The sequence below is a fragment of the Anomalospiza imberbis genome, chromosome 7 (genome assembly GCF_031753505.1).
Source record: "Anomalospiza imberbis isolate Cuckoo-Finch-1a 21T00152 chromosome 7, ASM3175350v1, whole genome shotgun sequence".
Classification (NCBI taxonomy): Eukaryota; Metazoa; Chordata; class Aves; order Passeriformes; family Viduidae; genus Anomalospiza; species Anomalospiza imberbis.
In genome coordinates this window covers 21919704-21991792 of record NC_089687.1, presented here as the reverse complement: position 1 = coordinate 21991792, position 72089 = coordinate 21919704, and the positions used below count along the sequence as shown (strand labels likewise).

At 38.4% G+C, this 72089-nt stretch overlaps 2 long non-coding RNA genes across 4 annotated transcripts in view; both read left to right on the top strand.

The window, feature by feature from the left end:
• The window catches only part of LOC137477614 (uncharacterized), an 18505-nt gene extending 14127 nt beyond the window's left edge, over nt 1-4378 (top strand). The window contains exon 2 of the long non-coding RNA XR_011001095.1: nt 4298-4378. This is a non-coding gene — a long non-coding RNA (uncharacterized lncRNA). The remainder of the gene's footprint in view (nt 1-4297) is intronic.
• A 34584-nt stretch (nt 4379-38962) lies between these two features.
• Nucleotides 38963-67870, top strand: LOC137477185 (uncharacterized). Of its 3 annotated transcripts, none has more exons than XR_011000867.1 (3): nt 38963-39149; nt 39311-39393; nt 39547-39623. It is a non-coding gene; the product is annotated as an uncharacterized lncRNA (long non-coding RNA). The 3 variants fall into 3 exon arrangements; XR_011000865.1 differs by lacking the exon at nt 39547-39623 and adding an exon at nt 66556-67870 and having other exon boundaries at nt 38964-39149; nt 39311-39374; XR_011000866.1 differs by lacking the exon at nt 39547-39623 and adding an exon at nt 43205-43250 and having other exon boundaries at nt 38964-39149; nt 39311-39374.
• The last annotated feature ends 4219 nt before the right edge of the window (nt 67871-72089 follow it).

The window sequence follows — 72089 nt, the reverse complement described above, 5'->3', positions numbered from 1 at the left end:
TATCCAGCACGGTCAATTCAGGAAGCTTGAACTTCTTGTCTTCATATTTTACTTCACGTAAGGCTTTTAAACATTAAGGTCTCTGGAAAGCTGTAGGCCTTGGAAGGTTGGTTGTGCATATCCCAGTTTTACAAATAGGATTGTAAAGTGGATTTGTCTGGTTTTGTTTGAACGGTCTCTTGAATGAGATTTTGACTATTGCATACATAAAGTGAGAAAGTGTGTGGTTTTAACACTATTATTAAAATGCATGTCAAGTTCTTTATGGATTTAAGACTTCCATTATATTAGCTTTTTTGTTTTTAAACAACAGAGAACACTTTATCACAAGCTGTAATTTCAAAGCACTGGGTTGAGATTTGGTAAAAGATATCTATCTCTCCTGTTCTGCACAATCTGTTCATTGGCTGCCTGTTACCCCACCTCCTTGATAAGATAATAGTATGGGTCTAGGTCATTATTGCTTTTGGCAAGATAATGGATAAAAAAAACAAAAACCCAGAGATTTGTAGTAGTAGTCATTTGTGTTCAAAACACATGTCCTACAGTCTTAGAACAATAGAATCCATGAAAAATAATTTTGATTTCCTGGAGCCATAACAACCAGTTCTGCTAGTACTCTGCCTTGTGTTTAGCAGGTTTGGTGTGGGGAGCTTTGCAGACATTCTGCTACTCTTTTTGTGCTGTCCTGATGAAAATTACTCTCTCCTTCTATGCTTGCCTGGTTCTTAAAAATTACTGTCTGGACCATAAATACTAGAGATTTGTGGATATAGATGGCATGATGTGGGTATGGACTCTGGTGTATTAGCTGTAGAGTATTGAAATGAAAACCTCAACCCAGCTACAGAAGATGAAATTAGGCCATGGTTCTGGTTGTTAAGATTAGAGAGGGGTTGAATTAAAGCCCTCTAAAATCAGAACAAATACAGATCTCTGCCTTTCTCAATTGTTTCATATTGAAGTAATTGGGAGATTTAATCTTGAGTTCAATTAAAATATCTTGAGGCATAATGTATTTCAACAAAATTGTCTTCATCTCAAATAACTTTAGAAAATCCTCAAATGAACAATTTCAAGTGCATTGCTGTTGTGTATTTTAGGTGATATACACCTGTTGTTACAGATAAATTATCAAATAGATAAGTGTCAGAGGAGAAAGTTCTCTTTGTATTAAGTAATGGTCTCAGAACTTTGCACTAGAATTTATGCTCATATGCTGTGAAGAAAGTACAGAATTTCAGATGTTACTGACATGAAAAATACAGTCCAGCAAAGATTAAAAAAAAAAAAAAAAACAAAACAGAAAGAGGAAAATAAATGGCCTAGGAAGCATTTGGAGCCAAGTAGCTCACTGTAGATTTAACTTCCCAAACAATGTTTTACCTTTCTATAATGATTATATTGTCTTTGTGTATTTTATCATTCCTGATTAAAAAAAAAGAAAACCTGTAGGAACAAAATGAGAATTCTTGATACCGGGGAATTTATTTTTGACTGGATTAACATAGAAACAATGGCCTTTAGGGGACTTTAGGGGCACTGATGAGATTGCACGGCTGTCCTCAGACCGAGTCATGTGCTGTGAACTCAGATGCACAGGATGCACTAGGGAGGAAAGTAAAAATTCTGCTCTCATCTAAGCCGAAATCCTGTAAGACTCATTCAAAACAAAATCCTTCAAGTGTATCCATTTAATCTGTGAGACCAGATACAAGATTAATTTGAATGTACTGCTAATCTATAGATCTCAGGATACTGGAGCTTCTTGTAGGCACTGCCTAATATGCTGCCTGCCATAGTGATGCTCACACAGCTCCTGGTCTGAAGAGACCTGAGCATCTGTGCTCTGCAGATCAGCCTTGCCCAGAGGCTTAAAACTGCTTTAATTTGTTTTAGACCCAGAGTGCACAAGATTGAGTGCCTGGACATACTTTCAACATACCTAAACTTTTCCTTTGGACTGTCTGTGAGCAGATAGAGCAGGAAAGCCATTCTAGTTTCCTAGCATGGATACTCTCTTGTGAGGTAGAAATTAAAATCATTGCTGTGAGAAGGAAAGGTCTGTCATGCAACTTCTTGAGAATTTTCATCTTGTCATCCAAAACCTTTCTTAAGTAAAATTACAGCTAGTTAAGAAGTTAGACTTCAAGGCAAGTAGAACAGCCTTCCCTGAATGTGCAGTTAGGTGGGATCAGGCTTAGAAGAATGGATGTCTGCCTGGGTTGCCTGATACCACTTATATTCACATAAAAATTCACAAATGGCTAAGAGACTTAAATTCTACTGCTTTCTGGTTTTCTGGGAGAAGAATATTCTCCTCTTGGCCAGCCCGAAGCAGTCTACTTCTCCCATAATTTTCATGTCTTATGCTTATATTTTTACATTATTGTCATAATTCAGCTATGTTTTAAAAATTGGATCCTTGTTCAATGTTTTTGCAAAGTCTTTTTCTGGATGAAGTTCAGATGAAGGATGCAAGCAAATGTAGCATCTTCAACCAGCAGCTGGGTGAAGACTGCAGGTTTCCAAACCAAATGAAATGTAACAGCTACTTCTACCACCTTAGGGGAAAAAATAGCTAATGGTACTTTGGTCTTACCCTTTATTATTTTACTTATAAGATCTAATGCTCAGAATAAACCAGATAATTTCTCCCTGAACACAGAGGACCCCAGACTTTGTGTTGAAGGGCAAGCAGGGCACCGTGTAGCCCAGTCACTGTGCTGCTGGTCCCCAGGGCCTGTCACGAGAATGAGAATGGGTCTATTCCACTTTGCTCGTAGAAAAGTCATCTTCTGAGATTGCCTTGGGTGAAAGGCTTGTCACTAAGGACAGGTGCCTCCCAGATGTTATATGGACCTGATGGCTTGCTTATCTGTTTTTATATATTTTCTTTCCCTTGCACTTGGTTAGGCATCTTTGGCTTCCCAGACTTTCAGACTGGAATGAGACCGTAACTTAGGCTTTAACACCATCTTCGTTTGTACCTTACAACCCTTTTCCACTGTATGTCATCTCTGCACTAAATAAAAATAAACTGTATGTTAAATATATCATAAAATCTGCTGGTACATCCATAATTTGTTCATCCAACCACAGATTGTGTTATAAATAATTGTCACTAGACTCTATTTTCAGCAGTCAGGCTGTAGCTATATCTTTCCTCAGGAATTGTTCACCAAATTAAAAATTACCACATGGTTAACTAATGTTCTGTTTAGCATTTTTGCAAAGAATAATTGACACAGATGCACAATCAATGCTGTCTATACAAACCCAAATTTAGCTGTTTCAGCTCTCATTAATGCAAAAAATTGCATGAAATGCTATATTCTCATGGTGAAAAGTTTAATAAATGAAGCCTGGTTATGCTTTTCTGTCTTTTCTGTTATGCAAAGTAAGTGAGGATGTGTCTTTGGAGTAGTGAGATGTTTTTTGACAGGGGAGGTTTTCCTAAAGAAAGCTTTGGTTGGGCCAAATACATGAGGAAATTCTCAATGAATTTCCAGGATCTCTTTCTATTAATACAAGTTAGTTGTCAAATCTGAATTCAATTCCTTCATTTTAATGGTTAGTATATTTTAAAACTAGAGAAGCTTAATTGTGACATATGAAAGTCCTTATTTGGGGTAGATTTTTAATTTGATTGCTGTCTGCCCTGCTGTGTAAATAGTCTCTTGGGTATGGATTTTTAAGAGTGTGTGTTCTCCTTTACATTTCACTGTGTGACAATTCCTCTTTACCCATCCTCTCCATCCTCTGAGCAAGCCGAGAGCAGACAATAGATACATACTAATGGAGCTGTGTACTTGCCATCTGTAAGAGCAGCTGCTCTCCTGCATCTGTACAATATGTTGGAACTGAGAGCTTCACTAATCTGCATAATAAGGAGAAGGCTTATCCCACTCTAGCTAATAATCACAAGCAATCGATGCACTTCATTCCCCCACTGTAGAACACAACAAAGTTTCAATATGTTTGCATATTCTCCAGATATACAGAGGTCAAGCAAAAGAATGGACTGCTCATTCTGCCTCGAGCAATGAAGAAAATTCCATTCTCTGTCATTTTTGAAACTGTTACCAACAAAACCCCTTTAATGTTTTTATTTTGCAATTCAAATAGAAAATAAAAAATTTCAAGACCCAAATTAAAATATCGGTACCTCCAATCAAGCATCTCCTTTAAACTACCTGTAGTATTGAGTGTTTTGGGTTTATACTATGACCTCTTTCTCTAACATTGACCCCTATGAAAACATTGAATTAGCTAACATAGGATTTCCCCACCCTAGGTGCTACTGAACATAATCTATGAACAGAGAAGTGATTAATTTCTTTTGGTACAAGTATATTACATACAAACACTGATGGAAGATTATACAAATGCTCTTCTCCTAACTGTTGTGCACATAGAAGATGAATTTGGAATTCATGGCCATTTCAGACTGGAAATTTGGTTCATGACTCCCACAGAGGCAGAAAAGGATGTAATGCTGTATTACGCTGCAGAGAAACAGAATGAGAGAGAAAATAGGCCGAGAGCAAGTGATAAGCAGTATTTATTTTCATTTCATTTACAACATCAGGGTGAAATTTATATCTCATCTCTACCAGCATCCTGCGGTCAGCAAGGTTGAACACAGAAAAATGATGAGAAAACTTGCACGTAGAAAATAGAAAAGTAGAATTTGAAGGTAAATATCTGAAGTCCTGTTACAAAAGCATCAAAAAAAAAAGCTATTCTCTGATTTCTTAGGAACTGGTTGCAACTCTATATTTTCTAATATTGATAATTTGCTCTAGATGAAATGAAAGAGGCAATACTGAAAGAAAACTGAATGCAATAGCATTTACAATGGTGGAGTAATTTGCAATCAGTCTGGAACAAGTTCATTTTCCTGGCAGCAGCAGGAGCTGTAGCTGGCACCAATGGAAAGTGGCAAACAGGTCTTCCATCCCTCTCTCCTGGAGGAGAATTGTAAGAGTTCTCACAGTGACTCCCTGGCACCTTCCCAGCTATTGCAATGTATTTATAGAGCACAGCAAGTGGAGTAACAACTGGCTGAAGAGCAGTGCCTATATTAATCTATGAAACTATTGTGGCTAGCAAAGCTTATAGGACACAAGCTATGACTTGTGGGGTATGAAGGGTTTTAAAAAACTTAACGGCAGAATCTCTAAGTAGGGTGGCATCTGGTGAACCTCTTGGAAAATGTGAGAAATGGGTGTGCATATGTGCTCTACAAACCTGCTGTCAGCCAGGTAACTTTTCAGCTCCCACAGACTCGAGTGTTTATGATCAAGCCCAGCCATAGCTATGTTTAGAAGCTGCAATCAGTTTGTTTTAGCCCCAGCAAACCATGTTTTTGGTGGGTAAGGCCATGTGCCCTCAGAACTAGGGAGTCTGCACATCAGGCCATGCCTCGACAGCTTTGTTTTGTGCCTGTCCTCACCTCTCCTAACACAGGGAAATCCTTGGGGCAGCACTTCCCACTTCAGTTTAGCAGGATGTAAAAAGCTTCTTCGAAGCAGAAAATGCTGCAGGCTGGGAGTGATTATTTTTCTTCTCATTGTAACAATGTGGGTTTTTTCTTTGCATGCTGGTAGAAGGAATCAGATAATTATCTCTGAATTTTAGTTGTCAGATTACAAAGCTTATCTTGAAAACATAAATCAAAATATGCTCCAAATAAGTGAAAGTTTTTATGTTAAAATCAATCTATCGTGATTTTTAATGTTGTCACAAAAGTCAGGGTTTAAACATAAAAATTGGATAGTGCTGTGTCAGTAATTCTGAAGACCATACTTGTGAGAAGCTGTGTATTTGTAAGACAGTAGAGACACAGGTAAAAGGGGAGATACGACCCAATCACTTGTGACAAAATGGGATTTTTTTTAACAGTATTTATTCATATTTTGGCTCTGGTTCTGGAACCCAGGCAAACAGTTTTGGTGTCCCCCACCTGTGTCCGTAGGTGTGCAATGGCTGTCGAAGCAGAGTTTAGAGGAATACATTAAATTATGTGATCTTTTTAAACCCTAACCCTCCACCCCCTAAATCTGGAGTTTCGTGATGTCTTGGACACATAGGAGGTACTTCAGTTTGTCTGTTATGTTATCGTTCAATATTGCTGTTCATGCTGCAGTGGAAAACTTTGATCGATCTTTTTGCATTTCACGTTCTTTCAATACTGTGAGCTATGCAAAATGGAAGAAAACTTGTGAGAAAACTCAGATTTGGTGGATTTGGAGATGATGTCACGCTCACATATCTGCCTTTTCAGTGCAGTCAGCCAGGGTCTTTGCTCCGATCATGTTTAAAAAGGAAAGAGTAGCTCTAATGGGGGAAAATCAACAAAACCCAGTGGCATCCCCAGATGTCCACCCTCCATTCAGTGTCTGACAAATGTGTAGCAGATGGTACAAGTGCTCCCGGATGTATTTACAGATCAATGTAAACGTAAATAAATAACTAGCAGCAAATGCAAGCACCTACCCTACTGCTGGTGCCTTGGTGGCACTAATGAGTCTGACCTGACTGGAAACATGGAGGAAGAAAGAATTTGCTTGAAGTTACTTGTCCTAATGGATGGAAATAGCAAATCTTACAAGCTCAAGCTCCTTTTATTCCTAAGGAGAATTTCAGAGACAGGTAAATGCATTAGTGAGTGTTTTTGCCACCTCCTTCACCCTGGTGCAGTGATCCTATCTCAGTGTAAGGTAGGATCTCACTTTTCCCACCCTCATAAGTAAGAAAATGTTGAGTGATGTGCAGTCTCACCAGATGCTGTGAGCTTGACAAAAACAACTTTTTTTTTCTCTGCAATAAGTTCTTCATTTTCTAGCGATGGGAGAAGAAGGGAAAGATGGCTTTTTTTATTTTTTGGCATTTTATTTCCCCATGCAGCAGCAGCAGTGGCTTCACTGAGGTGCCGGTGGCAGGGATCCTGTGGAAAGCTGTTCCAGACCCTCTCACTGCATCTCACCAAGCTGCACTCTGGGGTTTTGCTAAAGCAATGAAGGAGCACTGACCTATCAAAGCAGAGTTTTACAGGTTTCTTGTTTTAGAGAAGGTTTGTCATCCCCTAAAGCTAATCAAACAGGAGAAAAAAAATCACTAAAGCATCTTCCAGTGATATTATTTTAACAGCCATAATTATGACATGCTCTATAAGCACACGTGGGCACTGCGTGCATGCCACTGAAAGACCTTTTTATCTAAACAGAAGTGTTGTCTTTGAAGCCTCTAGGTGGGCAGAAACAACCCCAGTACTCCCCAGCTTACCCTAAAAGCAAAGCAGCCTCCCTCGTTTGGCCCTCCATTCCCTACCTGAGTTTTGATGCTGTCACATCTTCTCCAAAACCAGTAACACATAAACTTGTGCTTGTGACTAGTAAACTTGTTACTTGTGAGATGGTTCAAATACTTGAAACACCTCAATAAAGGCTGTTAGAAACATTACTTTCTGGAAAATCCACATTGAGATTTTTGCCCTGTGAAGTCTATGACAACAACCTACTACTCAGACTGAAAAAAGAGTATATCTGTATGTGGGAATGCTTTGAAGTCCCACAGCTACCATCTGTGCACCATGACCATTTTTGAAATGATCTCCCCCAGTAAACATTTCTGAATTCAGACTTTTTTCAATTTAGAAATATTTCTGTAGCTACGTAAAGCTGGAACATTGTGACTTGCCTGATTTTTCTGCATTTGAACCTGTCCTTGTGATTCCTCAGTGAAGGATGAGACTCCTGGACAACCTAATTTTAGGATGTATATTTTAGTATGGATGTATTGATAAATTTAGCCTACTATTGTAGCACTGAGCTGAATATTTATTTGACCTCTGAACCTTCCAGAGCTACTTTCAGATTTCACCAAGGAGGTTTTTGAGCTGGAGAAACGATTACTTCATGTAGGAATTTGATTCATTATCCTCACTGTGGATAAAATTAGCACCATTTGTCTGTTTTAAAATTGTGTGCCTTGAAGTTCCAGTTCTTAATAACACCAACCCAATAAGTTCTATATAGTTGCAAAAATATTGATTTTCAACATGTTTTGAAGTAATGGATGGTCTTAAGAATACAACCACACAGAAATGAACATCTCTCAAGGCAAATTGGCTCAGTGGAGTTTTTTCACTCAACTTCAATGGGCTCAGAATTATCCCCTTCTGCTCACAGGAATTAGGAGATCAGGCCTTTGCTAGATAGTTATGATTCTTCCTCTGATGAATATTGTGTTTGTAAAACTTACTTTCTGTGAAGTTTTTTTGCACATTTTATACTTTGTATTGCACGGAATAAAGGTTTAGACCCGGACTTCGGACCTGAAATCTAAACTGAATCCAAGTGACAAAGTCAGATGGTGCTACACCTGGGAGTCTGACACAGGGACAACAATATTCAAAGCAAAAAAGAGAGGGCAGTGACCAAATACAAATTCCAGCTGTAGGAGCAGTGACTGAAAATCTCAAATGCCTTCTTTTTACCTTGAATGGACCTGTTTTCCTTAACCTGTCTGAAACAATTAGCATCTAAAACTGGACAGTGTGTACTAAATGAAGCCTTCTCTTCCTGCAGCTCTTTGGTGTCAAAGTTTAAACATAATGTATCCTTTACCACTGACTATTTCAATTTGCCTTCCTGCTAACTCCAGTCTGTAGGGCACTCTTGCATGCATGCTCTGGTGGTGGGTTTTTGTTTGTTGTTTGTTTTTTTGTTTTGGGGGGGATGTATTTGTGGGTTTTCTTGTGTTGGCAGTTGTTATCTCCTGAATGTGTTTTAGCTAGAAAAACTGAAGGGAGATGTACTGCAACATTTGAAAAAATGATGCTATTTCTGGAAGAGAGAAGTCTTAATTGTTGATTTTGACTTTGTTGCCATTTCTCTGTGCTCATATTCATCCAAAGGCATAATTGCAAGCCAAGACATTATACCTAAAGTACAGCCTCAGGCAGCAACCAGGGTGCTGGGTGAAATTTGCAGCTTCTGTGGTACAGCACTCAGTTTTCTGGGAGCAGCCCTTGCTGGTACAGGCAGCAGCCCAAATGTTTAACTACATCATAACTGGAGCCTTTGTGGTCCTGGGTAACCAAATTTGATTCTCTGTTTCAATTTCTCCATTTGCCAAATGAGAAAGTAGACACTTTATTCACAGAAATGGAATCATAGAATGGAATTAAAGATTCAAGTAATACAGTGTTCTGAATTGAGAAAGTACCCAACCATGCTATGTATTGTTATTGTAAAATATGCATTCATAAAAGAACCACAAATTCTTACAAAGATTAGTTCAATTTCCTGGAAATTATATATTTCATAAAGCTGCAGAAGGTCTCCTGTAATAATGTGGATAGTGTTAAAACCCCTCTAGCAGCTCAGTATTAATTATTTTCAAAACAAAAAATTAGCATAATCTGCATGATATCTCTAAATATCTATCTATCTGGATATAATTTTAATTTTAATTATATTCCTGTTTAATTTTTCTTTTGTCTTCCAAAACACCCAGAAGCTATCAACAATATTTCGTATCAGCTGTATTGATGTTATATCACCTATAGAGTACATGTCAGATTTGAAGAAGTTTCTCTCTGAAACATCATGAAGATGTCCCTGACTGAACATCCAGCCCACAGCAGAACAGTGAACAGTACTGAATGGGCAAGAAAAGTTGAGTTTTAGGAGAAAGAGTGATGTGCCCACAGGACACATATTTCCCCTGACCTTCTGGCAACCCAATATTAACCACAAGAGATCAAAGTCAGCTCAACCATCTTTACAGAGTAATGGAGTAAATAGGTCACCCATTACTGATCCTGTGCTGAAAAAATAGCTCCAGATGTATTTCAGATGGCCTGAAACCTTTTGTACAAAAGCCTGCTTACTTGGGCTGTGTACAAGAAAATAGGATTTTATTTTCAATATAGTTCTTAAAATATAGGAAAGCAAACAAATACACCTGCATATCACAATAAGTGCCTTTGCCAGTGTTAAACACCCAGTGAAAAGGAAGCTCATGTTCTTCAGTGTAGTTTGAAAGTAGCACCTTTCAAAAGACAAATGCTGCCATGAACCTTTAAAGTTATTTAGCTTTTCCTTAGCTCTGTGTTATAATGATTTGTTCTGTTTGAAAAACATGCAGCAAGGGAGTATATTTTCAGTTCTAGGATACGTGGAGTGTGCTTACCTGAAGGAATATGAGCTCGTGGTGCTGGAGGAGGCTTGCACACACAAGACCAGCAAAAATGTCTTGGCTTAGAAATGTTAACAATGCTGCTAGCAGCAACAAAAATCAGACCTTCTTGCTTTTAACTTAGATCAAGGGAAAAGACAGAAAAGTGAGAAAGACTCAAAGATATTGAATAATTGGTAAAGTCAAATTAGATTTTAAATGTATTGGGTCTTCTGTCTATAAATGCAATGGACCATTTTTTCCTCTCACTTGCACTGTTACCATGTCGGCTGAAATAAATGATGGTCCTGTTTTTAGTCTATGACATTGTAGTGATGCCATTTCACACATCTAATGGGAGCACATTTTGCATGAATAAGCCTATTAAAAAAATTCCCTGTTTTTGTTGTACCAATGTATGCTGTGTGTGACAGCACAGCAGGTGGCTGCATGGAGGTGAACTCTAATTAATTCAAATCAAAAAGTGAGAGACCCAGATAACAAGCTCCACAATTAGCAAATTACATCAAGTGTATGCAACTATCCATCAGGAAGTAGCTGCCTGGACACCAGTGGTAATTCCAGCCGGTTCATGACTGTGGCAAGCACCTCCCCACGGGAGCAGCTGCCTTTCTGTCGCTGCCACTGCTGTCCAGCCGGACAGAGGGGCTGGCTGCCCACTTGCCTGGCTGGCCCGGGCTGTGACCTGGCTTGCACTGGGTGGAGCTCCATGGACTTGTTGTGGCCACCCATTTTATGAGGAAATAATCTAGTGAACAACAGTCAGAAATAAAATGAGTGGTCGCCTTACCTCCTTGTCATTAGAGTGTCCTGAGCTGTACCATGTACTTAGGAATAGTGTGGCCTTACAGTCCCTTTTAAAAGCTGTGCTGTGAGTGCTTCACTGTGCTTTTCAAAGTACCTATAAAACATAGGAAGGGCTTGGGAGAAAAGATTTTCTCCCACCATAAATCAAAAGTGAGCAGACAAAGGTCAAAATACCAAAAGCCACAAGAACATTAACACTTAGGATATAAAGATTCCCTAAGAAACTAATGCCTGCTCTTTCCCCAGATAAAGCAGACACCTTATCTTGGGGAGTTTACAAAATGGAGCCAAGCTATACAAGTAACCACTTAACTAAACCAAGGCCTGGCTCTTTTAGCAGTCTGCAGTCATTAAAGCTCTAGGAAAGTCTCCCAGGAGCCAATATGCTTGCTTAAGTATATGCTGTAAAAGGTCCCTGAGATTTACAAGGAACTGCTCCATGCTAAGCTAGGCACCATCTGATAAACAAGCAATTTTAGCTTCAGGCTAAACGATGCTCTTTGAGGCTTTGATTTACAATGCTGCAGATGATATATTTGTAGTTCTAGGATAGGTTCTGCTGTGGACCTGCTGTGATTACTCATCCATGAACTAAGTTGGGGCTCAGATATTCAACTAGGAGGTCAGAAAATTGTCAGTGGAGCAAGAAATGTTTGATAAGGTGTATTTAGATGCTAACCACATTAAAAAAAGCTAAATTAACCAAAGAGAGGTGAACAATTCTTAATCTTCCTAGGGAACAAGCCTTTTTTTTTTTTTTTTTGGTAGTTTAATCTTAAATGTATCTTGAGAAAAAAAGATATGAAAGTAACTCCCAAATTGACTTTTTGGACTAATTTTACTTTCATTAAGCTCTTTTTTCAAAATAGGGATGCATTTAACATCTTAAAATAGAAAATCCTAACTTCTTTTTTATGAAATTTCTCAATCCTGTTATACTTCTCTATAACATCTGAAAAACAACTTTGAAAGAATCAGCACAAGAGAAGTCACATAAACTGCAAAAATTTAGATAAAAAACTTAGGGGAAAGAGCAAGAAGGAAAGGAAGCAGAAGCTAACATTTCAGGAATGTGTGGCTGTCATAATTTTCCCAGTAAACCCAGGCGTGTGGGCCCAATCCTGCACACTGCTGGGTGCCTCCTGAGAAATGGTGAGTTGTCTCAACTGCTGTCAAAGCTGGAATTTTCTAGACATTCCTTTAACTTTGCTGTCAGGAAGACACAATTAATGGATTTTTAAAAATGTGATTTTAACCTTGCTGCTACATATATTAGGATTTTTTTTCCTCCAGAAAAGAACACAGATCAAGCATTTTTAAAAACAGGTTAAACACAAAATTTTAGTTCAGAAAAAAACCCCTTTATTTATTGCTTTTAAATGGAATTTATGTGTTCTGAAATTCTTTTCTGTAATACTAACTGTTGATCTTACCTAAATAATATATCACTGGAAAAGCCTGGAAATTTTTATTTTTAATCACAAAAGCTGTGAGACAAACTTTAAAAGTATACATAATTTTTGGCTTCTTTTTCTAGGTTGTTTTCAAAAGCAAACCTTAGACTTTTGAAAACTGTGTATCTGAAGATTTTCAGAAATGCTTTGCTTTCAAAGTCTAGGTTTAAAAAATCTTTCAAACACAGAATCTTGTTTCACTTTTAGACTTACCCATCCTTGGCTCTGTTAGGTACTTGGTCCATGAGCCATTTGCCTTAGAAGTGCAGCGTGCCCTGAATTCACTCCACCTTGGCTTCCTGCAAAGTTCAGCTGAATTTATATTGAAATTTATAAATCATTATGATTTCATAATGCAAAGAAGGCTTTTATCACATGAACATATGACTGCAAGCAAACAAAACCTGTTGTTTCACAAAGCCTCTGGGACTCAGCAGTCGCAGGAGGGGACGTTGCCAGCTGTACTTGGGGGAAATATGTAACAAGATGTTTTCATTCTCAGCAAATACTGTGCAGAGTGTGCATGTGGCAGTCAAGATACTCAGCTAATGTAATCTTCTGTTGTATTATATGATATCCATTAAATTCAGAGATGTGGCACTTATTTAAATATCGGGGTTATAGGCCAGAAATTGTTAAGAATTGCAATTGCAGTCACATAAGCAGCAATAACTGCAGTTAAGGTTACAAAACTATTATCTGTACGCATTTTTCTTATTATAAACCACTATCTTTACTCATTTCCTGCTCTGCACTTTTCTTTAGATTCAAATTTAGAGTATGATTTTGGCTGGATCTCTTAGTACAGTTTGGTCTGGCCAGTGAACCTAAGAATCAATGTGGGGGTTTTTCTTAGTTTTTGGTTTTTGTTTTGCTTTGCTTTGTGTTTTATTTTTTTTTAATGTTTGTTTTTTGTGGTTTATGCCACCTCTTAAGTAAAAGGAAATACCCTGGCTTTACTCAGGATATTTAATACTCCTTTAGCTGGTTCATGCCACCCCTTAAGTAAAGGGAAATACCCTGGCTTTTTTGCTACTCACAATCTAGATACAACTAATTAAGTCCTGCATTTTCTGCAGATAGGCATGTGACATAAAACAAATTGTGGAGTGAGTCTGATAATGCAAATATCTTACAGAAGGTTTCTACTTCACAAATCTCCCTGTTAAAGTTTGAACAACTTCAAGAAAATTACTTTTAATTTCAACTGTTGTTTCAACAATTCAAACACTGGGCATTGGCCACTTTCTAGAGGGAAAGTTTGTGTCCTTCCTAGTGACAACAACAGGGCTTGTGGATCAGCAAATGCAGTCCATATCTATCTGTTAGTCATATAATATACAAAATACAATATCAAGGTCCAATTGGCAATGTCAAAGGCCACTTAAAAGGTGCTTAACTATTTAAGTAGCATGTAGGAGGAGTACATTTTTTTTTTTTTGGTTTCAAGACTTTACATAAAATTAAATACAATCACTTTAATGACAGAAATATTAATAGAAAAATAACAGCATCTAAGTCATAGCTTTTACTGTAGTAGATTTTATTTATTCTTTAATTGAGAAAGACTGCATGGGAATTTATTTTCCAAGAAATTAAAAGTGTTTGTTAATTTTTTTCCATAAGTTAAAAGTTAGTTTCTCCAATAAAATGTAAAACCAGTGAAAGCTTGCAAAGCCATGCAGTCACCCAGCGCAGACCTGGTCCAAGCAATTGGACAAGTGGAGAAAGGCTTTGTGAGCAACCTGCACTGCTCAGACCGGTGATTCCCAGTCCCTGGAGTCAGAGAAGCAGTGATGCCAGCAGGGAGGAGCCAAATGAGGCTGAGAGCAGCCTTGCTGGAGTGGATGCAGGAATGATGAGATGCATCCATTTAATCTCATCTGTGAGCAAGCTCTAGCCCAGCAGCCATGGGTAGGTGAGAGCAGGTCTTGAGCTGTCCTCTGCTGATCAGAGGAGCTCATAATGGCTTATTCAAGCAATGAGAAGAGGCAGAAGCCCTCTACTCCTTGCCTGCCCCTGTCCTGCCATGAACTCATAGCCTGTGGGTGAGTGGGCAGTGTCTCAAGCTCTGCTGTTCAGTGATCCAGTGCAGAGTGGTCTTGCTGCCCTCCCTTCAGACACCTGCCTTCTCCACAGCCTGTATGGACAGGGGATCAGCAGAAATGTTTACTTACCCTTCTATTTTGGAGCCATAAAAGCCGTCATTGCTTCTGCCAGGCCATTTATATTGTTTTTTCTTGATTAAGAGCCTCTCCATCCAATGTCAGAATATTGGTTGGTAAACCAAGAGTGTGCCGTTTTCTCTCTGCTCTGATTCTGGGGCTTTCTGACCCATGGAGCTTGGTCTTTGAGATCTTCTGGCCTCATTTCAACTGTCAAGGTCAGATGAATGTGGAATCTGAATCCTCATGAATATCATTATGCCCCAGAATTTTCCCAAATTTTGCATGCTGGGACCTTTTCAGATCCTTTGCAAGGCTACTCATCTTGAAAAATAAAATAAATTGGTAAATCTCTATGCCAATTGCAGAAGATAGAATCTAGGCAGCTCACAAAAATGTGAAAATATGCAAAGTAAACAGATTGTTTCTGACAGTAACAACCCTGCAATTGCATAAAGCATCATCAAATTGCAACCTGCATGTATTAAGCTTTGAGAAAACTGAATTCACAGTGACACATTCTCAGCTCTTGAATTCATTATCACACCTGCTCAGCTTCGAGATTTGCAGTATTGTAGCTTGTTCTAAAAGGTGGTCTCCAAAGGAGCACTGTATTATCAATGTAATCTCATTTGGGTTCAATTTTATGAATTTCTCTGTGAGCTGTATGGAGAATTGTAGTGAGGGCAGGGCAAAGGAGTACCAAATATAGGTAAATATATGCAAACTCTTCTGTGGGTGCTGCCTTCTGCAAAGATGTTCATAGCAGGACCACGAGTGCTCCTGAAAGGAGATTGTGAAGGGGCAGTGTGCTGCAGTGCCATTAAATCATGCTCTGACTCTGGCTGTAGAGAGCCCAGCTGAGCTGATCTGCATGCACCTTCCCCTCTGTGACTTTAACAGTTTACTTTGTAGAAGTTTCTAGGAGAAAAACAAACCCAAAACTTAAAATCCAGTTCACTGGGAAAATGGTAATAACTAATCACCAGAAAACCAGCTTTTTAATACTAGCTCCCTAATAAACACACTTTCATCCAAGTACAAAGAAATACAAGTTTCATGATAATGCTACAGTCTTGACCCTGGGCAATGTACTGAGGATTCCTTAAATCAACATGTTAATGGATACTATTGCAGGCATTTTTAATAGTTTAATATACTAATGTGCTGTAGAATTTTAAAGCACTTTTAATTGCTATGAATTCTCTCAGTTCTGCCAGATATCTTACTAAAGTATTTTCCCACTTAATCTAACAAAATGTATACATGCAGACTTCTATTTCATGCTTGTCAGTAAATGTCATTAATGTGTAAATAAATAATTTTTAATGGTTTTCTTTTCCAGATGTAGTAATTGTTGTTATGGTTAGAATGTGAAACGGCTCCTCTAATAGTATTTATTTAAGGTCAGAATTAAAGTTATGCTGTGATGCAATACATTCTTTATTAAAGAAATGTGTACTTAAGCAGCCCACAATTTCTTGTGTATTTATATCTATCTCCTTGATTTTATATAATTGATACTTGGAGACAGATGGTGTACTTAAGAAAAATACTTTAAGCTGTTAAAGACTTTCATTTTTGTTTGGGTTCACTCTAATGTGTTTATTTACCCATTGCATGTCTTTATTTCTCACAGATGTACAACAGCACAATTTTCCAATAACAAAACTGTTTCCTTTCATGAACAGCTCCATGCAATTATAGTAAACAGCTGCTGAAGCCAATACTGGATGGGAACTGACAGACATATTTCTCTAGCACAAGATCTTTCAAGGTCTTGCAGAGGCAGTTGGGCAGATAGAAGAAACCCAGCCACCTCGTGGAGGGGACACTGGAGTGCAGTGACTTATGAATATATGACTTGGGTAGAAGTTTAGACAGCTTTGCAGCTTCACATAGAGCAGATTTGCAGCTTTAGGTAGATGTGTTTTAAGTAGCTACAGATCTGTCCTATGCTATGATTCAACATGTTTTAGTGGTCTGTAATGTATAATCACTCATTTCAGATTAATTGCTTGATTAAATTAGTAAAAATGCACGCACATTGCACTTTGACTTATTTTAAAATAGTGTGGTGCAGTAATGACCCAAGCTAGACTCTTGTATTACCTGCCTTATTACAGTAATGATGTGCAGATCTTGCTTTGCACTATGGTTGCAAACCCTTCTTTAGATGTAAATTCACTCATGTTCTGCATGTTTTTATTGATTTTTACAAAAGAGAATTGGTTTGTTTGACCTACCTTACTTTGATTTTTTTTTTCTTTTTCCTAAGGAAATCAATATAATAAAGTAATTCTTTCCTGCTATCCTCTTCTTCACTAAGCTCTTCTGAGAACAGTCAGAAAATGTCTCCCCTTCAATTATTTTAGACTTGTTTGCATTAAATCCTTTCAAAGGGACGCATGTAAGTGTGCTACCTTAATAAGGATGACTTCCTGTGATACAAGCGAAATAAAATTTTACATTTAAGGTGAGTAAGAACCAGTTATGGAGAAAATTGTTCAATATAAGTTCCATCCTAATTTCATTTTCCATGCAGAGCCTGCTCCAGCTCTAAAGTAGGATAGTAGTTTGATGACACAGTATGCATAATTCATGATTTTGGCCTTCTGTCTGTCCTTCTTTTTCTGGAATACTACATATTTAGATTAGGTAAACTTATCCTTGTCTCCTATCAATACATTTTATTTTCAAGCAATATAATACACATACAATGTTGCACCTGGAGAGAGTGAGACAAGCAGCAGGAGCCTCAGTGTGCAGAGCAAGCAGTTTTCTCTCACCGAGTGCATTGGTCTCATTTGGAAGCTCACTTCTATTTCATCCTGGATATCATCTCTTGATGGCTTTCCAGAAAGAATGGGATGCTTTGCACCACCCTGACATTATTAAGCAGTATTTTAGTGGCAGCAATGAAAGTACTGGTGTATGCACAGTGTATGAAGCACTTTTTTGATACTCATTGCATGTGGCAGATCCAGAGCCCAGCTCTGTGGGTTCTGAGCTCTTCTATTTTTTGTAATGTTATGTATTATCACTACTATAAAATATTTGTATGTGTATTTTTGATTTTAAATCTCATAGGCCTTCAAGTCATTAGTTTAGACTAACATGCCCCTGAACTATTGAAAGTTCAGCAGGTCAAATGTGATTTAGCTAGTGAAAACTGGCAAAATTTGATATTGCCAAATGTTTCCAAGTGGCATTCCTGTTCTTTGTAGTCTTTGAGTGATCTGATTTGTATTGAGCAGAAAAACTCTCCTTGTGTTAAATTTGGTGTCAGATATTACTTTAAAAATCAAATGTGGCCATGCAAGGTGTTACCATACTGCAGAGAAGTAGCTGAATGTGAATGTCTGAAAAGAAATTATTACTGTTAAATTACCCTTTTGAAGTGAAAGCCTAAGATTACAATTGCTTCAATTATAATAATAGGTTGTAAAGAGACCAAAGTAAACAATGGACTCTTGGTTTTGGGAATTCAAATGCTGACCTTCATTTTACATTCCACTCTTAATAATGTTGTTCAAACTTTTCAGAAAATTTACAAATTAGATTACTTTTTGGAAAATTTACTATTATAGTTTCCATTTATAATAACTTTTTTGAAATCAACTGTGCTGCGTTTTTTGCAAAGGGATATAATTCATTAAATGTCAACAAACTTTCAGCTAGTTAGCAGCTTTTTTTAGTGTAATTTTCTGATGTCACAATGAAATAACAATGAATGCTTTATTTAGCCTAGGTTTTTTTAATTGGAAGGAACTTTGCAGAATCCCCAAACTAATCCCTTACAGCTTTGAAATGGCAGAATTGAATAGTATTCACAAGTAATATTGCCAGTCTGGCATCTAAACATAATGTTCTCCCAGTCAAGAAATTAAAACTCAATTTATTAAGTTTTATTTAAGATGGTCTTTTGAGCCTTTCAGGTGCTTATTGGGTAGTAATTTTACCCTTCAGCAAAATAATAAATGCTAAAGTTTAGAATAACCCAAATAGCAATGAATGAATGACCACTTTTCCATGCTGAATCTTTAGGGAAAAAAACAAACTACTCAGACAATTGAATGTTTGAAGTCCTGCTTTAGAGGGAATAGTTCAGATTCCTCCACTTGTTTGCAGTGGGGTGGGGAGGCACTGGCTGTGCTGCCTGACTGCAGTGTCTGATTAGAGCACTGGGGCTGATCTTCAGAGCTTGGAATGAGCTTGTGCAGAAGGACCGGCAAGGCGGAACGTGTTCATCCAAGTGCTTTACCAAATGTTTCATAATTTGCCTCCTGTTCAAGTTTAACCCTATAGAAAGAAAATGAAAATCAATGAGTATTCCTGAACTTATAAATAAATAAACACCTTTTCCCCATGCCTAGATGCTGTAGTTGCTCTGAGCCTTGGATGCTTCCAGTTGGGGCTGGAAAAGGCTGTGGAGATGTTTTTTATTCTCAAATGCGGAATTTCCCTTTATCCTTCTGAAAATACTTGCTGAAAGACAGGAATTGGTCCCTGAAGGTTAATTCACTGTCACAGACAATACAAGCCCTTCCTTCCCAAACAGATTTTATTTACCCATACTATTACTTGGAAAGAGTAATACTGTGGATGCTACTTCTGTCAAAGGTCCTCTGCTTCAGTATAGATCCAAAGTCTATGAATTTCTATTGGAAGTTCCTATGTGTGAGTGCTGTTTGTTGTCTTGTCTGCAGTCTCTTAACTGTCCCAGAAAGTGCAATAATTGTTTAGCACTGCAACTGCATACACTGCTTTGATGTGTTATATGTTGCAGCTATTTATTTTAGATCTCAAGATCCAAATTTCTGGTGTTATCTGCTATGTGACCCTTTCCTACTGAGGTCAGGATTGTGGCTGCAGACTTGTCATGGACTCTGAATTCCATGAACAAGGTTGTGACTCTGCTTCTTTCTAACCTAGTGTGTTTTAACTAAAGAATGATTTTCATGCTCCATAATAGAAATCCAATAGGCAGGGAGAAGCTTAAGGATATAAAATATACTGCTTGAACAACCCTTCTCAAAGATATTGCCTTCATCATAGGTGTCTATAGTAAATATAGCCAAAGTACCTCTGAGAAGAGTCAAAAGTGATGGGTGACTAAATCATAGTGAGTATGCACTGCAAAGCTACTAATAAATACAATTCCTAGCTGCCATCATAGTGTAACTAGATTTTTCCTTGAATTTGTGTTTTGAAAAACATCTTCATGCTTATTTCAGTCTCTCCCCTTCAGCATTATACCTCTAATCAGAGAGCAAAACAGACACATGAGGCAAGGTTTAAAAAGGGGAAGAGTAACATTTGGTTTTGTGTGGGAACAATTAGAGGTTGTAAATGGAGTAAGAATTTGCCTCATAAATCAAAGATGAGTATGTTGGAGAAGCTTGTTCTGTGCAGCAGGAGAGGAAAAGATCTGGGGCAGTGTCTGTGTGTGCAGGTGTGCCTCTGCAATACAAGTTAACATTTACAGTTATGATTGCCATTACTGTGGAAAACCTTTTGTTTCCCCATCCCAAACTGCACATTTGAGTACCACATCAATGCAAAAACAGGCATCAACATGATCAAATAAAAATAAATATATGTTTATTTAAGAAAAATGCTAGAAAGGTGAATTCCTTGTCTATGGTGGCTTGAGCTTTTAATATGCCACTTAGCAGTAACACTGGGATGTGCCTTTTTCTCTTGGAGTCCCAGTTAGAGGTTTTGCACTGGGTCCCCTGAATTCTCACCATGATGAGGGACCAAGAGTGGAGGGAGAAGGAGTGCATCCAGCTGCTGGAGCTGCCCTAGATGGAGTGAGCAGAAACCTGTCTGCCTCTGGTGTTAGTCTGGGATGTAAACTGTGCTCAACTGATAGGCTTTGATGATGACTCTGTACTGTACTTGTTGTGCAGCTTGCAAGGGCTTTTGTTTCCTTTCAAGTGTTTTAATCTGCAGTCCTTGAGTTCAGCAGCATGTCTCCTTACATAGAAATCACTGTCCTAATTTGAGACAGGCACTCGCTCAATTTAGTGCTTTGTAAAGGCAATAATCCTAAGTATAAATAAAAATTCAGCATTCCAGGAAGTAATAGAAGCAATTCTTATATTCTTAATATACTGTAGCATGTTTTAAAGGTTAAAAAAATTTCAGTATGCCTCAAAATAACTTCTGAATGATAGTAGTCTTCAGCTGATTGCTTCTTTGACATCCAAATGACATCCTGTGTTGCACCTTTATTTTAAAATATGAAATGTGTTGCAAAGGAGAGAATGGAAACTGGAAAGAATGTAAATAGGATTTGGAGTTTATATATAGCTTTTCAGAAAAAATTAGCAAGGAATAATGCATACATTGCTAGTCTTTCTATTGACTTAGTACACACACAACTAGAATGAATGTATTATATCATGTTGTTTATTGTTCTTGTACATAAAATGGAAACCATAAATATTTGTCAATAATTTCATATATAGAGTGCCTATTTTAAGCCAGTGGGTTTAAAATGTTTTATATTTTTTACTAGTAAATTTTTTACTAGCCAATGTTTTACAAAAAAAAAGGTATTCAATTTAGCTTTAAAGACCAAGCCTGTTTTTTATTTAACTGCAAGCAGTGGAGATGGCCCTTGATGACATGTAGAACAAGTTCTTCCCACTTATGCCTGCCATATCCACTCATGTAAGATTCCTTTTCCATACTCTACATTACAATTTTTTTGGCCAGCTTAATGATATTGGCTAGTATATTTATGTTTTGGATATATTGAATTTATGTTAGAACTTATTTTGGTATAGGTGGAACTAGAGTGCATACCTCACTTTATAATGTGGAACAATAGAAGCTTCTGCAGAAACTGGGTGGATAATATCTTGTATTATCCTACATTATACCTCTTAGATGGAGACCTAGGCTTTTGAAATAGTAGCTGGGCCATTTGGTGGCATATAAAGAACTGCTTCAAGTATTTATTTCTTACTTCCTCTGTCCATCCCTGCTTGCTTAGGGCTTCCAATTACCTGATTATGAAAAGTGATTGGAAAATTTGTGCATTCAAGCAAAATTTGGCTTTCAGATTTGCACATCTTTATATAGTTATACCAGTGTGTGACTGTAATGCTTCCACATGAAAGATGGAAGAACCTGGTTTCATATTCTTGATATCCATTTTTACCTGCACTGTATTACTGTTCAATCCTTTTTGTCAATTGGTTGTTCTCTATTCCTGCATATAAAGGTTCAAAAGTGGCTGTGCTTTAACAGCCATTTATCTTTTTCTCCATGTTTTTACTTTAAGTAGTTCAGCCATAGGTTCTGTTAGAACAATCTGTGAGCTCCTGGAGCAATAAAGAGAGCAAAAATCTATTCTTGGAGATGTTTGCTTTTCTTGATTTACCTCGCCTTTTTCCTATAGTGTTTTGTCTGTAGTTATTAATTATAGTCAGGGCAACATTTTCAATGATTAATTGACTACTTCTTAAAACAATAAGGCTGCTTAATAAGCAAAACACAGTGAAAACTTCTGTTTCTGTGAGGCCTTCTTTGGTAAGAAATCTCCTTTGCACATTAGCAATTTTAGCACTATAAAATGAGGGGAAAGCGTCTCATAGCTGTGTGATGTTTAGAGTAATAAACTGCTTGTTTAAAACTGCCCCCACTCCAGTGTTTACACATTTTTGGCTTTAGCCCTTGATTAAAACTTAAACTTAATGGAATTCTTTAAACGGAAAGGGGAAAAAAAATAATTAAGCCAGACTTACTAGCGCTGGGAGAGCAGGTTAAGAATTACAGCCTTGCATGACAGCTACCTTCAAAAGATCCTCAAAAGGAATGATACATTTCAGAGGGAAGAAGGATGTGATCAAGCCAATTCCTTCCTAATTTCACCGCGGGGTTGAGTTCAAGCCATGAATCAATATGCAGCCCCCAGTTTTGTCCCTCTCCAAGCCATGGTGTGCTCCAGGTGCTTTTTGAATACCATTAACTTCCACTGCTTGTATAAGAGATTAGACATCCTTACGATAATTTATCCAAAAATGTCTTTTCAGGTGACTTGATGTACCATCAATATATTGTTACTATTTTCAAGGCAGTGCAAAGACCTTGCAAACCCACTCGATGTTGGGTAGAGCTCAATGGACTGCAGGGAGTGCTGGCTTAAGCCTGGCCAAGTGAGCCAAGTCACCACATCAGTATTTCCATGCCACAGACCCCTCCTTTCTGCCTGCATGCTTTCTCCACGTGATAGACCAGCAGTACTAATGTCTCTTGCTAGTTGAAGGACTTGTGCAGTTCTTGAGGAGTGATCACTTTATCCACTCTTGCAAAATTTAGTACCTGAAGTGGCTGCCAACTATATGCAACATAATTTTCTCTGGAATACTTCTTAGTCTTTTATTTTTTGATGCTTTGGATTTCTTCCAGCTCTTTTATCTCCCTCTATCAGATAATTTTTCCCTGCATAATTTGTTTCATCATGTTCCTTCTACTTCCACGTCTTTTACCTGGGATACAAATATAATACTTCAATATGAAAGTATTGGAAATCGGGCAAAACTAGTTCCATCCTCTCACCTTCAAACACTAGTTCCTTGTGATGACACTGCTTCCATTAAAGAAGCCTCGATGACATTTAGCATGTCCCTGGTTCTATCTCTTAGCCCATCTTGCATTTCTGCTTTTCTTCTGATACTGGAAGAGTGCAAGCTAAAAGGGCTGTGATGTTTGTACTGATAGAGATATTTAAAATGTCTCCAACACAGTTAATAGCAGGGTTTATGCCATTTATCCTGAAATTTGCTTGTAAGCCTATATGTCAGCTAAAATGAATCTCTTTATAATATGGAAAATGAAGGCACTAAGCATCTTGCATATTGCCTGACCTATATCTTTCTCCACTAATGGAGCTGACAGGTCTTTCCCAGGGATGTGACGGGACATTATTTGTTTTCTTGAGTGCTTCTTGTAGTTTCTCTGGATCTTTTCTTTCTGATGTGCAAGGCAAAACACAAAGACAGACTGACTACATTCTTTAGAAGTCTAATCAGAGATCAAACCAATCAAACTTGATAGAGCTTCATAGCTTCTAGCAGAGTACAGCCTCTCTTGGAAAGCCTTAGAGTAAAACCCACCACAATAAAAGCAGATCTCGCTTGACAGGAACAAATCTTTCCATGGGTCTCTAAACATAACCCAGACAACTCTATTAAATAATCAAGGAAGGAAAATTTAAAATGTACTAAGATTTCTGCACTCACTTGATTTGAATGCAAGGAAAAAAATGCAGACAATTGAGTTTGCTGATACTATAGTGAACTATCCGAATTCTACTGGGTTTCTGGAAAGGTCTGTAAATACAGCAGCAAACATTTACATCCTCTTTTGCTGGCAGGATGAAACTTTCCTACAGGATTAAAATAAATGACAAGTTGCATCACCAGGCAATAATTTCCCTCCCAGGATTGTCCTTGGCCTCATTTGTCTGGTTCCTGAAACTAATCAAGGTGTAGGGAACAACAAAAATATCCTTACAGCTGTATCTTTAGCTTCTTGTCTGTAAACTTTCAGATCATCTGTAATATATTGTAGGTGACACTGCTTATCAATAAAATTGACTTAAGTATCTTAAATCAAAGCCACAATTAGACGAGAACTGGCGTTGCTAATACATGTTAGTAATAGGATGGAAACCTCATTTTGTGAGACAATAATTATTTGTAATAGTTTACAAATTAAACTTTTAGAATGTTATAATTGGTCTAATAATGTACTGTTGTTAATGACTGAAGCAAGCCAAGCTGATCTATGGTTAGGCAATAAAGCTCTTGGAAACAAATGGTTGCAATCAATCAGAGTTTTGTAAGCTTTTTTAAGTTAAAGCCAGAGCATACTTCCTTAGAAAGGGATCTCAGAATATCACTAGAAGTGCTTTGTAGATATGATTTAAAGGATGGCTGTGTTGAGCCTTCTGCTGAGCATAGCAAAAAGGGGTGACCTGTCTGGAATTCTTTTAAAGTTCTGTATATTTCAGAAAAGCCATGTTTAGTGGAAGCAGTACAGGTACTGTGAACTGTTTGGCAGTGTTCTTTTGTAGTGTGTTCAGTAACGCCCCCTCATACTCACAAGAACAATCCTCAGTAAAATGAGAAGTCCTGATACAAAAATGCTTTAATTTTTAGGGTTCTTACACAGATATTAGAATTACTTATTGAAAAAGAAGAGTTATTAATCTGTTAGGTATATTGTTTGTGGACAATGTCAAATGTTTAATATTAAAGATATTAGTCCTTACTTTCAGTGGATTTAATATTGCCATTCAAGAGGAATAAAATTCCACTGAAATTCTTCAACATCATCTATTTTTAAAAATAACTTCCCCCTACTATGTAGTTACTTATCTCTACTAAAACAACTTTAGTGTTTTATATTCGTGTTATACCTTCCAGTGAAGAATGTAAAAAAAACCCAAGCCCAAGCCCTAAGAAAACAAAAAAAAAAAAAACCAAAAAAAAAAAAACCCACACCCAAAAAACCTACAGTGAATTAAAGAAAGATGACATCATTTTATTGAAACAAATAGAATTTCTTTTTCAATTTAAATTGCTCTCTGCATGCTAGCAAAAGTATTCCAAATTTTTTCATAACCCGGAAGGTAAATTATCATAGAGGAGAAAATTTTAAAAAATGCTATTCATTCCTAATAAAGAAGCTGCAAAACAAATCTAGTAGAAGAGGAATGCTTAGGAAATGAAAAAGCTCATACAGAGGCTGTGAAACACTTGGTGATAGGTGGGAGTTATGAGATGGAGGAGGAAGACAACACATTAGTTAGGAGCTCCTTAGGGACTTTAATGCATGCAAATAATAAGGAAAAATAAGAAGCTAGATGTCCTGAAAGGCAAACATTTTCAGGATTTGTGGTTGATGCCATTTCAGGGAATACCGTGAAAACAATTTCTGTTCTGTATTAGCAACTTGCTGTGTTTCTGACCTAAATTTTTATTTTTACACACAACAGACTTTTGGATGATCACTCAGAATATTTAGTTGCAGTACTCTTATGTCAGACAGTTGTGTTGGGGTGTTGAAGTTGTTATAAATCTAGATTGGTACAGAAACCCATGAACAATCATTATGGCTCTGTCCAATGGCCCATTACCTGCACTAGTCTCTCTAAAAGCAGTCTTTACCACTACTGTTTGAGCTACAAGGAAAAAAGCTTGAAGTTGAAATGGATAAAAGTCAGTTGCAATGAAGCCTACAAATACTGTTTTGCTGTTCTTGGAAATTCTTTGATATATTTATTGTGAATTTTGCTAAGCCATATTAATGTATGCTCAAGTAAAAGAAACATTTCTTCTGCTTTGGCCAGAGTTGGACCTGTGCAGGGCAATAGTGAGGCTATTCCACAAAATCATACTTTTGAAATATAATTTTGTCTCAAAGCCAGAACATACCAATGCTTTCCATTAGTATATCAAGAGCAACCTGTGTCTATAACCTATAGAGGAGATTCCCTTTTCTCTCAGCAGTTTTCACACCAATTTCCATTCCAGTCATATTCAGCTGCCCTGAAGAATCATGCCTTGACCTACCCAAACACCTCTGTTTCCTCTTTGACTTGGAAACTGGGACAAAAAATTCCTGGGCATTCTGAGCTCTGACCTTATAGGATTGGCCTAATCCTGCCTTGAAAAAAGGGTCATGTGCTCTCTAGGGGCAGTCAGCAGCAGTCACAGCTAGACAAAACCCAACTTCAATAAAGACAAATCAGAAAGAAATAACTATGGATTATTTTTGAATAATATTGAATTAATTAATATTAAATTGAAAGAAATAACTATGGATCCATTATTAATAATAATGGATCTGCCATGGGACTTGCAAAGAATTTGCTGGTGCATCTTTGAGCTAAAATGCTAATACATACAGTGTGTTTATCAGCTTTGAGGCAGATAAATGATGATGGAAAAGTGATGTGAGTACATGGAGGGAGAACTGGCATATGCTAATTTAATTTTTGTTTAAAACCCTTTATTCAAATTCAGTCAGGCTCAAAAGCATGGGGGAAGGTCTCTACATTTAAAAGTAGAATTTATTCCACCAAAAAAAAAAAAAAAAAGACATTTCAAACAAACTCCTTGGAGGTAAAGGGCAGGAGAATGTAGGGAGGAAAGGAGCAATCAGCAGGTTGCAGCTGTTGGAAGTGACAGCTCAGAGGATTTACAAATGTAGTTGCTATAACTATATTGCTTGAGTCACAATGAAAAGTAATAGAAATGCATTTGTTGAGAGGTGGTGCCTAAAGTTGATGGAATAGTAGCAATTCATTTAAACATACAAAGGATTTTGGAAATGGAGGAGCGACAGAAAAAGGACATTTAGAAAAATAAATGAGAGAAACCCAGAAAATGGATGTAAGAGTGTCCCAAGCAGCTCAGGATTTGTCCAATGTGCATTCTAGAGGAGAGTATTTACTAAAATATCAGGATTGTTCATTATGTGGCTTTGTATGGTGGAGCATGTTTTGGTGCAGTGGGGAGCAGCTGGGAGCATTTGTACTCACACAAATGATTGCTGTTTGTACCTGACTCTAGTGAAGGTCAGTGTTTCTACAGGGAGAGGTAACTTGCACAGACTGAAGAAGTTACAGCACCAGGCTGCCGAGGTGCAACCCAGTCCAGCAATGCATGATGCTTGAGGAGTGTTCCTCTTGCTTGTGGAATCCTTCAGCAGCGTGGGTTAATCCTTCAGTAAAAACCACAGGATCCCAGAAATTCACTGCTAGTGGTAGTGAGATTGAGAGCATGCAAGTGGATGTATTTTGGATAGGTGGCACTGGCAGCTCCTGTGCTGGAATTGCTCTTTTGGGAGTCTGCTGGAAGAATGGGTGGAGTCCTCACAGGAAACCTTGAATAAGCTGGCGTCTTTACCGGTGTCAGTCTCTTGAAGACACGGCGGATAAAATGGGTGTGGCAGAGATACTTCGATGAAGGAAAATGCAGCATGCAGCCTTTGAAGGAACACGGTAGACAGTATCAAGCATGGCTATTTTATGAAATTTTGATAGTCCAACCTGGAAGTTCTCTGAACATTTTATCACCACCAGCTTGGGAAACAGCATCTTTGAGGGAGACCATACAAAATCTGTAACTGCCTTAAATCCACTGAAAGGAACTGAAAGAATTCAAATAGCTTCTGTGCAATAGTAGGTGAAATGAGTAGAAAGATGCTAAGTTCAGCAAAACTGACCAAATTAGCACAGCTGTTCTTCAAAAGCCAAGATTGTTACAATTTTTATATATGTCCCCTATAAGTGAGATGAAATAGGAGCACCATAGTAAAAGCAAAGGAAGGAAAAATAGTACAAATCATTGGCAAGGCCATTATTTTAAGGTGAAACAATTAGTGATATTTACAGAAGCAATATGATCAAAACAGTAAGATTATTGTGTGCAGAAAAAGGCAGTCAGAATTTCCTATATTTTTGTCTATATTTAAATTTTATCAGCATATACTTTTTTCTCAATTTGAGCAAAAATACAAAATTAAAGAGCTAAGTGTTACTCAGTACTTCCTATTTCTCATCCACAGGAACTCAAAATATGTAGCTAGCAGGTAGTCTGTGTAGTACCTTGAACTGGAGAAGTTTTTTCAGCCTTCCTGCAGAGCACATTTCTTTAGTTTACTGTTAGCTGTTGTGCCTTTCTATTGCCACTGTTACCTTTTTCTTTTTACATATGTACAGTATACCAGGATATGTTACAGAGAGACTTGAACAAAGCCCAGGGTGAATTCTGCCTTCCAATGCACTGCTAATAGTCAATAAGAACTTGAAGTGTTTTATTTTAAAATAAAGGCCCCTACCTTATAAGGCAATGTGCTACAGTGGGAATTTTTAAGAAATCCTGTAAAATTTCATAATAAAACCATCACTGGTCTGTTTTGGGCTCATCCACAGTGACAAAGATTCAAGATAAGTAGGGATGTGTGAAATAGTTAATGACAGCCAAGTTCAGCACCTTGATGGGGTCTGTTTTCCTATGCACCATTGCAGAATTGCTTCTGACTAAAGCAAATTCTTCTAAAGATATCTGAGTAAATTAGAACCAGCTTATACCTAGGCTGAAGTGTTCAAAGCACAGTTTATCACAGCTGTGTGTGCAGCAGCTCTGAGCAAAGTGTTTGATCATGCTCCTGCATTGTTGGTGAAATTGTCACTGGAGTTGGGTTTGACTGCAGCTGGGTGTGCAGGGGAGATATTGTGCAGCCTGTGCAAGTGTCAATTAGCCTGGGAGCCTACATGAAGCAACTGGCTATGTCATGTGCTCAAATTGTTTAAAATTTCAACACTGACAAAACAAAAATGAAATACTAATTTGCCATGTGTCTGCACAACTTGCATGGCAGTTTCAACCTCTTGGAGAGAAAAAGCAGTTGGAGATGCTGCGAGAACAGGTTGTGGAGGAGCTGTGAGGGACAGGTGACACTGAGAGCTGAGCAAAACCAAACCATTTTTGCAAGGGTTCACCTTCTGAAATGAACTCTTAATTTTACTAGAAGGAAATGTGAAGTCTTGCTCAGATACAGACTGTCAGCCTAAGTCTGTGCTAGGACAAGACATTTTGTTGCAGAAATATAAACATATTTATACTGTCCTAATTTGACTCGTTGGCACATACATTATTGTGACTAAAACTGGCATATACATTATTATAATTTTTCTTACTCAGCTAATACTTTCCTATCATGGATAGATATGCCAGGAAAGCCAAATATTCTAAACTGATTTTTACGAGTGGAAGAGGCAAAACAGAAGCTGATAATTTTGTGTATGTCCTCTGCCTACTCACACCTTTTAGTATCTAGAAACCAAAACTGGTATTGAGCTGCTATTTTCCCTAAAAAGAAACTGTTGCTTTTGCATATCTCTGTGTGTTTCCCCTCTGAAATACTTCCTTGTCTGTACTTTGAAAAATTATTTTACTAGGTTTATAATAACCTCTTTTCAGTCCATGTATTTCAGTTCATTGTAGCTTTTCTTACCATTCTGTCTCTTTGCATCTCCTCCTGGTAAGTGCTTAATTCTGTTGGTGGTTTTGTTTTGTTTTGTTTTGTTTTTTCTTCTTCTGTGTGTTTCTGTAGGTTCCTCTTAGTCTCCTTTCCATTGTAGCCATTTTTTCTTCCTCTTCCCAAAGCCACACAATATGTATGCATGGAAGTACTTCAGGCCAGCTTTATTTATGAATTTACCAGAAGCAGGTATTTATGGGTATTCTCTGTTTGTTCTTTCACATAGCTGATGGCTGTTGCTGCTTTGGTTTAGAGCCACAGGACTATACGAGTCCTTGAGTGAATAACTGTGTGTCACCCTAAAGAGAGCAACCCTCACGTACTTCATCTACAAAAAATTCAGAAAACTGGAAACTACATAATAGCACCTAGCAGGATAACTGGGCCAGCTCAAGACTTTGACACCAGAAGGCTTTTGTAGCCATCTTTGATGTATCCAAGTCTCTCTTGTGTTTCATTCCCAAAGGTAATTGCCTCATAAAAAAGGCAGAGATTAAATGGTACAAATGTGTAGAGAAAATATCACCTAGCAAAATCAACAGAGGGAAAAAACAGTGTGTTGAGAAGAGAATTCTACCACAACCAAACAAGACTCTAAAAATAAGATACAGTAGTAACAGCATTCGACTTTTCTGTTTAATTTACTTTCTTTTTGGAGTGGTGCTGAGTAGACGATCAGGAGTTACCTAAGCAGGAAGGAGACAATGTGTACAGTTGTGTCATGGTATGCTGAGTGCCCCTTTCCTCTCTAATTTGATAACTGAGTTTTCTTTCTGACACCAGTCTTAATTGTATTGAAAACTGCCCCTCAAAAATAAAAATGTGAAAGCTCTAATCCAAATGAGTTTCAAAACATATAGTTCAGAAAAAAGAGCTAATGTCTACCACAAGTGGTAAAACCAGTACAAGGTATCTCTGAAAGTGTTTGCTTCTCTTTCCTTTCTCTGGCCCTTTTGCTTCAGTAGAAATAAGGTTGCTTGCACAGGGACTGATGCTGCATGAATACTTCCTGGCCTAATCCCCTAATCATTCAGTGCCCATCATGGGATTTTTATCAATAATATAAGCTTGGTATGTCATGTGATATTACTGTTAACTTCAAAGAAAAACATGTGACTATGAAACACTGGCAATTCCTTTTAAAAAACACTTTAATAACTGGGTTTTATTATCATGAAGTTAAAGGTAAAGTAAAAAAAAAAAAAAAGAAACAAGATTTCAGCCAGAGCTGAATGGCAGTGACAACTTGAAATAAGGGTACAAAATGAGACATGGCTTCCTCAGGGACACTTTTGCTATGAATTTATTTCTTACTTGACTTCTCCAAAGTGCTTGGGTAAATTCTGCACACAGGGCTTCAGAACCAGGCTCCTTTTACTCAAAATTTCTGGTTTGACATCACTAGATAGCTCAAAGTAGTGAGCTATTTATGGACTTTTATTTATTTTGTTCACCTATGATAATTATGCTGCTACTAAACTTGTCTTTAAATTGCTATAGATGAAGATGAACCTGTCCTATATGGAGAAACAACTCATACAGCTGCAGGAGTGTCCAATCTAGATAAATCTATGGCACTCTAGGTGTTTGAGAACATAGCATTGTGAAATATTCTGAAAAAGAAAGGTAAAATGTTCAATAGTTTAAATATGTTTTTCAAGTACTAAAAAAAGTAAGCTTCCCCTTCTTTTCTTTTGGAAATAAATATTGCCAGGAAAAAATTTGCAGATACATATTTGGCAAAAAAAGTTTTTTTTTTTTCCTTTTATGTCTCATGATGAAGTATGAATAAAACCAATACTTACAGCCAAGGTCAGTTCTGCTGTACCAGTTCTACTTCTAATGTGCTGTTTTCTAAAAAAAAAAGAAAGTTCTTTTAATATAAAAATATATTGAATTCAAGGGGCACATCATTTAGGATTCTGTAAAGTGGACCTTACCCTGTCATCTTTTTCTTTAGCTCTAACTTGCAGAGTAACTGTCTGCCTCCACAGTGAGGATTAAATGCTCCCTCATGAATGTTCCTTAGTTCTTAGACAGCCCTTGCAGGCTCTGATCCCCCCAAAGAGCACATGCTGAAAGAGGAAAAGCATGTTTATATTAACTACCTAACCTTTTGAAACATAACCCATTAAAAAAAATCAAATCGGGGACTTTGCTCAGCCTGGGCTGGGCATCAGAGTGATACAATCACTGTAATATACATGAAGTTCTATAGATAACTAGGAAGTTAAAAACTTTATGTTTTTGACAGTGGTATATAACTTCTGGAGCTCTCTGTGGATTTTTGTGTTGGCTGTTTTCTCATTTTTCAGTGTTGAGTAGAGAAAGCCAAAACACCTTCCAGTTTCCAAGAGGTCAACTGTATGGGTGTGTCTGAATTAGTGAAAACCAAACCTAGCTTCAAGATGCAGAGTTTGATCTAGGTTATGTAAACAATTTGGGAAGATTCAGATTCTTAAAGTACATTGTACCCATTTAAAAGAAGGATTTATAAATTAATCTAAAATTGCAGCATTCTCTACAAGTTGACCTTATGCTGATCCTCCTCTAATAGCTCCATCACATCTGAAAATAATAGCTTTGAGACCTTGCACAAAGGCATTTGCCTGCATTTATTTTTTGGGAAGGGTCAGTCTACACTGAGTACTGAACTTGCAGATATTGTGTCATCCTATGACTAAATCTGAGGGAAGATACTTTTTTTTTTTTTTATCTCGTACTTCTAAAAAGGATAATTCTTGCTTTTTGGTACTCTGCACGGAGTCTCTGCACCCTTCATGGTTCACAGAAGCTTTAGAAAAATGTGAGGAATATGATACAGAAGGGAAAAAATCCCTAATTTTTGCTAGTTTTAGCTCTTATTTTATTGATCCCTAACTCATCAGGGAGCAGATGATAATTTGGTGTCAGATGAGATGGCTGCCTACACAAACAATATAATTTATGTCTGCCACAATGGACAGCAAGGCAAATGAGGAACCTTTGCTACTCTGGATGTGCGGGATCCTGACTATTGACCAGCTCTGCTTATACCCACCTATGGTTTTCCATGGCTGCAAGGCTGACCATGAGGAGCTTTTCTCATGAGACACCAGGGTTCTGACTTGGTGGAACCAGCTGATCTCGGTTATAATATTACTGTTGATAACTGCATTGCTAAACTAAGTTGATCTAATATACATTTCTCTTGCTTTAGCTTTCCTCTCTATTAAAAATAAGTTAATGTGGGTTTACTTAACATTTTTTTTCTTCTCCTTTACTTCCAAGACTGTACAGGAAATAGTTTCATTTCTTTGGGTTTGCATGTGTTTGGATGAAGTGTGTGTGTGGGAAATCTTACTGCATCAAAGTCAAATCAGTAAGAACAGCTTATTCTTTTACTGCCAGAGAGTTAAGGTGAACTTTTCACTTGGCTCTTGCAGCAATCAGTTCCATAGAGGAAATCTTAGAAAAATTATCTTTTGTACTCCAGAGAGTCTTATCTGACTAACTTTTGAGACTTCAGTGCAAGTCAGCTGTTTGAAAACTGTTATGGTCCTGGAGGGAAGGAGTCAAGTCAGACCTCAAGAGGCAAATCACTGCTTTATTGGTGCATCAAGCACAGGTCATGCTTATAGCTCTCTAAAAATTACTGTGCAGCTAGGGAGGACTCAAACTCTTTGAAAGGTGGAAGTATGGGCCTTTCAAACACACTATTGTGGTAACCCTGATAACTCAGAGCTTGAGTGTCAGGGAGAGATGATGTTCTTGTCTATGATGACTCTGGCAGGACTATCTGCAAATGTTACTCCACCAGGCTTCAGTGCCAAAAGCCATTTTGGCAGCAGAGGCAGGGATTGGTCCTCAACGTGAGGCAGAAATGAGACAAGCAGATAGAGCTGGTGATAATGTGATGATGAATAAAACAATCCAACATTGTGTTTGCTTCTTGCACAGTTATTTGCCACAAAAAATGCCTTAATAAGAAGAAATAGCTAAGTTAGAAAACATGAGTACTGATTTCAGTTGGTGAGCTGCTGTTGTGCATCTTATAGGTTATTAACAGTAAAGTGTTTGTCCACGTGAGGATTTATTTGTTAACTCTTCAGTTCACTTGTAACACTCTGACTGTTCACTTTGTTTCCTCTGGCATTAGTATTGGTGAATCTGCTATTCCTTCTTGCTTTTGATGCCCTCTTTTCTTTGTGCGCTAAACTGAAGATGTGTTGGTAATCACTGCTGGTGTGTGTTCTGGAGAAGTATATGGCTGCTTAGGGAAGGGTAAAAAAGGTGTGCTGGGCTGCTGTTAGGTTGATATATCTGTAGTTTCCTTTCCCTGGAAACCCTGAAGATATGATTCCAAAAGGGAAAGATGAGAACACAAATGTGTCTCAGCTCGTTCTCCTGCCACGAAAAAATAAATAGGAGGGGTGAAGAATGAAGATTTCTTCATGTGAATATTATTTCAATTAAAAAAAATTACATTATTATAGGCAACTACCAATCTAGAAGTATTGTAAATATATTTTATTCCAGTACTAAGTACTGTGTCATGTTGATGATTCTCTAATAAATATTGTCTTCTTGCACAGCTCTTTTGTCCCCTGGAAATATGATTCTAAGTTTTAAGATCTAGATTTCAAATAGCATTCTATTCTTTCCATAAGCCCTGTGAATATTTTTACAATTCAATGATACAAGTACATTTTATTTTCAAAATGTTTATTCCCCTATTTCATAAGTCAAGAGGGGGACCGTCCCCCACACATAGCTGTACTTAGTTACATCAGCATGCATCACATTGCTGCACATCAGATGCAAAAAATAAACTCAGAGAAACTGCTTTATACATGTTCTCGAACTATACTTTTCACTCAAGAAAATAAAGGCTAATTTTTCAATGGCACAATTTTAGTACATGCTTTTCCTTGCCAATTTTCATTTACAAAGTTTTTTTTATGCCTTCAGAAAATAAAAACCTCTTCTTTATCCAGAAAAGTGTCCCCATGAGATTTGGAATAATGTTTGTCAGTTGATATTATTCATATATATGAAAGAATGGGCTTAGTTATTATCTGTGATTCAATCTACTCTTTCAAAAAAGATCCCAGCAATTACCAGGTTAGTAAGTTCATCTTTCCAGTTGCCTTCAAGTGCTGTAGTTTTAAGTGCTTGTTTGAATGCAAGAACTGTGTTCCTTCACTGCGTGAACAGTATCATACTGTGAGATTTACAAGCAAGCAGCTTAATACTTTCCCCAGTATTGTCTTCAAAGTATTTCACTTCCTTTATTTTCCTTCTTTAGTAAATAAAGCTGCAAGCTGCAAATCTGAGTGCTTGAAATTAGACTTTCAGGTCTTACTGAGGCTTTTAAATAGCAGTATTCAGATTCTCAGAAGTGAATCTGGGTTTATTTTGGAAACCTACAGAGTGTATTGGAACAACAAGTTTAAGAACCTAGCTTAGACACTTTTTTAACCTCTGTTTTAGGGTTTGTACTGAGGTGTTTTCTTGTGATAAAGGGGGAGGGATATGCTTGTCTAGCTGCTCAAACAGCAGCAAACTCTAAATTAAACTACTTTTATATATAAAGAATTGGAGCCTTAGCTTTCTTCCATGACCACTGAATATAGCTGTCAGATCCTAAATTGCCCTTAATTTATTTTACATCTTTAAGTTATTCTACGCTTGAGTGTCAAAACTGGGTAAACTGCTCAGAGTGTGTGAAACAAATTTTTCATTCTCTTTAAATTAATAATGAAGCTTGAATGATTCAAATATGAAATAGATAAAAAATAGTTTTCACCCTGTAAAACTGCTGTTTCACCTCTCTCTTAAGACCCCATTACTTAGAAACCCATGACAGATGTTTCTGTGCTACCTCTTTTGCACTGCTGTGCAGTGCCCTGAGACTCTCAGCAGAAAGTGGCGGTGCAGAGGCAGATCCAAACCAGGTTAGAGGGTGCTCCTGGACTGCGGGCCAGGGATGTGTGTGCAGAGGCAAGAGAAGGCATCCTGTGTTTACTTCACTCCTGTAGAAATGGCTCAACTGTAAGTGCTCAAAAATACCTGGTTTGGAGCACATAATGGGAGCCATCCCCATGTATCTACAGCTGCCCATGCTGCGTGGTCCTGTATAATTTCTCCCTGCCAGTGCTCTCTCTGATGGAAAATTTATGGTTGTGGTTGTGCTGTGGCTGGATCAAAATAATATTCCTTCCTAAACAAGGAAAACATTGTTTATTTAAGTAAGATTTCCAAAAGACTGTGGAGAAATTGTTGTAGCCACTGCACTTGGATATAATTGCAAACAGGTGCCTTTAATAACAGGTTATGGCTTCGTTTAGTCAGGTTAAACTCTACTTTGCTGTGCAAGGTGAGATTGGCTCATTGCACCAGGGAGAAGAGACTTGCCAAGCTCCTGGAGCTCCAAAGCCTGAGCCAAAAAAGCCCTTAATGTTTACCCTGTATATATTATCAGTGCTCGCTTTTTATGGCCAAATGGGGTTACACAAGTAAAAATAGTTGAAGCTTCATAGACTTCTTTTGAATGAGTCTGGTGTATATTGGAAATACCTAGATAACATTTATTTAATTTTAATTATAAAGATATTTATTTCATTTATCTCCATACCTATCCTGTTTGTCATAGTAGGAAGGCTCATGCCACCATTGCCTCTGTCCTCCTGTATTTACTTCAGCTGGTGAGAAATGGTGCTGCTTAGACAAACAGCTTTTTGCCTGCTAGGTTGCTTTGTTGGATTAATTTCTGGTGGGTTTGCAGTGGGTCACTGGATATAGGAAAAATGAGCCCAGCAGAACTCTGAACCCTATCAGGCACCCAAAGGGGTCACCAATAAATACTTTCAAACCAGTCTGGATTAGCTCCACCATTCACCAGACTGCTTGTTGTGGTTTAAGAAATGGAGGATTACAGTAGTCAGGCCACTGGGCCAGACTGGAAACAAGTTTAAATCTTGGAGCTGAAGGGAAAACTGGTTTTTCTACCTATTTTCTTTCCTCTTTCATCTGGTTGGCAGTGTCCCTAACATCTCAAAAATAAGATGTTCTTGAAAATAAAACTGTTTAAAAACAATTTTTCTATAGATTGATATTAATGGAGGAAAAAGTTTGGAGCTGTTTATTTGAAAGAGTCAATAAGCTGAAGGGAAGGAGTGTTTAAGTTATTTCCTACATGAAAATTTGATTTTTAACACTCCCTCTTACCAAAATTAGGGAAATTAAGAAGTCTTAGAGGCAGGGGAAGTCCTTGCACAGAGATATAATTCCTTAAAATAGCAGAGTAAGTGCTTGGTAACTGCAGCAGATGGTGTTTGGCAGTAGTGTTCCAAGTGTTCTGCACTGTTTATGAGAACATATATAAATGGGCTTGAAAAGGGAGGAGAGCAGTGAGGTGACTAAGTTTGCTGTTGATACACAATTATTCAAGGTAGTGAGGATGAAGGCAGACTGTGAAGAATTACACAAGGATCTGAAGAGACTGTGTGACTGGGCAATAAAATAGCAGCTGAACTTCAGTGTAGATAAATGTGAAGTGATGCATGTGGGGAAAAACAATCCTAGCTTCACATATAAAATGACTGGCTCCAAGCTGTCTGTTGCCACTCAGGAGTGAGACCTTGGGCTATGATATAGTTCCATGAAAACATCAGCCTTTGCTTGACAGCAGGCTAAAAAGCAAATCAAATTTTAGGAATTATGAAGAAAAGACCAGAGAACAAACCAGATATTGTCATTATGCAGCCATATAAATCTATGGCTCACCTTTATCTTGGGTGCCACAAGTAGGTCTCACTTGCTAATCTCCATGAGGATGCATTAAGATGGGAAGATTCAGAAGTGGGAGAGGAGTGTGCATGTAAGGGGTTGAGTAGGCTGGGACTCTCCTGTCTGGGGAAAAGTCAGCCAAGGATGGTAATGACAGGTTAAAAAAAACTGTGATTGGGTGGAGAGGGACAGATCTGTCATCGCCTCTTTCAGCAGGAGTTAAGGGCCATTGAATGAAGCTTGTAGAAACTGATTCAGAGCAGGGGAAGGCATTTCTTTCAGAAGGGAATAATGCACCTAGTCAAAGCTGTGCAGAGGGTCTGGGGAGAATGGACAAATAATTGGATGAAATGCCAGGTCAAGGACTGCTAGATGCAGAAACCCTAACAAGCTCCAGAAATCTCTTGCAAAAATGCTGGAGACTGCAAGAGCTTTGTTGGAAATACTGTGTATGTTTGTCCTGTACTTTCAGTTGTGATTGCTTTTTCTCTCTGCTTGAGACTGGTAAGTGGATTTGAGAGAGCAGGGTCTATAGACTGACTATTTGAGCCCTGTCAGAGATCTATGAGGGGGATGCAAGCAGACAATTCATACACCAATTGCAGGCTACTGGGACTTCGATTTCTCGTTATCCAATACTGAGTGCAAAGATCATTACAGAGAAAGGACTCTGATAACACAGCAAGCCTGTTACTCCAGTCTCATGTACTCTTAATGCATCTACAAGTGCTTGCAGTGCAAATTCAGATGTGATTGATGCTGGAATCTCTGAGCATGTATCAGTAGTAGGAAATTAATACCTTGTAAACCAGAGTAGTTCAAGGAAATCAAAGAGTTTCTGAAGTTATGCATGAAGGTATTCACAGGTGGAAATCAAAGATTTTGGTAAGATCTGCCTCCAAATATATAAAGATATAAATAGATAAATATATTTTTGGCATAAAATAATAAATGCATCCTCCTTCATACATTTAAATGTTTTCTGAAGTCAGTAATCTGTATTTACTGCACGTATTACTGCATATAAGCATTCATTTCACTACATAATTATTCAATTAGAGAGATCAAGTATTGCTCAGTCAATTCTAACAAATTGAATACTATCTAAGAATTGTACTAATTTCCTTACCTGCCTCCTAAGGAGTGCTGATTTACATGAGTGGTGCTGCTTAGGATTTAAGAGAAATCTGACTTAAGGATGAGAACACCAAAGTAGTGTGATGTGTATAGCAAACATTGTGGATGCGACAGCCTGGTCAGAGAGTGAGAAAACTAGATTAGTTTTTCCATAATCAGCTGGTGACACTTTAGGGAGTTGAAGATAAACAATTTGCAGGTGTTTTCCTACTCACTGTTTTCCTGTTTTTCTCCAAGATTGTTAATTACAAGATTTTGTTTGTAATCTTTGTAAAGATTGTTAAAGGCATTTTGTTAATTAACAAATCAGGTGAAATGTATTAATTAATCGACCAATCCGGTCTATCTGTATCAGAACAGTGCATAAAAAGAGAGAATTTGAAGTAAGGTGAGCTGTTGTGTAAACCAGCCTTCTGGTGAGTCTGTGTTGTTTCTTACTCAACAGTGACAAACATGACAATGCAAATTTTAGGAAGATGGAGAGGGAGCAAAGAAGATATGCAATATGTGTAAAGCCTGTGAAACAGTAACTGAGGTGAGTAAAGAGTGTTTTCTTGAATCTGCCTGCTAGTTTTTTCAGTATTGCAACTTCTGTGTCTTTCATTCCCCAAATCAGAATCTGCCTGTTGAATAAAATAGAGATAAATACTAAATTCAGCATTTCTTTTGAGTTGGCTGCTGCAAAAATTATGAAAGATGTGTGGAGTGGATATTAGATGTGCATGGAAAGAGGACAGGGCTGAGCATCAAACATAAAAAGGTCCAGTTGATTGCTAAAAGTCTTTAAAAATAAGCTGCTGGTTGCTACTGTAGTAGGTAGCATCTGTTCTAACAGAGTGTAAGTTGACACTTGAAGGAAAGCATAACTGGCTAGATGTCAACCAGTGCAGTAAAGTAGTCTTGAGAACTTGAGTTGACTTACAAGTCCTGAGCCTGACCCTGATGGAGAGGGAAGGACTTTGGCTCTGCAGCCTCTCCAGAGACTCCTACTTTGCTCTCACAGTGAAGGACATGTTAAATTGGAGTTTTGCTTGTTAAACCTGTGACCTTTGCCTGGAAAGGACAGATAGTTGCATGACAAGTGTGATTACAAGAAGGATTAGATGTTTCTGCTTAGGATGGTAAAGAAGTTTCTCTTATGGTTTTAGTGATAGAAAAACTTAAACCTGCAGAGGAATGCCTTGCCTAAACTTAATGATTGCTATCTGTCTCCATGTGTCCTATACCTGTGACATGTACTCTTTGCAAACTGGTTGGTAACATAGATGGTGTTCCATATCCCCTGGCAAAAACTCTTATTGAGTGACACCCAAGTTTTGCTATGACCCTTGTTGTTCCTGATCTGCTTTCTAGTTAATAAAACCCAGAACATATAAAAGGCCAGAAGAGTATAAGTTTTCTTCCAAGTATGAGTAAATTAACTTTTTCTGATCTTCTGTACATATTCCTTGACCAATATCTTATGTCTGCCTTCAAAGGAAAATGTGAGGTGAGGAACACAGCAAACCAAAAGGAGAGGAGTACTAGAAAATGAGACATTTTATTCATGTGTTATCATAAATTGCCTTTATCACACAGGGAATGTTTTTACTATTTCTTTCAGAAAAGTAGAAGAATCAAATGTAAAATACCCTGATATAAGTATTTTCAACTTGCTGTCTGTTTAGTGTGTTGTGTCCACAGTTCTGCATTATGCAGCCAGAACTACTATGACCTATTCAAATATAGATCATATTGGCCTATACATGCAGTTTACTAATATCTTACAATGAGTCAAGAATATGCATTTATTTTTAAAATACACTGTTGGTACAATGCAATGTAGCAAATGCTATCTAGTGCTTTGGAGGAACAAATTATGGTTTCTTTTGCTGACTGATGAACATACGCTGACCTGTTCCAATATAATATTCATATTAGTAGATCCATAAAAGCCTTGTTAAAATACACTTGTTACAGCAGTCCCTGACAGCATATTTGTCATTTCAGTTATTTTGATTTTGTTTTAACCCTCCACAATGAAAATTTGAAAACAAGTGGCAGGTAGTAGTATAAAGCCAGAACAAGGGCCATTCATAGCAAAGAGTGGTGATGTGTAGTGTGTGCTTATAAAGGAAAACCTTGTGTAAAGTATTTTGTTTTCTCTCAGATAAGGAACACTTGACTCGAAAATTGACTGGAAAAGCTGCTCTGTGCAAGTGTGGCTGCAGCAGCAGCCGGCCACACTGCTCTGCAGCTCTTTAGGCTATTGGTGACTTCTTCAGAAATGCCTACCAAAAGTTTTCCTATGACCTTTGCTGTCCCCTACTACCCATTTTGTTTTGAATACAGACTTATAATATTGGGAGGAAAACACCAACTGCTGTCTGTCTGTAGGAATCAATTTGTATTTTTCTAGTTCTACACCTATTTTATCAGCTCTGACTTGTAAAATGCCTATATTTTGCTGGATTGTTTGTATTGGATGATGTAAATGTGATAATGCTCATGTGATCATGTGAGTCTAAGTTTTGATGTGTTGATCAGCAATACTGGCACAGCTATGGTGCATTTTTCTTTTTGGAAAGGTGGTACTGAACAATTAAGATGGCTTTTGTGCTAGTAAGGGTAATAAGATAAATTGGAAATTTGTTTCCTTTGCTCTACCTTTCCACTTTCCAGTATAAATAGATGCAGATGCTTACCCAGTCATATTTAGACCAGTTTAACTGGAAATGTGGTAGAATTCCCATCATCAAAGGTTGTCAGCTCAGGACTGAGTATCAATCTGAAAATTGCTTTTAGTTTGATCTGGAGTATGTTGTTCACACCTGATGGTCCCTGATTGCCTTTTGGCAGAGCCAGAAGTTTGTAATCAGTATTAAAACAAAAGATTCTGGTCTCCCAATGATTTCTGAGCAGTTTATAGCACTATGTCTTACCTGGTGAGTTGAGTTTGCAACTTAAACTCTCTTGTTACAAAGTGAATCCTATTCAGATTTCAACATTTTTACCATAAGTTTAGAAATGTCATGTAGCTCTAGGATAAAGCAAAATGAAAGCTACAAAATTGAAAGAATAAACATGATTAATATTTCTTTTATTTTTGTAATTAAAACTACTACTCTACAGTAATATCAAGTTTTTTATTCAGTTTTTGGAACAGCACTTCAATTTCTCATTTTTTGTTCTATGTATAGAGCAAGGACATAAGTTCACTTTCTTGACCTCTTGATAAAATATTTCTGGAACAGGGAGAATGTCCCCATTCAGCCCTTTAATATTTCTGAGCTTTAATTGATTAAGCTTATACCAATCCTTGTAGAAACACACTTTCAAAAGAGATAATTTTGGATACCAGCACATGGATCTGACACTTTGTTCTGCAAGTCTGCAGGGTTGCATCATCTCATTGCAGTTTTTGACAAAAGTCATTGTCCAAATTCAAGGTACTCTGAAAAGTCAAGTTTCCTTGTGTTCTTTATATGGCTCTGCTGAGTAATACAAGCTAATTAACAGCTGTGGAGTGCTTTAGTTAGACCACATCTGTGTTTACAAAATTCAGAACTTCTACTCGAGCTAAGGTATCCCAGGAAAGATAAGGGGAGAAAATGGTTTCCCAGAGCTATTGTAATTCCCTGTAAAATAAAAATTGAACTTATGGCTCTTACAGCATAGTGAAGAAATCTGAATGACCCATCTGAAAATGAAATATTAATATACCACCTCACCTTACTTTTTTCTCCAGAAGTCCCTCATGTGTGAACAAATAACATGAGAAAAATTCTTGTATGAACAGTTTCTTGTGAACTGAAAGAAGGATTGGGAGGGTTAGTGGCATAGCTTCAGTCATTTAAGAACATAACTAGAGACGTACTTTCTTTTGATTCTAGAAATTAAAAAATGTCTTTCTTTCTTAGTTTAATTCTGGTTTACTTGATGCATGTGGTGATGCATACAATAAAAATCTTACTTAGAAAACGGCTTCATGGAACTGCCAATACTTTATGAAGTATGAATCCAAATTTTGGTCAGATCTGTCACTGGAGTATTGCTGAATATTGCTATATAAGACAACTGATGCTGACCCATTAGGAGAAATTCTGAGAGGCCTGTGTGTGCATGGAGAGTGGCTCTTTGATTAGTAGTCTTGGTGCAAGTGTGACATATCTGTGCTGCTGTGTAACTTTCCCCGGATGCTAGACACTTATGTTTAATGATATTTGCCACTTCAATAGCAGGGAAAAGATTGAGATGATCCTAATTTGCTTTTCTTAGTGTAGACAAGGAAAGGAAACATTAATTCACTGGGAGGTTTATTTTGTCTTTTGTATGTGCCTGTGAGACAAGGGCTCCAGCTTTAGCCCAGCAGTGTGCGTGTTGGCAGATCTGCTACCCAGCCATGTCCCATCTGCGAGGGGGCTGTCTCTGTTCAGGGCAGAGTAAATCCCGTGTATACAGCCTCAGGACAGTCCTGGACAATTAAGTTTAGGACAATCCCCAAAATCCTGAGATCCATACAAACTCAGAACTCAAAAGCAGGCAACAGAGTTTGAGGGCTTTTTGGGCTCTTCATCTAAAACATATTACTCGCCACTATTGCCTCTACAGTCCGAGGCCTCGGAAAGGATCGTTTTGGAGATGATACCTTTAAAACCTAAAAAGACGATGTTTAACTTTGCTCCTAGCAAGGATGCGGTGCCGGAGGACGGTGGAGAGAGCTCAGGGGCTCGGCTGCCACCTACCGCTCGCTGCTCCGCGCTCCGGCCCCGCCGCTCCGGCGCCTGCGGGGAGAGCGCTCCTGCCAAACTTGGGCGGGGGGAGAAGACGTTTTCTGAGCTATCAGCTGAATTTACAAATTAAATGTCGCTGGTGGCTTACAGTCTATAAATTCCCAGCGTAAGAGATGCTGACGAACTTGAGGCATGTTTAGCAAATGGAGCTGGTAAAAAGTTGAAGAAGCTCCACATTTGAATTTCAAAACCTACAAAGTTAAACAACAAAGGAGAAAGCTTGATTTAGAAGGTTCTTGGACTTTAAATGGAAATACAGGTTTTCGTAGGTTTTTTTAGCACCTAGCAGTTTTTTAGTGGGGACTGTCAGTTAATTTTCAGCCAAGCATTAATTCCAGGTGAAAGGGGAAACAGAGAAAGCTGATTACCTAACAGCCTCTGTTTTCTGCTCACAAAAGGTCCCCATCCTGCCTCACACAGACCTGTCTGCTCTTGCAGCAGCTCTCATGGGGATCTGGCACTGCCCTGAAATGCAGGACTCCAGTGCAGTCTTGAAATCCTGGGAATCACTCTGCTCATTTCAGACCCTTTTCATGGCAGCATTTGTGAGAAAAAAAAACGAAACCTGAAAACCAAACCCATAAAAACGTCAAGAACAACCCAATCTACAGACCTTAAGGACATCCAGAGCTATTGGTGTCACTTGGTGCTCTACAGTAATTGCCTTGATAACACTGGGCACATGAAGACCACATGAGGTAAACGATAAGCATGAGGACCTAACTGTATTGCTGTAGTAACCTTTACTAATGAGATCCAAATAAGAGGTGAAATAAAGTTGCTTCAGAAAAAATATAGATGTTGTCACCATAAACTACATACAGAGGAGTTTTGGTGTAATTGTCTTGTTGATAGTGAGCAAGTTTATCTTCATTTTATATTTCTTTTCACCATTTAAGAACGGTGGAAAATGGATTTAATTCCTATGAAAACCTTTCAGTCTGTCCATAAATAAGAGCTCATTCTCACTATGTTTATGATGATGTGATTCTCCCTGTTATGATACTGGGAAAGCAGGCTAAGATCCTGTGCACAAAGTTCAGTCAGAGCCCTATAGTTTATTTCAGGAGTAAAGGAAAAGCTATTTAATGTTTACCAAAGAGTTAACGATTAGAGCCTTGTCCATAGAGACAAATCAGCAGTGTCTTGGTAGGGCTAATATCACCCAACTGAGCAACAGAAAGAGAGATCATATGATTTAGGCAATCGATCAAATTACACAAATAGTGAATAACTGCTATGTGAAGTGAGACATTTATACATTATTCTGAGCTTAAAATTCCTTTAAGTAGATTTCTCAGAGAATGGCAAAAATTCAGCACTCTACTAATAATTGTGATCTATATGTGGGCTTTCCAGGAACCCAGAAATGCACATACTGGACCCACTGAAATCAACTCAATGAATAGCTGTACTGTAACTTTGGGAAAGCATTATCTTTTCTTTGGTTGTCTGGAGCCTATGTAAAGATAAATGGTATTTTAGTGACTAAGAGAAAATACTTTCTGATTTGATAATGCTAATTTGCCCATTAAAAAACAAGTAAAACTTCTCTTTGAGAGGGTGAGTGGGAAAACTTGATGACCTTTAAAATTTCTTTTGTGTAAGTAATGTTTACCAAAGCCTAGATGCCCTAGTAAATTTCAACGATCATAATGTGAGATACTTCTAAAACAAAAATAGTTTACCCTTCCAGTTTTACTTTTAAGAAAGCAATATAATAATAACAAAGTCCAAAGTATACACAATACAAATATGCCATTAACTTGTTAAAGGTATTTTCTATTGTGTGAAATTGAAACAAAAGTGAACAAAATTCAGCGGATCAAATATTATAATTTTTGGCATGATTACGTGGTTAATTGTTTTAGTGTACTGAAGAGTGTGCAAGATCCCTCACAGCTCAGGTAAATGAAAGCATGTAAAAAGCTTGTCACTAAATTTCACAGAGGGCAAGATGAGAAGACAGAACTGCAGGCTTGCTGAGTTAAAGGATTAGAAAAGGTTGTATTAATAAGTTCATATGATTATTCAACAAAGTCTGGCCACAGAATGATTGAACTGTTATTTTGGGGCACAAATAAAAATGCTGTGGCTGACTACCTCTCTGGTGAATGGCAGAGAGGTGGGGTTTAAAGGCCATTTGGGGTGGGAATGCACGTTTAGACCCAGCGTATCTCTGAGCCAGAGCTTTGTCTGCCAGCAGCCTGGGAGGATTGGGTCCTTCTCCATCGCATGAGATGCTCTCGCTGTAAAAAGTTATCGGATCCAATCCAGGGCTGGCTGTATTACTCAGGAGTGAATTACTCATTTCATCCCAAACCTGTGCCAGTGAATCCTCTGAATCTGAACTGCCAAGAGGTAGTCTAATGGCAAAACTGACATATACTTGATAGCTGTAACCTTATTTACATTGACTCTGACAGAACTCATCACATTATAGAGCAATATTAATGAAATGTTAATTGAACTACTAAATACCATCAGCAATTAAAATTACCAGTTGTTGCTGTAATCCACTAATAGAATATTTACTGAAAACTAAAGGAAGAAATTATTTTGCTTAAAATACTGGTAAAAAAGCTGAAAGAATAAAATTAAGTTGACCTTTTGATAGATGTCTGTTTATTGATTTAAATTCACCACTTTATGAACAATGTCAAAGAGCTCTGTTAGAATAGAAGCATGTATAATAACATGAGCTAAACAATTTTTATTTCTTTGTGTGTCATTACGGAGAGATTGAAGCAAGCTTCACCTAAGTGTAGTGATGCAAAAAAAATAATAATACCCAGTCTGGATGTGAAAAAGCAGAGGAAAACAAGAGCTTCATATTAAAGCGCCTTCTAGGTAGCTGACATGACGCATCTAGTCAGACGTAAATAATGACAGACGGAAACTATCATGAGGTCTGTGAAGCATCAACATGCTGCCATCATTTTCTTTCTAACCTTGCTTTGCTAGCAGCTCTCAGACTTACAGGCTGAGAGATCATTTAAAAAGCAAATCCTAATGATATGCTGCCCACTGTAACAACAGCCAGTGAGACTGGCATCAACTTAGCTCAGTTTGGGAACTTGGGGTTGCAGCCATTGCCGGCTCCTGACACCCCAAATGGGAGCTGTCCCTCACTCCCTCCCTGGCTCCCCACAGTTTCATGTGCATCTTGCTGAAAATGATCCCCTTGTATGGGTAAGGGGAAGAGCAGGCACTCCTCCTTCACCCACCTCCTGGCAAATAAGCCCTTCAGTTATTTTCTTTATTGGAGTAGGTGTATATTGGTGTAGGATGACCAGAATGATTTTCATTGTACACATTTGTAGCACGTGTGTCTGGGAAAAGAGAGGAAGTAATGTGCTGGTATCCCTGTAGCTTCAGCAGAGCTGTGTTGTGGTTCAGATAAACACATCTGTACATGGCTGCCATAATCAATGTGGAATTGCAGAGCAGTTTTGCAAATGCAACTTAAGGGGGGGAAAAAAGGTAAACTATAAAAACCTCACAACAGGTCACCAGTCTTGTCCAGCTCAGTAGACTGTATTCATCAGAACAATGTCCAATAAAACTGTTGCACATCTTATTTAAGCTGGTGACTGCATTGCAAACCATTGGAAATGAAGCTGGTGTGAGATAACGTAATGGCACTATCACTTTGCAAATCAGCATGTGGCTTTGCTTGGGTGCTAGCAGGGCATGAGGGCTCAGAGGCAGATGACAACATGAAAAAAGGAGATCAGACTGCTTGTTTTTGATTGTAAACATTATTTTCATATACAACAATGAATTTCATCCTGTTTGGTAAGCCTGACCTCAGGCTGTATAAATGTATTTCCATTGTTTGTATGTAAATTAAAACATGACCAAAAAAAAAAAAAAAAAAATCCTTCTCAACCCTCCCCATCAGAAGGCTATTTATGCTTCACAGATCTTTCCAGTACTTTAAGCACAGCTAAGCAGCTACCTCAGGTAAAGAAGATGCTGTTTTTCCAAGGAAACATTTTAAAATATTTCCCCACACACACTTCTGAATGTTCTAAATACTAATGCAGAATTCGTGACTCTTAAAGTAAATAGATGGCACTTAATTATGCTGGTAATGTCAGGTATTGTATAGGTTGATTTCCCAAGGCGTAAGTGAAAAATGTACTATTTGGTCTTAAATTTAGACTTAATAAATAGCTAATTTAGGATCTTGCTCTATATGCAAGGATATAATCACAAGGCATTCATTTTTAAAAGGTTTCATTTATTCTTGTGAGCTTAATTATTGCAAGGAAACTGTGAGCAATTTGTTTTTTTTTTACCAGTGTCTGATTTCTGAGAATGGTTATTAAATATTAAATGGATGCATAATTCAGGCAATTAAGAAAGTAATCACACAAAGTAATGTAATGGAAGTTAATTATTACTGCATAAGCAAATAGTTCATTAATGCTAGTAGTTGCTATGGCTGCATTCTTAATACATGCAGAACTGAAGCATGAATCCTCTGTGTATTCAGAGGTACCAGAAGTATGGTACTGCAGAAAGAGTGCTCCTAATGAAAGGCCCAGGCAAATAAGGTCATATTGACCCCTGACTTGTCTGAATGCTGCAGGATCATCATTACTTAAGAGAGTTTCATCAAAGCCATGGCTACTTTAGATGCTTATAATACTTTCTGTTTATAATACAGGCCGTGGCTTAAATCTAGGAAGAACTTGGGGAATTCAGCTGTTTTAAAATAAATTAATAAATTGCCAATCCCGCTTCTCTTGTTAAAATTCTACCCAGTGGTGCTCCTCTTGTTAAAAGGCTATAAAATCATTATATGTAACTTAAAAGGGTTGTACAATTTTTCAGTACAAAAGCATAATAGCTGACAACCACCCTTGTTAGATTTTGTTCTTCAACGACAAGAGCAAAATCTGACATTCCTTTGCTGCCATTATTTCCCTGAAGCAAAGCTTTTCATAAAGACTATTTTAAATCAAGAGACACTCATGCAGCTACATTCCACCTAGTAGGCTGTGATGCAGTAATATTACTCTTAGTGCTGTATGATTTAGCCAGGGATGGGAGGATCTGTGACTGAGGGGTGAATGGTGCAAAATGGTGCAACGGTTCTCATTGGAACCTTAAAGGTGTGAAGATAGGACAGTTGCTTCCTTCATGTGTCCTTAGAGTGGGACAGAATGTCATTTGTCCATTTTAGGCTATGTGTTGCTTTAAAAGGGGAAGAAAAGGACAAGGCAGCAATTACCATGCTGGATAACCCTGCAGGTCATCACATGCCTGCTCCTGCCAGATGCTGGTTCTCACATACTCCTCCTCCCTCAAAATGCTGCCATGTTAGATAAAAGAAGGTGGATTTTGTCACTAATTGTGTACTGCAGCTAGGCAAGAAGTGCAATCGTGTTAGTTCTGGGTAAAGACTGCTGTGAACTGCCTGGGCTCTCTGTAGAACCAAATGACCATTTGACTGCCCAGAACCCTGAGGTTCACAGTTTTTAATAACCTGCTCCCTCTTCAGTGCATCCCACAAAAGCACAGGAAGCCAATGAGTGTGTAGAATCTAGCTCTTGCTAGTTCAGTACTTTCTGAGTTCTCTGGAGAAATCTTCAAATGATTGCTTTATGTTCCCAAGATATCTTGGATTTTTGCAGACTGGGGGACCTAAGGAGGGAGTGGGGGGAAAGCAGTGTGGTGGCAGCTTAGCATTGCACTCTGGTCTTCCCAAGGAATAGCAATCAGCTAGAATACTGATATGATGAATCTGGAAATAAAACCCTTGTAAACCCTTGTGACTGGCTAGGGGAGAAAAGAGGTTAGACTTTTGGATTGAAAATGTGCCCATGCACACATGCACAATGACATGGTTTAATTTATTTTAGGGCCATTCAATCTATGAAAGTGTTCATTATTTTGAAATACTTAATGCTGTTTCAGAATGAAAACAAATGTTGAAGTATAGGAAATTCCTGTGGGACATAAATTGTGTTTTTTACCAGCTCTAATAACCACCATTGCAACAGCATGAGCAGTCAATCAAACAGGAATTGAGCCAGCACAACCCCAGGAAAGTTCCTTTCATCCCTTCTTTATTTGAGAAGCAAACCCTTAGTCTTTTTGCAAGCCCTATTAAAAGTACAGCATTTGCAGAATGTCTGGGGGGGCATGAGAGTTGTCTGCTTGGGGCTGGGTGTGAGGGAACGAGTACCAGACTCTCCCAAGCCCCACAAACAACACCTTGCAAATGGCGTTGTCATCTGAAGCTTTCCATGTTGAGTGCCTCTCCTGGAAGTGTCACATAGGAGGGTGGTGAGCCTCTCTGCTCAGCCACCTGGAGACCTCCTGTGGTACCCATGGCTGATAGCTGGATCCTCAGGTCTCTCTCAATGTTACCCACACCAGTTTTGGAGCTCTCCTGTCATCTGCTCTTGACAAAATGTCTTTCTTACTTCATAAATTGCTGAGTCCGGTGCAGCTTTGCAACCGGACTGGTTTCAGGGTACAGCCCTTTGCAGAGGGCAATGCAGCCATCCGGAGGGAAAACACATGACAAGGGTGGCTACTGTGGTAGCCACTGTGGCTAAATGTGGGTAATGACAAAAAAGATGCCTAGGTGTGTCATACTGCCCTTCCTGCCCACTCCTGCTAGGGGGTGAAATCAAGAGGGAGTGGTTAATGTGATCAGGGTGATAGTGAGGCTGGCCAGATGTGATAGGACTTCCATATTACCCAGAAAATTATTAAGCAGCACAGGCTGCTCTGTTAGAAATGTCCTCTGCTGGTCTGCAGCCAGACCTCAGCTCCTGCCAATTCCTGATGCCCTCCAGCAGCTGTGGTTGGGATGGGCAAGCAAGACATCAGCACTCGCAGCTTCCCAACACGAGTCTGCCTGCTAGTTCTGTCTGACAGCACTGGGACTACCTCTGGGTGCTCTGTTGCTTTTCTCATTTTGATGCGGTTCTATACCTAGTGTCTACATCTTTTGGTGACTGCATCAGAAGTTTTGATAACTGCATTGATCGAAGTTTATTTCTAAATATGCTGCTTTGTTTTGGCAGATGAATGTGTGCTAAGTGCACTTAAAGGTTTTCCTTTGAATAAAAACTTGTTTATATATACAGAGAGATATACCTAAATAACTCCTAATAATAATTTTATTTTCTTTCATCCCAATGACACTACTAAGAAAGTAAAAGTTTCTAGAAACAATTACACAAATAGAAAATATCCTATTAAAATTATAGTCCTCTGAAATTAAAGAATAGTTCTGAATACAAAATTTAGTAACAATTTTCTTAATCCTATGCTTTTAGTATGCTGTATCTTTCTAATCAAGTAATTGTAATCATTTTCAGCTACAAATTTGAAGTCTCATTTTCTGTCATGTATTACAGAAATAACCCTCAAAACGTAATAATTTAACAACAATATTGACACTAAATATTTTTTCTTTTACTGAAACAACTGAGTCTTTTGTGAAAAAAAATAAGCAAAACCAAATACAAAAGCTGATTTTTATTTTAAACCACATTGTTGTAGCTCCAGGGTCTGGCTTAATGTGAATAATTGGCAGATGTTTTGTTTTAATTTATGTAGTAAAAATGAATGCTGAGAACAGTGCAATAGGCCAAGACACTGACCTGGGTTCATAATCATATTTTTCTAGCTGGGGATATGTTGAAATTTAAATCCTAGTAATGGCCAAGTGTTTTTATTTAGCTGCATAACTTTAAAATTTGAAGTAAAAAAAGATAACTTTGAAATTCTACCTGTCTCTCAGTCTTGCCTATAAATTTATCAATTTCTAGGCTCAAGCAAAGCATGAAAAAACTAAATGCTTTGGCAGATGTCCCCTGGGTGAACAACTCCCTCTTGGCTTCCTATCTATATAGAACATGAGTGTTCCTTATTCTGCTTCCAAACGTGGCTTCACATGGCAGGAAAGACTTATACCCTTGCTTTGTTCAGGAGGCAGAATCGTCACAGGAAATACTTTGGGAAATTTTTTCTTAACTAGTTCTAAGAAGCTATATTGGGGCATCTTATTTTGAGTGATTTCTCCCTATTTCTGCAATAGTCCTGTTGATTTAAGTCAATATAGTCAAACAATAAACATTTCAATAACCAGGTCAGCATGTAGTATTCATAAATTCTTGCAGAGCTGCTCTATATCCATCATGCAATACAGTAAAGGTTGAACGCCACAGCCTTATCCTATTTTTCATTTTCCTTAAAAATATGCACATCCTTTAAAAAATCTTACCACACTGTTATTCATAGGTTCTGGGAAGCTGTCATGAAATGTAACACAAAGAAGTGTACATATAATTGTAAGGATTCTAGCAGAGATAACAAGGAAAAGTTGGAGTTTCAAGTACTCATTCAAGTCTTGGTTAAGGAAAATTATTTCTGTTTCTCTTTGGTCTTTGTCACACAAGCATTGAAGTAAGGAGTGCCCAGCTGTAGGATGTCTGTCTGTGTAAGCATGGTGATGTTCTGCTATCAGTTATTCTTGCAGTGTCTGTTCATACTATGTTTGTTCTCATTGTGATAGGATTCCATGTAGGGATTTAGAATATCTAAAGAACTTCCACCTAATTTTAACAGAGAATGCAATCAACTTGAAATGGGTCTGGGATGAAATATTTGAACAGAAGCTGAGAAAATTATATCCTTTTGATGGTTAAGAATCATTTGCTTATTTTGTATGGAGGGTTTTTTTTAAATGCAGAAATTCTTCATTAAAGTATGACTTCATTTTCCTTCAGTGTTTTTCTTGACTCTCTGCTAGCTTGGGAGTTTCACTGGGTATGATGACAATCAGAAACCGCTTTTGTTTCCTGTTCTTTGCCACTTTATTTTTCAGCGATTTTTGCTTAAGCAACAGGTCAGTCACCTGCTTCCCTTCTCGTATATATTGTCCTGGTTCCCATGATCCAGAGAATTGTCCCTCTCTCTCGAGAACGCAAAGATATCCTGGGAGAAAGTGGGCTTTGGCTGGAAAGCAAACAAGTTGATCATATGGCACGTAGGTTGTGCAGGTTCTGGCCACCAGTCACCCCCCAGTTTACTGGATGTCACTTCAAGCCAGAGGCCCCCCATCCCAATGCAAGGGGTTGGCTTGTGCGACAGTGCTGTGTGCAGACACTGTGGGAGAGAGAAGTGCTGTTATGTTGCAGTGATCTGGGAGAGGAAGGCTGAGTGTTATCCCTCACCCGGCCTGCCACAAAAAACGCAGGCTCTGCTCCTCCCGGGTCAGCCCCAGCAGCTGCTCTTGCTGCTGGCAGCTGCTGCTCCCCAGGGGTCCCTTTGCTGGGGGTGCTGCGTGACCCCGTATGCTGCATGGCCTCCCTGGTTGCATGGGTCGCCTCTGCTTTGAGGGAATGTTTGGTCCACTCAACAGAATTACAACTGTAAGTTCAAAGGAAAGAAAGAATGAAACTGTACAAAAGTACAAACCAAAGGTGCTAAGCAAAAAGAAATGCCACAGACATTTCAGCTGAAGCTGAATGTGAGCAGGGTACTTGTTGGTTGCTGGTGGGGTTGCAGTGGTGGGTTTGCATTTGTGTAGTGGGAAGACATTAATGGCTGTAGAAATTTGGATGATGTTAATCTCCCATCTCAATTACTTTATTAGCATTACTTTAAGTTCATGCTTCAAAATTGGCTAATGGGATGAGAGTAGAGCTGTGCTGGATAATTATCTCACTTCCTAGTATCCTTATTCCAAATACAGCTAGAAATGCCTTGATATTATCCCATGGATAGATAACGAATTATCAAAAAAATTCAAATGTAATTTTTTTTTTAGTTATTGCTCACTACCAAAAGGCACTGTGTACTGTACGACAAACAAACTGTCTGAAAAATTGAAGTGGACACAATGGGGTTCCAGATGAAATCTAAGGATACCCCATTTAATTTTATTTTAGCAATTTTCATTCCCAGTTTCTCTTACAAAAGCCTTGCAGCAGGAGCCAAGTGCCTTGCTATGCCTTTGGAACTGCTTCTCAACTTGGCTCCTTGTGAGCCAGATGTCTGCAAAGTTTGCCTGGTCCATGATACTCACCAGCAACAGTTAATTTCATGTGCAAAGACTAAAAGATGATGCTGACCTTGGAAAGGGAAAAAGCTCCACTCTACCATTACTTGATTGCTTGCCCCTTTAAGTGAAGGGATTTAGGCAGATAATGATTCACTTTGAACTTGTGTGGACTGGTGCTGACTCCACAGCTGTCCTGCCGAGGGAATACTCTAATGTTATAGGTAATCCAGTGTCATGCTAGTAGGTAACATTTATGTACAACTTGCCTGGACAATTCTTAGAGGTGGAAAACCTTGGAAAGCATTTTAGGACTTGTACTTGGAATATGCAGGTCAGTTACTGGCTCTCAGAGTTCGAGGTGTTTTATCTGTTTTGTGGATGGCACTATAACTTTCCATAGGAAGTGTTTGCTAGATCCAGAACTCATTAGTGAGCTGTTAATGTTTCATCTCAGTGTTTGGCCCTGAACTGAGATGCTGATGGGCTGCCAAGGCTTGTTCAACAAAATGCTTCCAGAGAAATTCTCAGGAGTATGAGATCAGTATGCACTTCTTCCCCCATCTCTGTAAAAATATAAAAGATATTTCAAGGCATCTGATGCTAGAATCTGTTACTAAAATAAAAACAGTACAGGATTTTTTCCTACTCTCTAGCTCCAGCCCTCCTTTTTGCAATTATTTGCTTTTCCAGAACAGTTCAGCTTCATATCTATGGTACCTAGCAGCCAAGCAATTACTCTAGGACTATTTCATACAAAGGAAAGATGTAGCTGAGCATTAATACTTTTAACAATATAAACAAGCAGTTGCTGCAAGCCAAGTTTTCTGTCACTCCTCTTAAATGAAAAATTGACATTGAGGCAGATTCCTATTTTCAGCAGGAAATTAAATAGTTCAGGACAGCTTTTAAAAAGCCTTTCACATAAAATTTCAGTAGTGTCACTGAACAGAGGAAAAGAGCTATAGGATGTTTTTCCTCTCTGGACATCAAGTCTCAAGTCAACCAGGACACAGAGAATTGTTTTACTCTTTTATAAAACAGTCATTAAAGTATTCAGGAGTGAATGAATCCACATGTTCTGGGTCACTCTTAACGCTTTGTAGATAAGGAGCAAAGGACAGCTGAAAACATGGAGGAGGTGACAGAAAAGCAAGGCTTAAAATGCATTGATGTGATCCAGCAGATGATCTTGGATAACTCTCGCAGATGAAAAACACAGGTGTCAGTTAAGAGTTTGAGCAGCTACAAGCTTTGGTGAGAGGAAATTATGTGTAAGATTAAGAGCAGTAGTGGATCACAATGTTCTACAGGAGCACAAACAAGCAAAGGTGGTCCATGCAAGATGCTGTGTGCCAGGACAGATGTACAGGGTGTTCTCTTTTAAACACCTGTGAAGGGGTAGAATTAAATTTTTTGCCTCTAAAGCAAGCACAGGTCTTGGCAGAAGTGCAGGTCATGTCCTTGCCCGTCCTGACCCTAATCTTGAACTCAATGCAAGCAAAGGAAGATGATTCCTGTCAGCTTCAGAGCACTTTGGGTCAGATCTGCTGCATAGTACTTGGCAAGAACCAGGTACCACTGCTATGATTTTTGCTGCAGCCAGCTACAGTGTTCAAATTAATTTGAGAACCACATAACCACTGTGTTGCCACTGCTGCTTAGGGATAATAGCTTGTCCCTGCAAAGACAATAAGTGTGAAAGTCTCTGCAGATGCTGTCTGGAGCATTCCTAGGCAGGAGAGAGAGCTTGGCGCCATTTTTATAGTTATGCCTGTTAAGATTTAATAGATGGAAAGTTTCATTAGTAAACTGTGTTGCAATTAACTTGAAGGAGGTTCCAGCTTGCTGTATGCAGTCCTTCCTCAGAGAAAGTTGTTTACATTTCCTTTTGGAAATTATTGGCTCTTCAGCACTTGATTGTTAGTGAATAGCAAAGGCTGTGATTTAACAAAAACCCACCAACAACACAACATGATTTTCTCATTACTCCAACAGAAGATTGGGTCAGTTGTATAACTTTTTATTCCTTTGTGAACACTCCAGTTGCTGAAAGTCAAAACTGAGTTGACCCAAGGGCAAGGGATAACACAGAAATGCAAATATCCTAGAAAGGTTTCCTCCTTGGTAACATCTGTAATGAGGATTAATGGAGTAGTGACCTGGTTTTTGTTTGGTTTTTTTACCAGTCCACCCAGAGGCCAGATCCTGCATGCTTCACACAATAATTTCATTGCAAAATAGATTAGGATTTAGGCCTGCTCAGTCTTGTGGGTGACCTGCCACGAGAGAAGAGGCACACAATTCCTACCACCTTTAGAGCTGCTGCAGATGGATTTTAGTGCGCTTACGGGGGATTTGCCCTGTGTGAATCCATTTGAAAGAGGAATATGTAGCCGCATGAAGCTGATTGATGATCATAATAACTGAAGATCATGTTCTTTGAACCTTCTGGGTCTTCTTGAGAAGAGCTGCATCAGAGCAAGCAGCAGCTTGAGCCCAGCCCTGATGAGCCCACCCTCTGCCAGCACCCAGCTTGGCTGCAGCACAGAGCCCTTGCCGCCCTTGTGAGCCACGAGCTGGTGCTGATGAGATGTCTGGGTGAGGCTTCCCCCTTTGAGAGGCTCTGAGCATGCTTTTGCTGGCACTCATAAGCATGAAGTGTAGGCAGACTGCTCTGAAAAATTTTTCTTGATTCAGAAAAAAACTTCCTCTGAATTCTATCAAAGACCTTGTTCAAAGAAGGAAATTGATAGAGCCCATTTGGACCAGTGTAATGCTAGCAAAATAGTGAAACAGATAATGTACTTGACCTTGAAGTTGTGGGGACCTGAAGGAGGTCTGTGTGATGGCAGTTCAGGGCACCATAACTGGTGGCTGCTCTTTTTTCATGGTAAGACATTTCTTCTCTGAGTGAGATAGTGCAGAGCTGAAAAACTGGTGTCAACAGGAGCTGGAAGGTTTTTGCACTTCTTAGAGAAATGGGAAATCTCTGTGTGATGTCTAGTGTGTGATGTGTGACTTGTTCTAGGCCTGGTATCATAGCTTGAAAATGAATGAACAGAAATAAGGAAGATATTACACTGTTTTATGCTAAATTAACCTATCTGTGGAGTATTAAATATCTGTCTCTGGAGAGACATTATAAAACCTAAGTATTTTCGCTGTAACAGTGGTATTAGAAGTATTTAATGTTTTCCTGCTAGGATGTAAAATTAGTATAAAAAAAACCAGTTAAAACCATTATTAAAAAAAAAAGGAGGAAAATAGGAAAATGTGAACTAATCAAATGCATTTAATTTTGTTTTTGGCTTGAATTTCAGTAATTGTTTCATTTAACACCAAAAATATATTTTTTTTTTCTTTTAACGTATTCTTGTGAAGGGCAAAAGCAGATTTACCAAAGCTTAAATACTCTGTAGGAGCAGAGTGGCCTGCCTGAACTCTGCTGTGGGCAAGGTTTGCAGGGCTGAGGGTGGAAAGCTCTGTCAGAGTGGACACAGACAGGATTATCAAATGGCCCATGTGAGCACTCTGGTCTGGACGACGTGGGCCTAGGTCAGGGCTGGAAAGTGAAAATTGCTCTTGCTGCCATTGCTAATCCAGCCAAGTGTCTTTTTCAGAATGAGTGCTTCCACCTGCAATGTCACAGATGAACCATTTTGTATTAAAGATTTAGGGAGAGCAGAGAATGGAGCAGCATAAACTCCCTTTTAGTCTTACCTCAGGGACTGATTTATGAGAAGGGAAACTGGAGAGTCAGAAATGGGTGCAAGTAATCTCATATATTGGGGTATTGCTCCATGAGCCCTTCTGTCTACTGGGAGATGCTTTCTCTTCCCTTTTCCTTCTCTCATGGTGACTTATTTTGGGAGGTCTTAGTATTTTTGAGGAAAATCATGAGAAAATCTGAAAAGAAAAAAAAAAATCCTGCCCTGCTTCATATTTGATTGCAGTTGAGAAGGTTAAAGGAAAATTTTTGGACATGTACAGCTAATCCTTTACTTCTTATTTTGATGGCTTTAGAGTGAAAAAGAAAGGATGAAGTGCTATACAGAGGATGTGGATGTGAGAGACAGGGCAAGGTGTACCCATTCAGAAAAACAAGTTGTGATTGCCAGGACACATTGGCTGCATCACTATGATCTTGTCCAAGAGCAGGACATGGCAAAAGGGCACACATGCCCACACACACTGCCACCACACCTTAACAGGGAGGGACATGTCAGATTTTCCTCAATTTTGGATGTAACTATTTCTTTTAATAAATGGGATATTGTTAACACTAAAATTCATAAGAGTTAGAGTAAGTTGAAGTGTACTGTGAGGAAAGAGGCAGACCCTGGTCAGTGTGAATAGGATGAGGAGCTTCTCCAGAGTGGTGCCCAACACAAATGTTGAATCTGGAGCTATCCTGAGGCATGTGCTAGGGTGGTGCCCTCACTGTGGTGGGCTTTGTCACCAAATGTGCTTGAGACTGAGTCAATGCAGTTAAGGCTGCAGATCAGTGGGACAGCAGTGCACTAACCCACAGCATGGGATAACCTTCCAGCCTTCCCTGCCTCCACCAAATTATTCATAGTATTTGAGTGCTGTAATCCTAGAAAAAATACTTCCAAAGGCTTAAAAGACATGTCATGTAACCTTTATTAGTTTATCACTACAGCAGAGACACCTCCAACTTGCTTTGATTTAGTGACACAACTTGTGGTTAAAAGCTTTAGGAGAGGCCACACACATGCAAACAGTGACTAGTGATTTGGATAATTAGTAAGAATGGGAGAGCCCTGTCTCTTTACATGAAAGGTAGCAATGATAAGCAATTAAAACGAGCTGTAAAAGGTAAAATCATGTGGCAATATGCAATAGACCAGGTTGAGTAAAGCAATATTACAGCTGCAACAAAAAAAGATAGGAGAATTAAAGGAAAATGCACTAGTTTGGAGTGTTGTTTTCCATTAAATTATTTCTACAAGTGGAATGTGGGCGAATCATCAGCTTTTCTGACATCAGGGATAGGTCCATCACAACAGCAAGTGTCCTGATGCTTGCAGGATTTGTTTCCTCAGAATATTTATAAGATGTTAATGGAGCACCTTGATGGTATTAAAAAAAAACCTGAAAACACCATAATTAATCAGAGGCAGAACTAATGTTTTCTCTTACAATTATTTTTCTACCTCATAGCTCTTGCTCTCTACTTAAGTGAACCCTACTTGGCCCTACCACCTACTCTCTTTGCATTGAGAAGGCTTCAGGTGGCCCCAGCATTATTTGCTTTGACAAATTTGGGCTATATACCCTTTTTCTGCCTGTCTACTCCTCATTTGCCTTCTGAAACTGGATTTCTGACACAGTACCATTTCCTTGGCAATAGCCTTCCAGTTATATATAGTGTCAGAGAAAACGTGTGAAAAGGTATCAAGTATTTCTAAATGTTTAGCTCTATCATAGTACAGAAGTTGTGATCAGTAGAAGAAATTAGAGTATGATATGGATGCATTTGGAACTTCTTTTTGAGGGAAATATTTCTGTGGAAATGAGGATTGATGTGTGTCTAAGATTTAGAATCTTATCTGGAAAATAAAAAAGATCATCAACTGTGTGCTGAGAAACAAGGAATTCAAATAGTTCAAAAATTTCAGAAAGATTTGGCATAGGGTTGGTTGAGCAGAAATAGTTTGAGACTTGCAGTTTTGTCCTTCTCAGCTCTCTGGAACATTGATTGAATCATGCAGGGCAGAAGAAAATTGCAGACTGCAGCAAGACTGTTAAATAGCGTAGCTGGAAAAAATCCAAACATGCTCACACATCTAAAATCTGTTATTTTGAGTGAAAACCTTTCCCAATAGTTTACATGTTGTGCTAGCTTCAAGGAAATATTGCATCAGTTTGATTGTAATGTGGCTCATAGAGCAGTATTATTCAGTGCACAACAAAGTTGGGTTTTCAGGGATCATTTCCTGATTTTCAGGATGTCTGCTGAGATCTGTGGCACAGAGTGTGATGAGAGAACTCTTGTAGGCCTTTCTCTGTTTGACACAGTGTACTGAGCGCTTGTGTTTGAGAGCATTGCATGGCATTTAGGTCAATGTGAGTCCAGTTCTATGTCTCAAGCACTGGGGTGCTGCTCCTAAGAAAATAGCTAAAATCTTGGCTTGTGGGCCTGGAAAGACTTGTTGAATCAGTCATTCAGATTTTTTGGATTATATGAATTCCTTAAAAATCAGTTACCTGCCTCTGTTTTAGATTTTTTTTTTTTTTTAATGAATGGTCAAACAATAGTATAGGTGAGAGTTAATGTGAGAGTGAATCTAAACTTGCAGCCAGAAAGCCCTCTGGGATTTTCCCCTATTTGCAATGGGTGCATCCAGCCACCTTTCTCTTGGAAAGAGCACAGCTGTGATCGGTGTCAAGGAGTAAGGGCTGCTCTGAGATTGCAGTGATTGCCTGATTTGCATCTTCAGTTGAAAGGAAATTCTAGCTAATCAATGGACTCAGCTACACTTGTTTCAATTTAAATAAGCAAGTCTAAAAGCCTTCTCTGCACCCCTGTTTGTTTAAGTTGGCTTTGTCTCTTTGATCTCATGTTAACATACCTTAATGACAGGTAATGATTGATAATGGTGTATTGTAAAGTTCAGGTAATAAATAGTGGTTTACTCATAATAATGCTGAATAATGTACTTTTTATGACCCAGTTTGATGGAAAATTTCCTTGTCAACTCTGCCTAATTGTCCAAACAAACCACCCATTACTTAGAGAGATACATGTCTAAACTAGACACATTAATTAGGGTCATGACTGAGCTACACAAAGGAGTATAGTAACACTTCAGTTATCTTTAACTATGATCTTTGGACAGCAGTCCTAATGTTTAACTGAAATTTAATGGGAAGCTATTGTTTACACTATCCTTTTGTAGCTCACAGACGTGTTGGAATCAATCCATAGTGGCTGGGTGATGGGAAAAGTGATATCTCCCTGAAGGTCTTTAAAGGTCATAAAGTAATATTAGTTTGAACACCAAAAATGACAAAATTGAGTAAGACTGGATGAAAAAGGAGGAAAAAATGGTTTCTGGGGTTTTATCCATTCAGAAACTGAAGTCAGTAGACATCACATTCTATTGAGCTGAAGGTTTAAAAAGGGCTGTTTTTAGGCGTCAGCCTTCTGGAATACTGTACTTCTGAGAGCTGTGCCAAGCCCTCTGTGAGTGCTGGCACTGCCAATGTCCCGTAGCCACTGAAGTTTTGGTAATGTAGCGAGGCCTCAGAAGGACCAGGGCAGACTTTAAAATAAATGCCAAACTTCAAAAAACTTTATGCATAGTGATCATCCCAAATTATAAAGAGCAATTCTAATTCTATGAAAACATCAGCTTCCAAGAGTAGACTGGCTTATAGGACCAAAAAATTTTCTAATGAAGGGTTACTTTGATGAATTCTGGGCCCTTTAAATAAACAATGCTCACTTTCATAAGTACCATACAAACAAGTGTGAGATACTGCTGGTAGAAGAGAATTTTTATTCTCTCTCACTGCCCCTGTGCAGCAGAGCATTTGCTGGGCATTGAAAGCAGCAGCTTCTGTGCAAGACTGTGTCAGTGTGCTTGGAATGAAATGAAAAACTCCTACCTGTCCCTTTCCTACTTCTGTTGTTTCCATTCAGTATAAAAAGTGTAGAAGATGCTATGCCAGAAGGGATTTGTCCTTTTTATCTAGGAAGAGAAATGTTTTTGCTATTTGCATTTCTGAATTGCTTAGCTGCCCAAGCATGCTTTATGTGTGCTGCTTGAAATGTGTCATCAGATCACGTGTCCACTGTTCTCTGGCTGATGTTGGACTTTCTCCAACAAATATGGATTATGTTAAAGCAGGTTCTGAATTGACGAGAATATGTTAATAACTCCCAGATGGGCATCTTTGTGCAGGGAAATACAAGCAGTCTATGGCAGGAGCTAGTGTTTGGCAGGTCCATCATTCCGTCATTAAAGGCCACATTATTACTCCCAACTCTGCTTGCATGACAATTGCTTGCATAAACTCAGTGTCCCAAAACCAAATAGACACAATTTGCTTTTAGATATACTTTACTCTAGTGAGGAATCTTTTTATGCCAGCTGGTGCTTCCTCTAGTTTATAATAGGGATTTTTATAATTAAAGAATAGGGTGAAATAAACACTTATGTTCCACAAATGCACACCTAAGATCATTTTTCCAGATGTGTGATATAAATATAAGCTCAGAATACTTATACTACCACTGTGAAGACTGTATTATTCAATGATGTGTTTATCTCAGTTTTGCTTGGAGTTACAATTGGATATGCTATTAAAAAAAATCATGCTCTTAAATGGGTTTGAAGTCTTCCTATGACTTGATAAAAATAATATTGCTTTCCACGTACTTGCATGGATCAGGAGCTGTTATAATTAGATAAATGCATAAACAATATATGCAAGTGTGAATATCTGATAAACGTATCTTGATCACCACAGTTGTTCCTCATCTATTAATCCATTTTACCAAAACATTCCAAACTCTGTCCATCCAGCGAGTATTTACAAATGGGTGGAAACCATTATTTTCTTCTCCATCCAACAATTTTCCTCAAACCTAACCCACTGAGTATCGAGTTGTGAACTTACAAACAAATGCAAAAGCCATGTTAGGCTTTTTGTGATGTCTAAAAACATATAAATTGTTAAGAGATTATATATTTTGGTGCTAGCTGGAAGTGAAGCGAAGACTTTGGATTCTGGGAATGGGAAATTTAGAGATTCTTGGTTCTTGGTCTTTAGTTCTAGAGCCACATGTACAGGAGTTGAATCCTACAAAGCATTGCCTATACTGAAAATCTGAGGAGTAGCTACCAGGTTAACACTTAAACACCTCCAGAAAATAGTAATACATTTTTTTGTGATTAAATCACTGAATGGTCTAGATTATTCCACCACAAAGTCAGTGATCTCTATACCCTGTTTAATGTAGTCTCAAAAGCCCATATATGTATTTTTTCATGCACCTATATTTAAACATGGATTTTGACTGACACATCCATGATAATGATGACTTTATTGTTCTTAATAATAAAGAGGGTAAAGTATACATTTTGAAATAACATATTTAAGTCAGCTGATGAAAATCAACATTTTTCAGCACATTCTAGGGAATACTGCTGTGCTTGGGTAGTATTTTCTGATGATAACCCGGAATGTCACTACTATCAAATATTTGGATCTGATGCAAGCATCAAATATATCATGAGGGGTCCTCTTAGTTTTGTGTTTCTCTAGTCTCGTTCTGCATGTTCTGATGTTATTACTCTCAAATTGGCACTTAATTTTCTTGGCTCTTAAAATGAGTGTTGTAAGAGTAGTTGAATCTAATATGTGGTATTTTAATATTGTGACTCTTAATGCTACATAAAACCTTTGTTTCCTACAAGTTTATTGAGCGGGTGTATTAGATTTCCTGCTGCATGAGCAAGAAGATTATGGTGGCTTACGTCTAAGTATACTTTTGGGAGGCATTTTGTGTTTTCTCTATAAATAGTCTTTCTAAAACACAATTGTGAAACTATTAATGTTTATATCACATTATACATCTCTCTAAGTTTACTGTGATGAGTATACAGGGTGGTAACAAGAGGAAACCTTTTTGCCTAGGAAACGTGTTCAGAATTGTTATTGTTGGAAGCCTACTAAAAGGCAATTGTTTTAATATTTATGTTATCTGTAGGATAGTCTTGGCTTATTACACTGAGTCATCCCTGTTTTCACCAATAGTAAAATTACATCTTTTATGGAGTTAAGCACTTCAATGGAGCTTGCAAATACACAGCTTTGAGCTGAAATTTGCATGCTCTGGCTATTCCTGTTTTTGTCAGAAAGTGGTGAAATAAGTGGTGAAACTTATAATTGCAATTATAAGTTCTTCACAAATAAAATTTAGGCTTGGGGATGAGAGTGTGTGCACAGTAAAACTTGTATTTTGTACTGGGTAAATGTTCTTAAGCAAAATAATGCATTTATTCTGGATTTTTAAGATGGAAGCCCTAGGAAGATCCTTCATCTTGACACACATGGAAACTGTATGTGGGGGAAGGGATGTAGAGGCAGCTGTATGACTGACTTTCATTCTGTTTCAATGAGCAGTTTCTTCACGATTTGGGAGAAAATGCTGCAGGTCTAGTTCTGTGAGCTCCCCTGCAGCCATTTTTTCATCTGTATATGACCAGCCACTTTCATGATATTTTGGAAATGTAACGTGAGCGAAACAAACAGTCGGCGTGTCCCCATCCAGCGAGATGAAGATCGCTGTCTCCAAGCGGAGCCGGCTGTGTGGATGAGCTCCCAGCGAGCCCTCGCGGGCTGGGAAGCGAAGTGAGCCGCGGGTAATCTGCAATTTGCTGGGGGCATCGTTATCGTGCTCTGCCTGCGGGGCAGGATTGCAGGCAGGCCGGGAGCAGCTGCCCGCCGCGCTCCCGGGCAGGTGGGAGCCGCCGCTCCCCGCGCCGCCACCGCGGGCTCCGCCGGAGCCTCCGGGGACACCGCGGAGCTATTAGGTCAGATGAGTTACATTAAGTGGCAAGTGATAAATTCAAGATGACAATTCAAAACAGCAGTGTTTCTTCTGGTAATTAATTCCAGTGGTGCCTGAGGCAGTGCTTAGCTGCTACAACCAGTGTGGCCAATGCTGAGCAGCTAATGAGAAAACATTACAGCAAGGATTAGGGGCCGGTGCATTCTGGCAGGATGAGGTCACTATGATTAGAAAATATTAGTTCAGGCTTAATGTGATAAACTGACTATGACAAAGAGACTTTATTTTATCTTGAGTGGTTAAAAGGCAAAAATTCTTCTTATTTATTTCTTGTTGGTTTTTCCTTTCAACCACCTCTTACTTTCTGCCTATAGTCCAGTGGCACCAAACATTGCTTTGGTGCTGTCACAAGCAAAACCTGTCAAAGCTAGTTACCTGCTGCAGTGAGACACAAATTCTTCTCTTTATTTGTTTTAATTACTTCTGTCAGGTAACAACACTCAGAGGAAGGAGCTGTAGAGTTGTTACCTATAAGCAGAAAGAATGATGAGAAAGTAACACTTGTACTTTCCTACTGCCTTGGGTGAGTGGCACTGATGGAATCACACGGTTTTGTCTCATGAAAGACAATCCCACCTCAAACTGTGATGATGTTGGGGATGTGGAAAGGTGATAGAAGAACAACCCTCCCCTGCTGCTACAGCATGGCTCTGAGGGGTTACTTGTGAAGAAAGACCTGTACCCAGTGGCACTTTAAAAAACATTTCTGTGAGCTTTTTCCAGGCTGTTACGCTATTCCCCTGTTATAGTTGCAGGATCTGTGTTATTCATAAAGTACTGGTGCTGCGTGCTGGCCTAATGGAAACCCGTGGGTTATAATGTGCTTGCTAAGCACTTCTACCAATAGAGATGAAACAAAGACTGTGGAGTGAGACTTCTTTCCTGTTAATTCCAAGGATATAGATGAGATGGGCTGCCTATTACGGCACTTGGATTCTTTTGTTGTCTAAAGCCTAAAGTAATTTCCACATTTTTGTTTTCCTCTTATCAAATTTATGTAACAATAATTTAAAAACTGAAATCATTATAAGTACTTCAGCATAAATGTTTCCACAGAGCAGATAAAAAGTGTTTAATCACATCAGCAAGACTTCAACAGGTCCCAAGTGTCAAATAACATAATTAATTGGCAAGCTTGTAACAAAATTCTTAAATTATCTCAGAATAGATTGAGCAATCAGGGATGTTCTTAGCCTGTTTCTTATTGGAGTACATACCTTCTTTTTTAAGGAAAAACAAAATGCTTTTGGTTTTTTAAAATTTCATCAAGACATAAGAGTGTTTTCTTCTTTATTTCACCCACCTGACTTGTCTTTTAGAACTACTTCAGTATACTTACAGAAGAAAGTATATGTTCCATACAATTTTTTATTCTAATTCAATTATTTTTGAACACAATTGAGCTAGTATAGTAAAAAAAATATGGTCTCCAAAGCAAAACTTGGAATGGAGTTTGAGTTACAGCAGTAGTTAAAAATATTTTTATCAAATACATTGACTCTTTCAGTAATTTCATAGACTTGCAATGACACTAGTATTATTTTTCTGAACAATTAAAACATCATTATGGGTACTATGCAATCTGATAAACAACATTTGTTTGCATGGTACTGAGATATTTTTGGACATCCAAGATTATTAAATAAGCAGAAAAAGGAGTATGTTTGCTCAGGTTTTATTAATTTCTTCTCGTAGATGCATGTGGAGAATTATTTTGCCTTCATTTTCAGGTAGAAGAAAAATTATACTATAGTTAAACCCTACAATCCTGCCTTAGAATCTCCATTAATTGAAAGGTTGGAAACTATAACTGAAGTATATTATTGTATGCAACAATTTGACTTCAATTTTACTGTCATTTATTTTTAATGTTTGTATTTTCATATAGACAAAGCACCTTAAGAGCAAATTAAACTCTCAAGATAGTTAAAACACACGTTTTAGACCTCGGTAGGCTTTGGAATTTCTGTAGATCCCAACAACATAATTCTAAATTGTTTCATTAATACTGATATCAAATAAGATTTCAGTATAACCTTCATACTTCTAAGTATGAGCTTTTAGGTAGACATTTAACGTAATACACAGCAAAAAATTAAAACTGGATTTTCAGCATGGCTGTGGGATTTGGTTCCACATGGGAGGATAGCTAATAAATTTGGATGTTAATCCTGATATAGCCATAGAATATCTTGAGCTTGAAGGGACCCAAAAGGATCATCAAGTCCAACTCTCAGGGCTTCTCTCATTTAAGTCCTAGTGTGATTTAAATACAGGCTTCCATTTAATCATAGCATCAGAACAAATATTTTATTTCAAAAGTTTGGCCATGGTTTTGACCAGTCTGTGAGGTTTTCTGTCTTCAAAGCAAATGCACAGAGATTTTATAAATAGGTTCTTCCTCAGATCTTGGTGCCAATCCTGTGTGGCTGTTAGAAGCTTGAAACTTTGCTTTGTTCTTACTAAATGGAATATAGCTTATACTCACTAATATCTGCATTTGAGTATTCTTCTTCTGTTCCTGAAGAGCTATTTAGTGCAACGAGCGTGGAGTTGGCTGAACACACAAACACTGAGAGATGACAGGGTTTTGCTGCAGTTGGAAACTTGGAGAAATATAATTGCATCGTTGTCTCTCACGGTGCTCCCACGTGTAAGTTGCTTAAATGTCACTTGATGCTGCAGGCTCTCACTCTTCCCTTCCCCATAACCCTTGTTCACCCCTCACTCAGCCGTCATGATCGCGACGCCTGGGCCGGAGCGTGCGGCATTCCAGGGGGATTGCTGAGCAGGCACTGCCAATCATCGACCTGGCTATTGTTGTTTGTGGTACTTACTGGTAAACTTCTGCAATCAATACAACACGAGCCTGCCTAGCTCCTGGGAATGCAAACCTCAAGCAGTGCACTTAATCTTGAGGCTGGCTCTTGCTCCCTGCTCTGCTGCTAAACCGGGTAGTTGGCCTACGTGATGCGGCATTATTGCTGCAGGGGTCGGGCATGAGCCGGCTTGGCAAGCGTTGATGAATGGCTGTTTGTGATGGAGCACCTCTCCTGCCCAACCAGGGACATTTCATAATGATGGACCATAAGTGTGCACACAAAAATCCTTGTAGCTTGGTTGTGAGCTCATACAGTGAAAGCTAAAGAAGTCAGTGTGTTAGTTTGGAGCAACTATTTGGTTAAAAAGAATGGATGAGGAAAGCAACAACTTATTAAAAGTTAAAGAAACCTTCCCCTTTGTTACAAAATTGTAGGAGTGCCACAAATACATGTATTTTCCTGCCATCCTACCTGCATTAGTTCCTCTTTTCCTTGTATATTAAAGAAAATCTCTGGCCTTCAAGATTATTTCTTAACACAAATTATCTCTTCAGGGATTTATTTTATTTGAACTGTGTTCTCCAACACAAGGTATTAAATTTTGTTTGACGCTGATAACATGGGATGAGACTGGGTTCTCAAATACATCTTGCGAAAATTTTCTTTTCTCTAGAGAAGAGAGGAATCTTTGTGAATGAAACAAACTACAGAAAAGCTCACCTTAATGCTGGGGAGAGCTTTCCATGAGGTTTCTTCCTTAAAAAGAAAAAGCTGAAGTAACCAAATAATCATTTCAGGATTTATCTACTCTGTTAGCCTTTGATTCTATAGGATTTCCACATCTCCCCCTGTCTTATTGACATTGATTATAACATCCAAACAAAACCCAAAGAACAGCTCACTCACACAAAGTGTGGCACTGGTTCACCACTAAAACCACAGGCTAGCAAGAGCTCTGAAATGGGCACTATTGCTCTGTTCTACAGCTGATTCAAAGTCAGATGATTATGTTTATGGATCCAGATATTCATAACTTTGGAATCACTTCTTACAGGTGTAAAACACTCCAGAAAATCCATACAGGAACACCCGTGCATTGTGATTTAAGATACATTATCCAGCTTTGTGTGAGCAGCTGTTGTAAAGTCTGTCCTGAGGAGGACCTGAAAGCTGGTAGGGTAAGTCCAGCACCCTTTGTGGTCAAAATCACCCCTTAGCTTGTGGACAAACACCACTCTTGAGAAAAATGTGTGTTCTGCCTTAGAAATTCCAATCCTGCATGCTGATGCTTTACAGTAAAGAATTCAGCTGTACAGTGAAGTGTCCACTTGAACCGTAATGCTCTTTCATTGTGAGTGCTGCACACGTTTGAAAACTGTTCTGTAGAAGAGAAGAGTTTTGCTCTGTTTGCCTGTTTCCTAAACCAGTCCAATAACTGGATGAGCTGCTATGCAATCCACAGCACTCTTTCTAAAGACAAATTCAGTGCTGACAGTTTTAAAATAGTATTTGCATGATGTTAGTATTTATCTAGCCATAGGCCTTTGATTGCTTTGTGATAATTAACACAATGCTCCCCAAAATCTTTCCCTGTCCTTTTTTTCCCCTCAACCCTAACACGTGGAGATGAGATTCTCACTAGACCATTACATTTTATTACATCAGACCTGCATTTATATAAATATAGATTTAGGGAAGGATGTGTTGGAAGGCAGAGTTAGCTGATGAGAATAGAAACTACCCAAATAAGGCTTGCTGGTTTTAACTGAGTGTAAGCCACATTATTCCTGGTCACGACTAGACTTCAGAGTTGTGAGTTTCTGGCCTGAGTCCCTAGAGTGTGAGTCACTGTGATAGTGGTTATGCTGGAACCTTTAGTGCTTGGATGTTTGATTTTGCTGTGCTGCATGAAGTTGTGTACAGATTTTGCAATAAAAAAAAACCTCTTTTGTATATGCAAGCAGCTCCAAACTACTGCTTTTCATTTTCACAAGGAGCAGCTAGATGCAGTGAGGGATTTTTGTTTCCTGCTGGTTCCATTTTCTTGTACGAAGGCAGTGCTTACTAAGAGAGGTAAGCCAAGTGAGTTAGGTCACCTCTGGGCAGCCTCAGAGGAATGAGTCCTAATTTTGTAAACTGGTAGCATAAGCTGATATGTTTTTACAGGTAGGGGAGTCAGAAAAATTAGTTTGGACCAAGAAACAAGTAATTTACAAGAAATATTATGGAGGAAGCTGATAATTCAGCAGCCCCTTGTAGTCTTTCATTGCTTGTTCCTCCCACTGCAGTGCTGCCTCTTACTTGTATGTAGTTAGTCTGAAATGTCTGAAAACAATCTCTTGCAAAAATTTAATTCACTATTTAATTAATAAGAAAACCCCCATCCTTTGAAGACTGTGGTTTTGTAAAGGAGACCCCACTTATTTTCTAACTGAAATGCTTTTGTTCTTGGTTATAACTGTGGCAGGAAGCAATAGCATGAGGTCAGTATGGAAATCTGCAAAGGGTCCAAGGTAGAGACGAGACATGGCTTTGTGCTCAGTCCTTGTCACTGTGCTGGGACTCTGGTGTCCAGCAGCAACAGCTGCAGGTTTTAGACATGATAGCCTTACTGAAGAGCTCTAAATTGTGTTCTAACAGCTAAAGCACCAACATGGGAGAGGGCAGAGTGTGCATTTGCAACTGGTAAAAGAAATGAAAGGGTGTAATGATTAAGGATGCAGGAAGTAGATATGGTCCTTAGGGCGAATCAAAAAGACCCAATTGTAGTGAAACTAAGTATTAAAAAAATTTAACTAAGTGTAAGGTCTATTAGATTAGGCAGCAATTGCAAAAAGAAAAAGTCCTGAAAGCCCCATTTCTGAGATTTTTTAAAACTGAGCAAGTCAAAAGACCAGAAAATATACTGTAGGTAGCATAATATAATGATAGGAGGATACACTTACTCCAATAGGCCTATTTAATTTCTAATTCCTCCGAGTCACTTAAGCTATATATGCTTAATTTTATATAGTTATGACTACAGAGTATAATCATCCAAATTGCAATAAAATCCTTATAGCAGATTAATAAAAGAGTGATGTTGCACTTTGCTTCAGTGAGCTAATATGACTCAGAAATTAATGACAAGCCATGGTGCTGGGGCAGCAGCAGAGTCACAAGTGATGTATTTAAGTAATGTTAAGTCCTATACTCAATTATAACCTTGTATTTTATTTTTCCAGAAGTAAAAGCCACAAAGCAGAGGATCCCGAGTGCTGGAAAAGCATGAACTACAATATGGACTCCAGAGCTCCTTCCCATTCAGCTCTTAACCCATGCGGAGGTGATGCCCTGGCTTTGGCTTGGTTTTGGGCTGGTGCCCTTAGCCACCAGTCCTGAGGTGTGTGGTGCTTTTTCTGCCTTGTCCCTGTGAGTGTTGGGTCACACTTCCTGTGGGAGTGGAGGGCAGCAACCAGGAACCCCTTGCTTTGCTCCCTGGGTCGGCAGGGATGTGATGAGCGCCTGCGATGTGCCGAAATCCCCAGGCACGGGAGGGAGAAGGCGAAGAGGAGGCTGTGGGCCCAGGCAGGATGGGGGCCGCTGTAGGCAGCACCCAGTGCAGACTAGCACCAGGACCAGCATGTGCAGGTACACTCAGTTCTTCATTTGACTCTTAACATACTTGTTTCATGACATGGTTGTTTCCCTGAACATTGTATTACTTGGTTCCAATACTGTAAAAACAATCAGTATTTGAACATCAGTATTTCATGTGCACTTTGTCTAAAACAACCACTAGAAACTCTTCTTTGGAGTTATGTTTACATCTATTTACAGAGAATTATCCTGATGACTTTAGCTTTGGTGCCTGGCTCTGACATTTAGAGCCCATCTCATGGAGGTGTTGTGTGGTTCTCTCCCTGCCCTTCCCTAACCCCCTATGAAAGTATGTTTTGAATTTTCTATAAGCAAGAATCAACAGCTAACACTTAGCATGGCAAAAGATGCTCTGAATACTGCTAAGAACTGTTTTGGTGTTTGTAACTGGCACATTGCATATTTTTAATTTCTATCTAGCCAATCATACTGATAGACAAGTTGTGTCATCCAGTGAACGGTCACTAAACTCAGCACTAGGACACCTGATTGTGACACAGAGTATTTTGAGCACAATAAATGTAAGTTGATTGGGAAGCATATTTATTCATCACATTTATTTTAATTAGAATGGAAAGTGATGTAAAGTTCCTATTTTGCAAAAAAAAAAAAAAAAAAAGAAACTGTTGCCTACTAATGGGTTAAAAATAAACAGAAGCCTTCATATAAAAAAAAGAAGCAAAAGAAACAGAGAGAAACGGTAATGACAGTTTTGAAGTATCCAGTACCTGTTGTGACAGGAATAACAAATTAATTGGGACTATAACGGATTCTTTGTAAAGGTGAAGTAAACACACTTGACTGTATATTTTTCACCATCAGTTAAGTCTCAATTGGTTCTAAAAATAAACAGAAGACATTGAACAGTTTTAATGGATTTTGACACCTAGGTATTATGCTGTCACTCCAGTATAAATGAATCATAACTTTAGACTGCGCCAAGGAATTACTACACATTTGGAGAAAATTTATGGTGCACCGGGCTTTGAATCATGATGTGATATCAAAACTAAAGTCACAAGAGGAAAAAAGTCTGGCATAAATTATTATTTACCCAAGCCACACATATCCATGTGAACGCAACAAGTATGGTTTGCAGGGTTAGTTAGAAATGCCACTATAATTTCTAGGTGTTAACACCTCTCTGAGTGGCTGTTCTGGCAGAGCTCCCGAGGAGCTGCATCCAGAGGGGAGCTGAGCACAAATGCTGGGCAAACCACTGCAGCTGCCAGATGTTTGTTGCTTCTCAGAATTTGACCTAATTAAGAATTTACCAATGAAGAAGTTAAAAGAAAGAATTTCAGCATTTGAATTTGCAGTTGTGTTAGGCTTAAGTTTAATTATTTTAATATCTAATGCAGGACTTGCAGATGATTGATTTCTTACTTTGGGGTCAAGAGACCTTACATTTTTTGTGGCTGTGAACATCTGCAAAGTGATGGGTTGCTGGGTTCAAGCTGGCTCTTTGTGGTCATACAGATCAGTAAGCCTTAAAATCTACAGACATGAAAATAATATTTGCTGAGTCTTTCTCTTGTAATTTATTTGAAAAACATGATAGTTTGTGCAGTCACTTGGACAATGAAAGCATGCTTATTAA